Source organism: Sorghum bicolor, chromosome 7, assembly GCF_000003195.3.
Source record: "Sorghum bicolor cultivar BTx623 chromosome 7, Sorghum_bicolor_NCBIv3, whole genome shotgun sequence".
Classification (NCBI taxonomy): domain Eukaryota; kingdom Viridiplantae; phylum Streptophyta; class Magnoliopsida; order Poales; family Poaceae; genus Sorghum; species Sorghum bicolor.
In genome coordinates this window covers 7,193,790-7,265,878 of record NC_012876.2, presented here as the reverse complement: position 1 = coordinate 7,265,878, position 72,089 = coordinate 7,193,790, and the positions used below count along the sequence as shown (strand labels likewise).

Below are 72,089 nucleotides of genomic sequence, written 5' to 3'. Positions count from 1 at the left end.
TATTACTGAGCTAAAGTTAGAGCCATATAACCATCACGGTTGCACTGTAAGTCCCGGATTGTCGCTTACAGAGAAGTCCTTACGGAGGGTCTAGGTCAACCCGACCGAAGTCAATTGCACCATAGCCCTTTTTCCCAATATTTATCATCATATTTATTAAAGTCAGAGTGATAATAAAGTCTCAATTAATTAGAGCACTAGCAAAGCTACCCACATGCATTCTTCCCAAAGGTGTCATAAGTGTTTAGTCAGGTAGCTAGGATGTCCTTAGGGTTATCAAAATTAGACACATGCAAATGCGTAATTAATTAAGTGAATAGGTGTACAAGGGAAACCCATGTTATACTTGCCTTCGGTGAAGGGGAACTGCTGCTGGTCCTGCTGCTCCTCGAAGTGAAATGGATCACCCACGGACACGTCACCGTCTGCGCTCGATCGGTAGCACACAACAACACGCATCCAGGTTCATTCATACAAGCAAACAATCATTTAATTAGAACAGTACACCAACAGATCAAAAATGAAATAAAATATTTAAAAACAGAACCTACGTTTCGCTACGATCACATAGATACGAAGATCACGAAATTCGGAGCTAAAACGACCAAGTTACGACTTATCGGCGATTTCCTATAGGCAATTAATTAATTAAACCTAACCCTGAAAATAAAAAGTTGCAAACTACAAAAACAGTGGTATTATCATGTAGATAATTTAATTACGAACCTAACGCAATTTGAACGGGTCAATTCGGAGCTATAACGAATATTTTATGGCCAAAACAAGTTCAGTGGCAATTCTGTAATTTCCCGAAAGCGTATTTTGACCTAACCGACGGAAAATACGCTTTCCAAAAAGACAAAGCGTAGTTTACGAATTGCGCTAAGGACTGTGGCTCAAATACTAAATCCCAGGGGGACTCTTTAGCAAAACTGACCCGCGAAGGGGTACGGGGCTCACTGGGCCGTCAGATTAGAGATCTACGGCTCGGATTTAATCTGGAGGGGAGAGAGGGAAGGGCTCGCCGGCCGGCCGGCCGGAGCAAGGCCTCCGCGGCGGCGCCATGGCCGGGAGATCGCCGAAGAAGGAGAAAACGTCCTTTGGTGGACAAAACTTCGATCCAAGAGCACGGGAGGCCAGAGGAGCTCACCGCGAACCCGAAGACGCCAGGAACAAGGACTAGGACGGATCGACTTCGGCTAACCACGCGAAACGGCGGCCAGGATTCTCCTGAGCACACACAGCGGCAGCTAGAGAGAAAACCGAGGTGGGAAAAATAAGAAGAAGAATCTAGGCGACTTCGCGGGACTAAAAAGGAGCTCGGCAAGGGGATTACGGGGAAGAAAACTTGGCCAATCGAATCTTCCACCGCGGCGGCGAACTCGGCGGCGCTCGGTGCTCCCAGGCGAGAAGGTGAGCAGGGAAACGAATGGGGCGCGGGGTGCGGTTCAAGCTCGGCGCGGGCGCTATCCTTTTCAAGCCGAACGCGGGGGAAGAGGGGAAGATCGTGGGCGCGGGCTTCGGCCTTGCGGTTTCCAAACCGAGAGAGAGAGGAAGGAGCGGGGCGTTGGTTTGGGGAAGGAGGAGCTGACAGGCGGGCCCGGCCTGTCAGCGGGGAGAGAGAGGGGAAGGGAGAGGGGGGCGGTTGGGCCGCGGCCCAGGAAGGAGAGGGCGCGCGCGGGGGGTTTTTGGGCCGAGAGGCCGAAATGGAGAGAAAGGGGGAGAAAGAAATTCCTTTTCCTTTTCTTTTTCTCAAACAAATTTTCAATGCATTTCCCAAATGGATTTTTAATCAATTTGATTTTCAAAACACTCATCACATAAAAGAATGCCCCAGCATGAATGCAACATAAAGTTTTCTCTAGGCTTATATTAAATTTTAATTTCTCCAAATTTATTTATTTTCCTACATTGAAAATGCTCACAAAATAAATTCATTTAAATTCATTTCATCTATTTAAAAGAAACAGAATTTTTGGGTGTTACAATTCTACCCCCCTTAAAAATAATCTTGTCCTCGAGATTGAGACGATGCTTACTCAAAGAGATATGGATAAGACTGTCTCAGCTCATCTTCTCTTTCCCAAGTGGCTTCTTCTTCTTTATATCGGTGCCACTGCACTTTGCACATCTTTATAACCCGACTCCGGGTGACTCTTTCTGCTGTTTCTAAGATCTTGATTGGATATTCCTCATAAGTTAGATCTCCTTCAACTGTGAGTTCCTCCAATGGAATTTGTTCCTCAGGCACTCGCAAACATTTCTTCAGTTGTGACACATGGAACATATCGTGAATACCCGACATACTCGCAGGCAACTCTAACTGATAGGCCACTTCTCCACGTCTCCTAAGAATTCTGAACGGTCCAACGTACCTCGGTGCCAATTTTCCCTTCTTATTAAACCTCCTGACACTTCTCATAGGTGACACCTTCAAATACACATAGTCGCCTATCTCGAATGCCAATTCTCTTCTTCTAGTTTCCGCATAACTCTTTTGTCGAGACTGAGCTACTCTCAAGTTGTCCCGTATTTTCCGCACTTTTTCCTCTGCATCTCTAAGAACATCAGGTCCAAATACTTGACTCTCACCAGTCTGATTCCAAAACAGAGGTGTTCTACATTTCCGCCCATACAATGCTTCGAACGGTGCCATATCGAGACTTTTCTGGTAACTATTATTATATGAGAATTCAGCATATGGTAAACTAGTGTCCCAGCTGGTACCATACTGTAACGCACATGCTCTCAACATGTCTTCTAGAATCTGATTTACTCTTTCAGTCTGCCCATCGGTTTGGGGATGATACGCGGAACTAAAGTTCAACTTTGTTCCCAATGATTCATGTACTTTATGCCAAAACTGAGATGTGAACTGTGTACCCCGATCAGACACGATCTTCTTCGGAACTCCGTGCAGACTCACGATTCTATCCATATATAACTTTGCCAGCTTTGCACCATCATAGTTGGTCTTAACGGGCAAAAAGTGAGCAACTTTAGTGAGTCGATCCACTATTACCCAAATTGAATCATACCCACGCTGAGTGCGGGGCAACCCAGTGATGAAATCCATACCTACTTCTTCCCATTTCCATTCAGGCACTTGCATTGGTTGCAAGAACCCTACAGGTCTTTGGTGCTCGGCTTTCACCCTCTGACAAGTATCACATAACGCTACATACTCTGCCACATCTCTCTTTAATCCATACCACCAGTATTTTTCTTTAAGATCTAGATACATCTTGGTGCTTCCGGGGTGAATTGAATATGTAGAGTCATGTGCTTCACGCAGGATTGCATCTCGGATGGATTTCACTTCTGGCACACATATTCTCTTCCCAAACCATAGTGTACCATTTTCATCTAACTTGAAACCCGGTGCTTTTCCAAGCACTACATTCTCTGAAATTTCCTTTAGTTTCTCATCTTCCAACTGACCTTTGCGGATTTCTTGCTCTAAGGTGGGCTCCAACTCCAATTCAACAGTGTTGTTCACTAAACCCAAATTGAGATGCTCTATTTCAGCTAGCAACTCTGTGGGAATGAAGGTCAATTGCAGCCCATTGGCATAGCTCTTTCGGCTAAGTGCATCGGCAACAACGTTTGCCTTCCCGGGATGGTAATGCACTTCTAGGTCATAATCCTTTATTAATTCTAGCTAGCGGCGTTGCCTTAGGTTCAGGTCTGACTGTGTGAAAATATACTTTAGACTTTTGTGATCCGTATAAATATCACACTTGTGTCCAATTAGATAATGCCTCCAAATCTTTAGAGCGTGAACCACGGCAGCTAGCTCCAAATCATGAGTAGGATAGTTCAGCTCATGTTTTCTCAACTGCCTGGATGCGTACGCCACTACTCTTCCTTCTTGCATAAGCACACATCCAAGGCCTAGGCGAGATGCATCGCAATAAATAGAGAAGGTTTTACTCAGATCTGGTAAGATCAACACTGGGGCTGTGGTCAACCTTTTCTTTAGCTCCTCAAAATTTTCTTGGCACTTATCTGACCAAATAAATTTGGCACTCTTCTCTAGTAGGGCTGTCATAGGCTTTGCTAACTTGGAGAATCCTTTAATAAATCTCCTATAATAACCAGCTAGTCCCAGAAAGCTACGGATCTCACTAGTATTAGTTGGAGGCTTCCAATTTAGCACATCCCGCACTTTGCTGGGGTCTACGGCTATTCCACCCTTAGAGACCACATGTCCCAAAAATGAGACCTCATCCAACCAAAACTCGCACTTGCTTTTCTTGGCATACAATTTATTCTCTCTAAGCTTTTGCAAGACCAGCCTCAAGTGTTCAGCATGTTCTTCTTTGGTTTTGGAGAAGATTAATATATCATCAATGAATACTACCACGAACTTATCCAAATACTCCATGAACACCTTGTTCATCATATACATGAAGTATGCAGGTGCATTGGTCAGCCCAAATGACATGACTGTATACTCATACAAGCCATACCTTGTGGTAAAAGCTGTCTTAGGTATGTCAGTTGCACGGATTTTCAACTGGTGATAGCCAGATCGGAGGTCAATTTTGGAGAACACACATGCTCCTTTCAGTTGGTCAAATAAGTCATCTATTCTAGGCAGTGGGTACTTGTTTTTAATAGTGACCTCATTTAATGACCGATAATCCACACACATCCTCCTAGTGCCATCTTTCTTATCAACAAAGATTACGGGTGCACCCCATGGTGAAGAACTAGGACGAATAAACCCTTTTTCTTGCATTTCCTTAAGCTGCTTCTTAAGTTCCTCTAATTCATTTACCCCCATTCTATATGGTCTTTTTGCTATAGGTGCAGTTCCAGGTAAAAGCTCAATAAGAAATTCAATGTCTCGGTCTGGTGGCATACCTGGCAACTCGTCCGGGAACACATCGGGGAACTCGTCCACCACCTGGTCTTCTTGATTACCACCACTCAACTGATTCACTGTAGCAGTCGGCTGAGACTGCACTGTCACATCCACACTTATTCTATCCCCATCTGGTGATGTCACCACCACAGATTTCTCCTGACACTGAATTACTGCCCTATGCTGCTTCATCCAATCCATTCCAAGTATGAGGTCAATTCCCATGGTTCTTAGCACAATAGGTTTCACCTTGAAATCTACCCCCCTTAGAGATATACTAGTGGAGGGGCTCCAGTAATTAGCTGGCATGGTGCCTCCCGGTGAATTTACTAGCATAGAATTTTTCAGTGCACAAAGTGGGATGCTATGCACTCTAACAAAAGCTTGGGAGATAAAAGAATGTGAAGCACCAGAATCAAACAGTACTGTAGCGGGGATGGAGTTGATGTTGAACGTACCCATCATAACCTCAGGTGCTTCCTGAGCTGTGTCAGTGGACACATGGTTCACTTTCCCAGAGAACGGAGGTCGAGCAGGCCTCTGATTGTTGTTCTGATTTTGCTGGGCTGGTGGATTCTGCTTCTTGGGGCACTGGTAGGAATAGTGTCCCACCTCTCCGCAGCGGTAACAGGCATTGGGATTGCCGCTGGGTGCTGCACTCTTGCCAGGAGCATTATTGGGCACTCCTTGGCGTGGTGCCTGATTGCTGACCTGATGCTGGGGGCGTTGCTGATTCTGGTTGCCATACTGCTGCTGGGGACGTTGTTGGTTTTGGTGATTGTGCTGCTGGTAGTACTGGGGACGCTGAGGAAACTGACCACGGTTCCACTGATTCTGTGGTCCTTGACTGCGCTGAGGGAATCCCTACTGAGGGTACGCACGTGGGCGAGTGTTGCTGCCCGACTGCTGCCCCTGGAGCTTTCTCTTCTTTGCATCCATCTCCTTGCGCTTGTTGTCGATGACAATAGCGCGGTTCACCAATTCTTGAAAACAAGGGTAGGTATTGCTCATCAGCTGCAGCTGCAGTCCATCATACAGACCCTTCAGGAATAGACGTTGCTTGTCAGAGTCCCTGGCCACCTCATATGGAGCATATCGTGATAGTTGAGCAAACTTGTCACGATACTCACTGACTGACATTGATCCCTGCTTGAGAGATATGAACTCTTCCGCTTTCAGTTCTATCAGGCCCTCCGGAATATGATGGGACCTGAACCCTTCCGTAAACTCCTTCCAGGTGACTGGCGGAGCGTTGTTGGGGCGTCCATATTGATAGGACTCCCACCACTCCTGTGCAGGTCCTTGCAGCTGGCCTGATGCGTACAACACTTTCTCCAGGTCGCTGCATTGGGCTATGTTCAGCTGCTTCTCGACTGCTTTTAACCAGTCGTCTGCCTCCAGTGGATCAGAGGCATGGGTGAACACCGGAGGACGTCCTTTCAAGAACTCCCCTCGCTTGTCACGTACTTGAACCGGCGGTGGTGCTGCTACTGGTTCATTGTTCATACGGTTCATCATGGCTTGCATCAGATTAGCTTGCATACCCATGAGCTGCTCGATAGTCATCGGCGGCGGTGGTGGTGGTGGATTCTCAGGTACACCACGTCCACGGCCACGACAACGGCCACGGCCACGTCCACGACCAGCGGCTGCACGTTCGGCGTCCATCTGCTTCCAACAAAGATTCACGGCTTTTAGTGATCTTCCAAAAAAAATAATTATTCATCGCTTATAATGAATAAAAACAAGTCTAGCAGTTTTCTGGACAAGTTTCAAACTCAGCAGGTCAGTAATCTGTGCTTATCTCAGAATCTATAGACTCAAAAGGAACATGGTATACATCGTTGGAAAGGTTAGGAAATTCTCTACAAACTTTATTCAGACCACATTTACTGATTCCAAAAGTAACATAATCAAAATTGTGATTCATCAGGTTCTGCTCTGGTTCTCAGTCTGCGCAGGTACAGCAGATTAAAACGGACATATCTCATAGATCCGAACAGATAATGAGGTGATTCCAGTTGGAGATGAAAGATATACCAGTCTAGTTTTCACCATAAAAATTTCGTAATTTTTGACTGAACCGATAATGAGATACTGAATAAAAATCCCAGACCGCTCCAGAAACAGCATGACTGAGACAGATAAAGTAACCCAACCTCGAATTTAAACAACATTTACTTCTAGAATTAAGGTTTAGAAACATGCGGACAGACCCACATGTTTCCACAATCAAACAAAACTCCAAATCATAAATGTTCATCAACACAAACAGCAACTCACTAAAGTTCACATGCCACACATTACCGAAATACTCGTGCTAGCGTCAATCTAGAAAGTACTGGGAAATCTAAGGAGCTCTATCTTGGAGAACGAACTTGCGGGGCTTCTTCTTGTAAATGGGTGGCTGTCCAAGCTGACCACGCAGCTCATCCACCTGACGCTGGAGGTGCTTCTCCGCCTGCTGCGCAACACGCAGCTCCTGTCTCAGTGCCCCATTCATCTCTTGAATGGCACTGACGTGTCTCACAGTCGTATCCAGGGTAGGGTCGCCGGCAGGAGGTGCCAGGACATGCCATGTCTTTCCATCTGGGTCGTTGCGGGGAAGGAACCGGTACCTGTCCTCCTGCATGGCCTCAAAACGGCGGCCATGGTAGTGAAAGTACGCGGCCTAAGCTGCATCCTCCATGCTCTCGTAGGCGGAAGCACGTCTAACCCTGCTCTCGTGGATGGACTCCACCTCGTCCGAGTTGTCGACGTTGTTCCGAGCTGTGATGATCACCTCGGCCTTCCAGTAGGTGTTCTCCAACGGGTGCTTGTGCTCCGAGCAAAGGTAGCGGACGGTGGCGGCAAACTCCGGGTAATAGCTCGCCAACACACCCGTGAGCAGAGTGTGGTAGCGAGCGTCCTCGTCCGCCTCCATGAACTTGTTCCTGGAGGTCCATCCCATCTCCGGAACAACCTGAGGGTACTGAGGCGTCGGTGCTGAACCCGTCGACGCGTGGGGTGCAGGCGAAGGTGGTGCAGGTGCAGGTGGTACTGGTGCGGCAGCCTGCGGAATCGGTACTGCCACTGGTGTAGGAGCTGAAGGTGTAGGCGTAGGGGACCCCGTGTCCATAGGCTCCTCCTCCTCGCCGCCACCAGAGGCGACGACCTCGGGCTCTGGTACGGGTACTGGTGCTGGCACAGGTGCAGGTACTGGAGCTGGTGCTGGTGCAACTGGTGGAGCACGGGCGGCGACGAAGAGGGCGCGATACGCGGCTGCGCTGCGACGAGGCATCTATAAATTTTGTTTTAAGAATTAGAATCAATATGTTTACATAAATAGAACATTGGGTAAGAATATAAACTTTTAATAAAATAACAAGAAAGTAAATTGAGCAGTGAAATAAATAAAGCGAAAATAAGAACCCTCAAATCGACTGTTTCTACCAAGGTTTGCGTCCTACAGTTAGTCTTGCTTTGATACCAATTTGTCACACCCAAATTTAAGGATAAATTTGAGTACAATAATCTCATGTGCGCCCCAGGAATAGTCGCGCACACAAGTCGACAAATTACAAATGTATCATCACAAGTGTCTTACAAAACGTTATTACAACACAAATATATCAAAGTCTGCGACAAACGGAAAATAAACTCATAACTAGCTATGGTAAGATAACTGCAACACAGGGACGACCGACTGGGGGATCGCCAACCTAGAAGTCCTCCGGAAATTCCTCGTAATAGCTGTCATCTGTTACCCATCCGGGATTTTTGTCCAAAAGAAATAAAAAGACAAGCGTGAGTACATCTCGTACTCCGCAAGCATAACATAGGAATTTATGCGGCTCAAAAAGGTCAGACACTGGCTACTGCAGTTAGCATTTTAATTGGTCAATGTTTTAATCCTATTTAATCATCAATTATGCTTAAGCTCCCAATTAGCCCAAATGAGTACATGATAATAACACCGTTAACCTTCACGGCTAACACCATCACCATCACGGTTAAACCACATTAATCATCACGATCAATGCGTCAGCGTTTCATTAGTTATTTCCCGTAACCATCCACACCCAACTATTCCGTAAGGGTCCAAGGCCGCTCATGTCCGAGAGCACGGCTAGTATACCAATTTGATCAAACTCTGCGCAGAGGTGTGCACTTTTCCCGTAAGTCGTGTTACCCATATGCCCGGGGTTTGCAAGACCCACTAACACTGCCAAGGTGAGCGGGCAGGGAACACTATGAAGCCTTCCATAGGCCACGTCTAACCAGTTAGGGCCGCGAGGTTTCCTCGACAGGCAGATATAGAGAACCCCCCTTTCTTATGGCACATTTCCATCACGGCTATACACATAGGAACAGAAGCAGTTCTATACCCAAAGTGGCAAGCCCCTCTTGCGCCCTTTCGGGTAACCTCTAACCAGCTAGATGAGATCCTATTACTGAGCTAAAGTTAGAGCCATATAACCATCACGGTTGCACTGTAAGTCCCGGATTGTCGCTTACAGAGAAGTCCTTACGGAGGGTCTAGGTCAACCCAACCGAAGACAATTGCACCATAGCCCTTTTTCCCAATATTTATCATCATATTTATTAAAGTCAGAGCGATAATAAAGTCTCAATTAATTAGAGCACTAGCAAAGCTACCCACATGCATTCTTCCCATAGGTGTCATAAGTGTTTAGTCAGGTAGCTAGGATGTCCTTAGGGTTATCAAAATTAGACACATGCAAATGCGTAATTAATTAAGTGAATAGGTGTACAAGGGAAACCCATGTTATACTTGCCTTTGGTGAAGGGGAACTGCTGCTGGTCCTGCTGCTCCTCGAAGTGAAATGGATCACCCACGGACACGTCACCGTCTGCGCTCGATCGGTACCACACAACAACACGCATCCAGGTTCATTCATACAAGCAAACAATCATTTAATTAGAACAGTACACCAACAGATCAAAAATGAAATAAAATATTTAAAAACAGAACCAACGTTTCGCTACGATCACATAGATACGAAGATCACGAAATTCGGAGCTAAAACAACCAAGTTACGACTTATCGGCGATTTCCTATAGGCAATTAATTAATTAAACCTAACCCTGAAAATAAAAAGTTGCAAACTACAAAAACAGTGGTACTATCATGTAGAGAATTTAATTACGAACCTAACACAATTTGAACGGGTCAATTCGGAGCTATAACGAATATTTTATGGCCAAAACAAGTTCAGTGGCAATTCTGTAATTTCCCGAAAGCGTATTTTGACCTAACCGACGGAAAATACGCTTTCCAAAAGACAAAGCGTAGTTTACGAATTGCGCTAAGGACTGCGGCTCAAATACTAAATCCCAGGGGGACTCTTTAGCAAAACTGACCCGCGAAGGGGTACGGGGCTCACTGGGCCGTCAGATTAGAGATCTACGGCTCGGATTTAATCTGGGGGGAGAGAGGGAAGGGCTCGCCGGCCGGCCGGCCGGAGCAAGGCCTCCGCGGCGGCGCCATGGCCGGGAGATCGCCGAAGAAGGAGAAAACGTCCTTAGGTGGACAAAACTTCGATCCAAGAGCACGGGAGGCCAGAGGAGCTCACCGCGAACCCGAAGACGCCGGGAACAAGGACTAGGACGGATCGACTTCGGCTGACCACGCGAAACGGCGGCGAGGATTCTCCTGAGCACACACAGCGGCAGTTAGAGAGAAAACCGAGGCGGGAAAAATAAGAAGAAGAATCTAGGCGACTTCGCGGGACTAAAAAGGAGCTCGGCAAGGGGATTACGGGGAAGAAAACTTGGCCAATCGAATCTTCCACCGCGGCGGCGAACTCGGCGGCGCTCGGTGCTCCCAGGCGAGAAGGTGAGCAGGGAAACGAATGGGGCGCGGGGTGCGGTTCAAGCTCGGCGCGGGCGCTATCCTTTTCAAGCCGAACGTGGGGGAAGAGGGGAAGATCGTGGGCGCGGGCTTCGGCCTTGCGGTTTCCAAACCGAGAGAGAGAGGAAGGAGCGGGGCGTTGGTTTGGGGAAGGAGGAGCTGACAGGCGGGCCCGGCCTGTCAGCGGGGAGAGAGAGGGGAAGGGAGAGGGGGGCGGCTGGGCCGCGGCCCAGGAAGGAGAGGGAGCGCGCGGGGCGGGTTTTGGGCCGAGAGGCCGAAATGGAGAGAAAGGGGGAGAAAGAAATTCCTTTTCCTTTTCTTTTTCTCAAACAAATTTTCAATGCATTTCCCAAATGGATTTTTAATCAATTTGATTTTCAAAACACTCATCACATAAAAGAATGCCCCAGCATGAATGCAACATAAAGTTTTCTCTAGGCTTATATTAAATTTTAATTTCTCCAAATTTATTTATTTTCCTACATTGAAAATGCTCACAAAATAAATTCATTTAAATTCATTTCATCTATTTAAAAGAAACAGAATTTTTGGGTGTTACATTAGAAGAACTTAAGAGACAAATAAAGAGAGAGTTACCAGGAGTTGGATCATTAGAATGTGCAAAGTACAATGGAATCGGTATTTAGAAGCACAGGCAACTTGGGAGAGAGAAGATGATCTGAGGAAATCATATCCACAATTGTTTGAGTAAGTACTATTCATTCTCGAGGACGAGATTCTTTTAAGGGGGTAGAGTTTGTAACACCCAAAATTTGCTTTCAAATTAATAGATTTAAATTGATTTATTCAAATATTTCTGTGAGCATTTAAATTAGTGAAGAAATAAATTTTATTGAAATTTAAAATTCAACATAGAGTTAGAAACTTGTTTATGCATACATGCTGAAGCATATCTTATTGTTGTGTTGATTGCTTTGGGGTGGATTTTGGTTGCTCTAAAAATTCTATTTGGAAAAGGCTTTGAAAATTAAAATAGAAAAAAAAGAAAGGGGAAAAGACCCCATCCAGCGCCCAGCCCAACTCCCCATCGGCCCAGCCCCCGTTCCTCCCCCGCGACCCAGCTAACCGCCCCGGCCCACTTCTTTCTCCGGCCCAGCAGCGCGCCCCGCCCCTTTCTCCCTTTCTTTCTCTCGCTGCCATCTGGAGCCCACACGTCGGCGACTTACCTTTCTTCTTCCTCAGGTCGTGGCCGAGACGGTCTCTCCTTCTCTCACCGAGATGGAAACCCATCCTGTAAATCCGGGATTTGCTGCTGGGATTCCCAAATCAAGCCCTATAAAGTTTTGTGGTCTCCCCGCGCACTCCACTTTCCATCCACAACATTGGGGAATCCCTAGATAACTTCTATCGCCGCTGGTTGGATCTCGCCGCAAGCCAAAGATTGCCGCCACCATCGTTCTTCCTCGGTGCTGCCCTAGAGCCGCCTAAATCGTGACGCCGAGCTTCGTATTGCTCCTACAAGGGTTCTGAGCCTCCCCTTTTAATCTCTATCGCGCCCTACAGCTCCCTCATCGATGCCGTACCTTGCAGGAGTGCCCGGTCCGCCATCTCAAGCCGTCGGACGCCTTCAAGCTTTTCCCGAGCCTTGATTTTGGTCTCGGTGAGTTCGCAGCAAGCTTCTACGCCTTTCCATTCTTTTCGTTTGTTGAATCATGCACTGAATCGCGAAAACGACGAACTCCGGCGAGGACTTCTGCCCTCCGGCAATGGCGCCACCGCGCTGGCCACTGTAGCTGGCCGGAGCTCCCTCCCTCTCTCCCCAGATCTGATCTGCACCGTTCCATCGCGATCCTACGGCCGAAAAAGAAGGATACCCCTTCGCCCGGCCGTTTTCTTAAAGAGACCCTCTAGAATCTCGTATTAGAACCCGCAGTCCAAGGCACATTCACGAAAGGCGTATTATGTTTTTGAAAACGTAAAGTCTGTCGGTTGATTCAAAATACATTTTCTGATATTTACAAGTTTGCCACTGATTTTATAATGCTCATAAAATGCTCTTTTTAGCTCCGTTTTTGTCCATTCAAATTTCGTTAGATTCTTATTCACGAGCTCTACACGTTAGAAGTATTAGTTTGCTGTTTTGAAACTTTTTAATTCTGCAGTAGCATTTAGTTAATTATTTCTCTATAGGAAAACTTGGAAAATTCATAACTTCTACGTTTCAATTCGGATTTTCGTGAACATTACGTTTGTGTGATCGTAGCGCTGCGTAGAATATTTTCATAAACTTTTATATTTGTTTTACCACTTTTTGGTGTATTGTTCTAATTATAGCTTGTTTGCTTCGTGTATGATTGTCCATTGGAATGCGCGTTGTTGATTGATGATCGGGTATAGACAGTGAGCGATACGTTGGTGATCGAGGTCAATCTTTTGAAGACCAGCAGCAGGCTCAGGAGAGCTTTGATCAAGGCAAGTATAACTTGGGATCATCCTTGTTACCTATATACCATTAATACAATATTTATCATATGCATGTGTCCACCGTGATGACCTTAGCAGAATCATAGATGATTGTTATCCTGGATTCCTTGTTACCTATTTTGGATATGCATTTGGTAGTTCCTGCTAGTGCTTGAATCTAATCCATGATCATGTAACATGAATGTTTGGATATACAATAAACAATAAAATAAGCTTTCTAGCAACTTGAATATAAAGGGTGGAAAGAACTCTGGCTTTTGCTGGATTGATCTTGACCCTCCATAAGGACTTATCGCTTGGCAAAAGCTAAGACAACTCGTACAACCATGAGGGCTATATGGCTCTGGCTTTAGTCAAGTATGAGTAAGCTTTTCTAGCTTGTTAGAGGTTACCCGAAAGGGCGGAGGGGCTGAACCGTTTTGGGTATAGTGCGAGCCCCTGTCCTTATGTGTATAGGCTGCGCGTCATTGTGCCATTCGGAAGGGGGTATCTATATCTGCACGCAAAGGAAACCTTGCGGCCCTAACTTGTTAGACGAACCTTTGAAAGACTTCATAGTGAACCCTGCCGACTTTCCTTGGAAGTGAGCTAAGAGGCTGATCACCTCGGGCGAAAGGGTAAATCATGACTCATGGGTAAAGATGTACAACCTCTGCAGAGTGTTAAATCTGGTATACTAGCCGTGCCCACGGATACGGGCGGCCCGGAAAACTGACGGAATAGACGGACACTGATGAACATGATTAATAATGATAATGATGGTTTATTATGTTGTTTATATGTATTATTCATAATTCTTGTATACAATTGATCATGTGGTTATGGGATTTAATATGCTACCTTGATATTTGCTATCCAATGATTAAATATGTTATCTACATATAAAAGTTAAATGCAGTCAAACCAGTGTCAGCTATTTGAGCCTCATGAACCCCTGGTTATACTTGTTGAGTACGATATATGCTCACTCTTGCAATTTCCCCCACACTCCAGGAGATGTTAGGCTTGTGATCAACCAGTCAGTTGGATCCTGTGGAGAGAAGTAATACCCGAAGTTTGGAGATTGTCTATCCGCTGTTTGATACTGAAGGTTATCTCTTTTATACTAAGTATGTTATATATTTATGCATTGTCTCTAGATATTACCCATTATTTGTAGCTATATGTGAGATTTGACTTCTAAAACTCACATATGGTGCATATCTGATTTTGTCCTTAAAATCGAGTATTACATTATCTGAAGATCCCAACTGATTATCTGAAGCTCCCAATTGCTTTCTCATGTGTGTGAACTTTTGTGTTGCATTTGTAAAGTGAATTTAACTAGTATTTACATTGTTAGAATTGGATGTGACCACATATGAGTATATGACACTTGACTTCCGTTACTATATGCATCTAGCTAGTGGAACACACTGGTCGTTGGCTCCAAGACCTACTGTGTCGATTAATTTAATCTTAGCCTATGTACCGATTGATAGTTCAGTTTAGCTTAGTAATTTCGACGGCTCCATGCAATATTCATCTCCATATTACCATCCAGAAATATAGTTTATATATGTAACAGCATATCATATACAAAAATATTCAATAAATCATGTCCAATTTACCGAGTGAGTTACAAAAGTGAGGCAGCCGCCACTCCTGAAACTGCTTCACGATTATGCGACCCATGGCAGACATTGCACCGCCCATGCTCCTCAAAAGGAGCAAGCAGATAGCGGCGCAGAACATATCTTATATCCCGGCGTTCAAGCAAGGTGAACACCTTCTCGTGAAGCTCTGAGTCTAACTAGCGGATGACCTTTCCGTCCACATCAGCCATGAAGGCGTATAGATAAATCTTCAGCGGTGACCCCAACAATATGCAGGCGCTACGTGAGTTGTTCCCACTGGACCACGACGTGGGTCCGCGCAAGCGGCACCACTGTCGATCAGCGCTCCGGCCATATGCCTCCTAGTCAGTACCGCAATTTGGGTTAATCAGTGTCCAATGTAACAATATACCTTTGAGTACACTACGGAGGTTTTCAGCATCCATATAAAACTCTTGTGACCTCTAGGGCACTGCTAAGGCGTATTGTATCAAACTGTTTTCTCTACTTTAATATAAGACACGTAAACCTTTTGCGTGATCGAGAAAATTATGTAGGATCCTCACGTACTTCAATTCAAATATTCAAAAAGAACATGGTGGTATATCTTGTAGCAGATACACAAAAACAGTGATTGGTTACATAAACTTCCCATTTATTCTATCATATCAGCTTAGAATGTCGTAATTGAATACACACGGGAGTATGCAAAATACATGTATAAACCTATCTTCGAACAATGAAGTGAGTCTCAATTTACTTAGTTGTGGTTGTTCTCCCAGAATTGAGCTTGGAGCCAATCAATTGTTCCCTTTTGCACCTGGAAAGCTTTGGCCAAGACATCATCTGAGATGGGTGGTTTTGATCCAAAGACCGCGTTGGCAATAGTAATAGCCCCAGGGTTCTGGCTGCTTAGTGCAGCGATCGCGACAGCTGGCTTGTCATGGACTGGGTTGAATTGGAAGTGTATGAGCCCTTGGGGGAACACAAACACGTCACCCTTGTTGAGAACCTTTGTGAATAGCTTGTTACCGTTGTCTGTGTTGGAGGTGACAAATCCAACATAGAGTGTACCCTCAAGCACGGTGAGAATCTCTGTGGCACGTGGGTGGGTGTGTGGCGGATTCTGACCTAATGGTGCGTAGTCAATGCGAGCCAGTGAGATGCCCAGGGTGTTGAGTCCAGGCAACTGCATGACATTGATCAAAGTGACATTGGATCCGACCTTGCTTTTCATAGTATCCCTAGGCTTGTCAAGGTTTGCTGCCTTGAAAAAGTCATCCACGTTCACGGCCATAGGGTCCTTGCAAACAAATCCATTCACCTTCACTGCATATACAAAGACGAAGGAAAATAGGTATATAGAGATCAGAAACATTAGGACACACATAAACATTAATTAGAATGTTTGTTGTGACAAATGATTATTATTCGATCCTCAATTTACTACAAGAATATATAGCATGACTTAAAGTGAGTGCATGCATACCTGGAGAGTGTATGTCGGCTACACAAAAGTCCTGGAGCGGGCTAGGGTCAGAAGCAATGGCCTGAGAAGTGACCAATGCCAGAAAAGAAACAAGGAGAAAGTAGGTGGTGGGAGCCATCTGGATTAGTATTCCACTTGCTTTTATGTTTGTGCTCTTCGAACTCAGCTATAGAGCTTCTTGTTCAATTTGTGTGTCTCTGTTGATGCTTGGGGTATGGGGATGGTGTGTTTATATAGGCTGCCACAGCGGCAAGTGTGGCGACGGGAACGTGCTAATGACTGAAGAAGTCCAAGTTCAACCTACAAAGAAGAAACAGTCTCCGGCTGCTGGAACTTGCAGAGTAAACAACGCAATTATCTTATTGACATATCAACTTTTGCAAACCAACAACCTTGCTTTTAATATTTTCACACGCATGACACTAAAAAATCCATTGCAATTATCCTTTAAAATTACTTCTAGAATATTAGGAAGTAAACCATAAAATGGGGTTATGCCTAGTAATTAGGATATATATTTATCTAAATTTTAACACAGGCCCATGAGTCCTTTTGGACAACGTGGTTTGTTAATTGTTGATATGGAGAGATAATTTATTTTGTAATGGTGATTATGACATTCCTGGCCACCAGTAATCACGTTAGCTGACGGTGGACTATGATAGTTGTGTAAACAACAATAATGGATCAAATGGTCAATCCGTGCGTTTGTGCTTACATAAGGATAGAAAGAGTCAACTCCGATCCTCATGTTTCCAATGTTTACTTGGTCACCATTTTATACGGAACTAGCATACATGAATTAATCCGTGGAATGCTTCCGTACCAAGGTGGGAACGAACTGGTAAAGGGTAGCCACCGTGCACTTTTTACTTTTGAGTTAAATCATGTGAATCTTCTGTCTATCAGTACAGTGAGGTAAGTCATTTGGTTGCCTGCTCCCTGACTTTTTCAGATGATATCCGCAATTCATTAACGTCCTGCTGCATCAGGTAGCGACTTTTTTCTTTGAATCGATCATGCATTTGGCAGGACCGGCAGTGTTGACGTTGGCATTTCGCTGGGAGGCATATCTTAGTTAATAGGCAGAGGAGTAGCCAAGCCTATGAAAATCGTGACCCGTTCTCTCTTACGGGCTTATATCTACAGGTAATTAGTCCCTCGCCCACACATGCCATGTTTTTCACTTCTTTTTTGTGCTTAAATTTTTTGTGGTTGGTTCTTGCGTGATCCTAAGTCAAGAAAACATATATCACTGCCGCCGGTTGGACCCATCACTTGAGCCATCAGCCACTATCACTGCCGATTTTTAAGAAACCAACAGTGATGGGACCGGCACATAAAGTTAATTCTGTAGTAGTGCTCCCTCCCTGATCCTATTAACAAAGGAAGCGACCTGCCGTGAGCAGACTGAGCACACGTGGGGTAAGCTGCAGCGACAGGAGGACAAGTACGTGCTTGGCGAGCTGCATCTGCATCTACTGGATAGCTAGCACAGCTGCATGTGCGGGCAATGAGATGGGGTGGTGGTCCCAGGGGGGCAGTGGCGGGGCAGGATGATAACGCTAGAGTCATTGACCATGATGGTGGAGGTCAATGACATGAAGGGGAAGAGGCAGGCCGTCAACATCAACGGGAGGGCTAGGAGGCACCGGGGGCGGTCATGGAGGAGGCTTGGTGGCATCGGTGTCAAGGGGTAGGGTGGGGCATCAGACAAAGCTAGGTTCACATGGATTTAAAGGTTTATGTTTCTTCTAAGAGACTATATGCCTTCATTTTTTTCCAAAGCCGAGCAGACCAGCCTAGGGGAATGGATGAGACATGGCTGGGCAAAGCTTACTTGGGGGTGAAGCGAAGGCAGCAGGGCAGATGATATCTGTCTCGTAATTTTTAGTTGTAGAAGAAAAGAGATGGAGCATCATTTGTTGGTTTCCGCGGTCCATTCAAGTTCTTAGTTGGAAACAATGAAGGAGGGAGGGAAAGAATTATGACCTTTAAAATGCCTCAAGGAGGGAGCAAAAATGATACTAGAAGTTATGAAATATATTTTTGTAAAAATATATTTGGAGCTCTAAATATCATATTAAGTATTATTAGATTAGTTATGTAATATATTTTAATAATAAATTGATTTAGAGATACAAAAACTTAAAAGAGTTTAATTTAGTTTAACCTAGAATTGTTTTCTTAGGTGGAGAGAGTAGTACGCCACCAATCTGCACGTAGATCTCAAGGTTGTCGTAGGGCTTTATATTCCGATGTGATTTTGAACAATTGTAGTACTGGTGAAACAAGAAACCTTAGTTTTATAAAGTAAGAGAGGTTAGAAAAGACTATAGTTTTAGCAATATTTTATTTTAAAAAAAATACAAAATACAAAATTTTTTACATCTAACATCTCTAGTTTTGAAAATCAAAGCATTTTATGAAATTATGGTAGTTTTCTGAAACAACAAAATATTTTGTATTCAAAGTAGGGATTAAGAGAGTTAGGTGGAACTACGTTAATAGGAAAATGTTCGAGAACACATGATGAGGTTTTAAAAAGAGGGTCTTAGAGTTGATCTTATTAAAACATCATTGATGTTTAGTTTCTTGTCCGCAACCTACGTCCTTATTAAGGCGTGTCTTTTAGTGATTGCTTCATGTGCTAAGCAAGCCTTCTCAAGCTTGACTATTAATGTGGGTGTTACAACGACCAAGAGCTCTCCACCAACCCTCAAGCATTCAACTAGAGTTGCACTTCTCGAGGTGATGGACGGGGAACAACTTCAAAATGCACGCTTCGCGGAATTTGTAACACCCTAAATTTTGCTCCTTTGAAAATAGAGGAAAATTGATTTAATTTTGTATTTTTGTGCTCATAAAACAAAATAATAATAATATTTTTTATTAAATTAAAACTTACCATAGGAGATTAGCAACATGTTTGAGCATGCATGCCACAACATTTTATTTATTGTGATGAGTGTTTTTAAACTAAAATTCAAAATGAATTCAAATTGAATTTCAAATGGTTTTCAAATGGCTTAGAAAATTTGGAAGAGAAAATAAAAGGAGAAACCTTCTCCCTCCCTGTTTTGGCCCGAGTGGCCCAACCCCCCCTCTTTGCTCTTGGGTCGGGTCCCATTCTCCCACGCATAGCCTGCCCAGCAAGACCACAACCCAGTAGGAGAGCCCGCACCGAGCAGCAGCTTGGCCCAGCTTCATCTGCAGCCGGCCTAGTGCGTCTCTCTCTCCCCTCCCACTGACCAATCGGGCCTACGCATCAGTGCCCCTCTCTTCTTCCACCTTGAGCCCTAGCAGGACTCCACCAAGGCGGAAGCCAAATCCCGTTTTCCACGGGATCGTTTGCCAACATGCCCAACCGACCTTTATATAGCTTTTGGCAATCATCCGCGACTCCCTTTTCGATCTACGAGACACATGGGTCGACTTAGCCGCTCTCCTGACGCACATTTGGATCTCATCGGAGAAGCAAGAAGGCCGTCGCCACCACTGTCCAAGCCCTGCGTTGTCCCAAGGTCATCGAGAACCCTTTGCTGAGCTTCGCCTCGCTCCTACGGAGATGCCGAGCCTCTTCTCCATCTCTCTCTCGTCCTGGTTTAGTCTCCAATGGATGTTGAACTCGTGCAGGGAGTAGTCATCCCCAAATCCCGATGCCGAACATCCTCGGGTCATCCTTGCCCCCACTTTTGCCTCTGGTGAGTTCACAACAAGCTCCTCTTGCTCCCTGTGAGTTATGGTGTCCGAAGTCGATGGATTGCAAAACTCCGACGAGGACGGACCGATTCTGGCCACAGCACTACTGCAGTGGCATTGTTCCGGCCGGCAGCCGCCACCCCCACTCTCTCTAATCTAATCTCAGCCCTAGGTTTTAGATCCAACGCTCCAGATTAGGCCGTAACCCTTCGTCTGGATCTTTTGTTAAAGAGCCCCTGCATTTTTGTCAAATAGAACCTGCAGTCGAAGCATATTCTCAAAATACGTATTCTATTTTTGAAAACGTAATTCCCGTCAGTTTAAATCAAAATACGTTTTCAGGATATTACAAGTTTTCCACTGATTTTATTTAGCTCATAAATATACGTTTTAACACCGATTTGACCCATTCAAATTATGTTAGATTCATATTCAAGAGAACTACATGTTAGTAAATTTATTTCACCAATTTGCAACTTTTTAATTTTGTGACCTTATTTAATTAATTACTTTTATAAAGGAAATCTTAGAAAATTCATATCTTCTCTATTTTAGCTCTGATTTTCGTGATCCTTACGTCGGTGTGATTGTAGCGATGTGTAGAATCCTTTTATCAACTTTTCTTATTGTTTTTCTACTGTTGGTGTACTATTCTAATCATAGCCTTGTTTGCTTTGTATATGTTTGGTCTTGATTGTTTGTGTGTCGATGATTGCTGATGGAGTATCGACGGTGAGCAGTTCATGGATGATCAAGAGTGCTACTACAAGCAGGACCAGAGAAATATGATCAAGGCAAGTATAGCATTTGGGTTTTCATTCGGTGACCATGACCTTGTGACTTAATTAATGTTTAAGCAACAAACGATAAAAATGACTTTTTAGCAACTTGAGGATTTCTCTATTATGGCTCTGGCTTTAGCTTAGTAGGAAGACCTTTTCTAACTTGTTAGACTGACTCCAACAAGCTAGGCAAACCATTACCCAAACCTATTTTGGGTCCTGTACAGTGAAAAAAAAAACGCTTCCAACAGAATAGCCAAAGGGAACACCTATTTTGGGTAGAAGGGAAGAGGCAACCCAAATATGCGTTCTCTCCCTGTCTTCTCTCTCCTCGACCCAAATGGAGTCCGGTGGCTGTCTTCTCTCTCCCAATCCTCATCCCCTTCCGCTGGGATGCGCACCACGCCTCCATCTCCGCCAGACGCGAAACAGACGACGGTCCGCAACGGGCTCGAAGCAGGAGAAGGCCTCCGCGAGCATGGCGCCGTCGGCGTGCGGCGAGAGGCCGTGGACGAAGAGCCGACAGTGCGGGGCGATGCGGTGGCTCCGCTTGGTCGTGGACAACTCCTTTGGCTCCGCTGCCACCATCGTTGGCGGGGCTCCCGGCGCAGCGCACCGGCCGCCGGAGTAAGCCTGCGAGCAGCTGCAGGGGCAGGGTCGGCAGGGCTCCCATGCGCTCGACCGAGGCAGCAGCGGCGGAGCTTCTATGTCCAAGGGAAACAAGAACTCCAGCCTAGTGTTGGGTGGGTCCATGGCAGGAGCGGGGCGCGGCCAGCATGGCAAGGCGGATCCATGGCAGGGAGTGGCGGGAGCAGGACGGCATGCCCGTGGCAAGCAGTCGGAGCGGCGGCACGGTAGTTTTGGGTCTCTGCTTTTGCGATAGCTGTTGGAGAAGGAATGTTTTGGGTTTGCTATCTATATACTGTGCGTGACCTAAATCAAAGAATAGGTCTCCATTTTAGGTTCTCTTTGTTGGAGATAGTCTTAGAGGTTACTCGTAAGGGCACTCGAGGGGCTTGCATTTTGGGTATAGTGCGGCCTCTGTCCTTATGTGTATAGGCTGCACATCATTGTGCCATTTGGAAGGTGGTTCTATATGTGCGCACTGATTGGGAACATGCGGCCCTAACTTGTCAGATGAACTTTTAAAAGGTTTCATAGTGAATCCTGCCGACCACCCTAGGAAGGGGGTTAAGAGACTCGCGACCTCGGGTGAAAGGGTAAATCATTACTCATGGATAAAGATGTACAACCTCTGCAGAGTGTTTAATAAACTAGTATACTAGCTATGCTCACGGTCATGAGCGGCCTTGGGGACTCTTACATTAAAGATGATGATTCTTATTATGTTATTATGCTCAATGTTTATTGTTTTATGCTCTACATTATTTATATCACATTGATCATGAGTTTGTGGGATCTGCTACTACCTTATTGCTATATTTGTGGAGTTCGACAGGGACTCACTCTTGCTATTTCCCCCACACCTCAGGAGAAGCTTTAGGCTTGTGATCATGAGTTGATACCCGAAGTCTGGATTTATCTTCCGTTGTTTTTGCTGCCTAAGGTTATCACTGATTTACTAAGTACGTTATATGATTTATGCATTGTCTATTGATATTACTCTTATTTATAGCTATATGTGAGATTTGACCTTTAAGACTCATATATAGTGTATATATGATTTTGTCCTTAAAATCAGGTATTACAGAATTGCTTGACAAGGAAGCTAGCAAATATCTGAGCAGCATCATTGAGATAGCGAAGAGGGATCTACTCTGTTGGCGGGCCTTGATAAAGGCGCTGGCGTTGCCTAGGGTTCGCAAGGACTCATATATAGTCTATTGATCAACTTCTCGCCCAAGAATGTCACATGTCATTGAGGGCATCGCTTATGCAAGAGAGAGGTTGCAGCAGCCAATCTCCAACTCTCCATGCGGCTGTGCAGAGGAAAGCCGGGCGAAATCATGGTTAGCTTCCGGTCTACCTTGTTGATGATGGAACAGAATCAAAAGGGACCAGCAGGCAACTTGCCATTCAGCACTAGAGGGCCAATAGGTAGCCCGCCGGTCAGCAGCTAGCACTGCAGCAGCCCCATTGTTGGAACTGCAAAACAATTTTAATTTTCATGGGATTGTTTGTTGCTTTTGAGGATGTCAGCAAGTTTGCATCAACATCAGTGATAAATTATCTTCTGAACAAGGATATGAACTTTCATTTGTCTTTCTCTGTTGCTAAAAGCATACTAAAGGCGACGTCGCTTTGACTTTTTTTGGACATATTATTATATCTGGATACATACCAAAATGGTTGCAATAAAAAGTCAAGCGACTTGTAATTTGGGACGGAGGGAATACTAATTAAAGGACACCATATTTTCGATGAATATTTATGTTCTGTTCTGTTCTTTCTTTCTTCTGAAAGGAAGGCGCAGTTCATCCTTTCCATGACACTTTCAGTCTTCCCATCGAAGCACTAGCTCCTTTTACTCTCAGTTCGGACACAACAAATATTCTGAATTATTAATTTGTTCAATAGACAACAAGGTACCAGTTTCTAAATGTAAGACTTCTTTCAGGAGGTAATTTGTTAGCTACCCGGTTACTGCATGTTCATCCATCTCGATTTGTCGGACAGTGAAATTTCCTGAATGTTGGTCGTAGCTACCATCTATTACTGCAATGCATTAGTGCAATCTTGCTAGCTCCCATATCTGAAGTGAAATTTCCTGAATGTTGCCTCGTGATTACAAACTTATCTCAAGCTCCTAATCGCTAGCTCCCAATTTGCTTCTCATGTGTGTGAACTTTTGTGTTGAATTTGTAAAGTGAATTTTACTAGTCATTACATTGTTGGAATTGGATGTGGCCACGTATGGTACTTGATCTCCGTTACTATATGAATCTAGCTAGTGGAACACACTGGTCGTTGGCTCCAAGGAGACTGGAGTCCAAGGCCTACTGGGTCGATTAATTTAGTCTTAGCCGATCTACTGGTTGATAGTTCAGTTTAGCCTAGTAATTTGGAAAGGCTCCATGCAATATTCATCTCCAAATTAATGTCAAGAAATATTGTTGATATATGTAACGGCATATCATATACAAACAATATCCAATAAATTATGTAGGATCCTCACGTACTTCAGTTCAAATATTCAACTAGAACATGGTGATATAGCTTGTAGCAGAAACACAAAAATAGTGATTGGTTACATACACTTCCCATTTAATTATTCTACCATATTGTCTTAGCATGTCATAATTGAATACACACGGGAGTAATGCAAAATACATATATAAACCTATCTTCATACAATGAAGTGACTCCCAATTTACTTAGTTGTGGTTGTTCTCCCAAAACTGAGCTTGGAGCCAATCAATTGTTCCCTTTTGCACCTGGAAAGCCTTGGCCAAGACATCATCTGAGATGGGCGGTTTTGATCCAAAGACCGCGTTGGCAATAGTAATAGCCCCAGGGTTCTGGCTGCTTAGTGCAGCGATCGCGACAGCTGGCTTGTCATGGACTGGGTTGAATTGGAAGTGTATGAGCCCTTGGGGGAACACAAACACGTCACCCTTGTTGAGAACCTTGGTGAATAGCTTGTTACCGTTGTCTGTGTTGGAGGTGACAAATCCAACATAGAGTGTACCCTCAAGCACGGTGAGAATCTCTGTGGCACGAGGATGTGTGTGTGGAGGATTCTGACCTAATGGTGCATAGTCAATGCGAGCCATCGAGATGCCAAGGGTGTTGAGTCCAGGCAACTGCATGACATTGATCAAAGTAACGTTAGATCCGACCTTGCTCTTCATGGTGTCTCTAGGCTGGTCAAGTTTTGCTGCCTTGAAGAAGTCATCTGCGTTCACAGCCATTGGGTCCTTGCAAACAAATCCATTCACCTTCACTGTATGCATAGACAAAGGCAAATAGTTAGATGAAGAACATGTCATTAGGCCATACCTAGAAATGCTTGTTGTATGTAGATGTTTGTTTGAACAAATGATTCTTATTTGATTAGAGATTTAGTATAAGAAAACAGCTTGAGTTAAAGCGAGAGTATGCATACCTGGAGAATGTTTGTCGGCAACACAAAAGTCTTGGAGGGGGGCTAGGGTCAGAGGCAGTGGCCTGTGAAATGACAAATGCTACAAAAGAAACGAGAATGAAGTAGCTGGAGGCAGCCATTTGGTTTTGCACACGCTTTTTGTACGTGTTTGCAGTCTCTGAATTCAGCTATGGAGCTTCTTAGCTTGTGGTGTTTGTGTCTGTCTTGTTGATGCCTTCGCCATGGGGATGGAGAGGTTATATAGCCTGCCGCATGCTCATGTGGCAACGTGTACGTGTTAATGGCTGAAAAAGTTATAAGTTGAACCTATCAGGAGAACTGATCGAAGAAACAGTCTTGGCAGTGATATCGACTTTCCAAACCTACCCTGCTTTTAATAATATTTTCACACGCACCATACGACTAACAAAATCAGCGTGCATGGTCTCTTTGCTTGCAGTTGCAGCACAGCATATATATATTACCAAAGTGTACTCTTTGTTTTCTTTTTGTGTTTCTAGGTGTCTGGGTTCAAGCATACTATCATCGTTTTAAATATCAATTTTACAAATTGGAAGAAAACCACAAAATCAAGATTTCTAGTGGTCACATAAATTGATTGAAATTTTAAAACCTTTGGAAGTAAACCGCAAAATGGAGGAGATCGGTTAGTGGATTCGAATTTGGATAAAACCGATAATTTGGACATCCATTTGAGCATCAGATGCATGATAAGACATTGGTATGAGTGCGTTGCTGATGGTGGACAGTGATAGCTGCGTAAACAAGAAAAATGGTTCATCAGACAATCTTTGCTTGTGCTAACGTAAGTATGGAAACAGTCAACTCACAAAGAAATATAGAAATAGTCTACAAAATGCGAAAGTATATGACCGTCATATAAAATCTTTATTACTTTTTCCACTTCATATCATTATAACTATCCAACAATCTCCATATATTTCGTCATTCAAGACGATTAATGTTTCCATTGTTTGTTTGGTGGTCACCTTTTTTTTTGCTTGTGAGAACTGTGGTACACGCTTTACTAGGTCAAGCACTGATTGCTTCTTAGTAGCTTTACACTAATACGTGAAGTATATGGATTGCTTAGCGGGCATGATTTAAACCAGAACTTATATAAAATAAAACTACTTTTTTCCCTGTCAATCTTTTGTTGGTTGATATTTTACTAGCTTATGGTCTAACATGCTTATTTTCTTGCATTTCATCACCATTGGTTCTGACTGTGATAGTTGCGTATACAAGAGAAATGCTTCAAAAGGTCCGTCGATGGTTGTGCTAACATATGTATAGAAAGAGTCAACTCCTCGCTAATAAAAGGTAGAAAGAGTCAACAGTGGGGAAGCCTGTCTATAACACATGTATATATAGTATCTTCACCTTGATCATATAACTATTTAATATATAATCTCCATCTCGTCATTCGCGACCACTATACAGCAGAAAGAGTCAACTCATGTTTCCAATGTTTACTTGATCAACTGGAATGCTTCCGTACCAAGGCAGGGACGAACTTGGTAAAAGCCTAACAGGGTAGCTACAGCACGTTTTACCTTTGAGTTAATCTAGAGGTGAAGTATCTATCGGTACAAGACCAAACCATCATCTGTTCTTTGTGCTCCACCACACGGTCATCCCATAATGCTGCAGCCTGCTATTGCCACAGCATTAGGAAAATATATTTTTTCTTTTCACCAGATCCCAGACTTTTTGATATGATACTGGTAGGGATGAAAACGGACCAGATACGGACAGATATCACCAATATCATATTTGTTTTCATATTTTTGGTCGGATTCGGATTCGAATACGGATAATGTCAACCATGTCATAAGATAGGATTAGATGTCGACATTATAAATATACGATTTAAGTATTCGGATACGGATACAGTATTGGATGTTGAATATTCCGACTCGAATACGGATAGATCTGAACTCCTCTAAACGAATTCGGTCTCGAATACGGTCGGAAAATATCCGTACCGTTTTCATCCCTGAACACTGGCCCTTCATTGACGTCCGGCTGCACCTGATAGTGACTTTTTTTTTGGGATCGATCAAGCATTTGGCTTCTGGCTACCCATAAGGCCATAACTAGGGATCACTGCCGGTTTGGAACCAGCTTTTACTTCCAGATTTTGATCTGGCATTGGTTAATCGGCTGTGTTGACCTTGAAGTTTCACTAGATCCTAACATAGGGTCATGTTACATCCCTGATCCCCTCTAGCTAGAATCGCTCGCGGACTCAGGGGCTACACCCCTCAAGTATACCTTCTGGCCAACGATAGGGCAGAGCCCTAGTATGCTCACCGCCTCTGCTCGGGGCTCCTGATCACGGCCCGATCCCCTGGCCCCCGGTCTCCAGCACAGGCCATCTAGGCTAGAACCTGTTAGAAAATTAGACATTTTAATGTTTGATTTAATCTAAAAAATTACGCATAATATTGTGGTGGTATATATGTGCACGTGTGCAATTTTATCACTACTCAGTTTAGAGATAAACATTGCAAGAACTACTGCAACTACAACAGACATACTGAAAATAAAAGTCAATCGATTAGGATTGTACCCCGAGGAGGGACCAGTGCCGAAGGCACCGGCGGCTCCATTCGCACTAGTCGACATAGTGCGTTGCGTGAAGTAGCGGACCACAGTCGATGCAGGAAGATGTTCGCAGTGTAGTCCCGCGAACGTCCACCAGGAAAAAGACGAAGACGCAGTAGTCGATCTCGATCCACCGGAGTGGAAGAAGATGATCTCGTCGGTGAGCAGTCGCGGAAGACGCTCCCCAAAAATCTGATTGCCTGCACACCCGAGCAGGTGTGTCGATGTAGGAAGTCGTGTTTCGGAGGCCTGCTCTCCCGATCTCTGTGCGCGCAGAGGTTCGGGACGGGGACGAACAGAGAGCAACTCGACCGAAAGAGAGAGGACTGATTGTGTCCTGCAGGTAAGGAAAGAGTGTCACACGTATGGAATATATAGGCCCCAGGTGGAAACGTCTCATTGATGACAATTAATCACATTTAATTGCCATAAACCGAGTCAATCAATTAGCAATTAATTGCCATTAATTACACAACGGTAAGATCTTGTTTTCCTCCCTTTCCTTATTCACCACGCGTGTGCCATGTCACGTCTGGTCCTCGTGTGTCATCTCGATAAGACAAGACAAGCACGCACGCACGCACGCACGCCACGCCACGCCACGGCTCGGCGGCGGCGGCGCGCGCGCGTGTGGCACCCTTTTTCCCTTCCTCAACTTCTCCATAGGAGCTAACAAAGGCCACCTATTTAAGTTGAGTTAACATATGGTCAATCATCAATACGGTACTAAACCGTTTTCATTATAGCATTTATTATGGGCACTTGAATTAATCATCAAATATAATTATGGACTAAAGGCCCATTATATTCAACAATCCCCACCTATTTCTAGGGCACATAAGAAAAGCTCTCGAATTTCCATATCGTTTCATATACGAGTCGTTTCAGTGGAGACTGTTAAGTTGAACTTCCACTTAGAGTACAGACTACACTTAGTCACAACTTGAACAATGGACTATGCCTTGAATTGCAAGTTTTCTGTGATATAAGCTTCATCTAAATTCATAACTGATACAGGGTTGCATGAACATCCCCTCTGGTTGAAGCATATAAGTCATACTTCTAGCCCATTCATGAGTATCTAGAGATCACCCAAATCTCATAGACTGTGACTAACAGTCAAACTCATATAGGTGTATTCCTTAAAGATGTTCTGTAGGACAACATCTATCGCTTCACAAGCCGCTTTGGAATACATTAAGGTATATAACCAGCCTTCCTTACGGACTTAGGAAAGAAGTGCAATTGAGATGAGTTAAGTAAAGGGTCTTTCCTCACAATCTACTTCTGGCTTGTTTCACCATTCTACTTCACGGGATCTCCGATCCTATAGAATAGGTTGCCACCATGGTAGACCTCACGTGGGTCTCAAACCCATCTCACTCGATGCACTATCTATCACATTACGGGATAGTCCCTTTGTGAATTGATCTGCCAGATTCTTAAATGTATGGACATAGTCCAATGCTATAACTCCGGAGTTTCTCAATTTTCTGACAGTCTTCAAACGCCGTTTGGCATGCCTAGTAGACTTCATGTTGTCCTTAGAACTGTTGACTTTTGTGATCACCGTTTGATTGTCACAGTTCATGGAAATAGCCGTCACAGTTTTTTCAACCACCGGTAGATCCATCAGGAGTTCGTGAAGCCACTCGGCCTCAGTGCCGGCGGTGTCTAATGCTGTGAGTTCTGCTTCCATGGTTGACTTCGTTAAGATAGTCTGCTCGCAAGACTTCCATGAAACAGCGCCACCTCCAAGCAAAAACACATATCCACTTGTGGCCTTTAACATCAACATCAGATATCCAATTTGCATCACAATAACCCTCTAATACCTTTGGGTATCCGGTATAGTGAATGCCATAGCTCACAGTACATTTCAGATAGCGCATCACTCTCTCAAGAGCTTGCCAATGAATATCTCCCGGATTTGACACAAACCGGCTAAGTTTGCTCACTGCAAACGAGATATCAGGCCTCGTGGCACTTGCAAGGTACATCAATGAGCCTATAATTTGGGAGAATCTTAGTTGATCCCTTGCTATTCTTTGATTTTTCCTCAATAGCACACTAGGATCATAAGGCGTAGGAGCAGATTGACAGTCACTATACCCAAAGCGACTTAAAATCTTTTCCACATAGTGGGATTGCACAAGTGTAATCCCACCATTACCTTCTCTTGAAAGCTTAATGTTTAGAATAACATCAGCTTCTCCCAAATCTTTCATCTCAAAGTTATTAGACAAAAAGTCTTTAACTTCCTTGATCACATCAAGGCTTGTCCCAAGGATCAGTATGTCATCCACGTACAGACAAAGGATCACACCTTCACCCCCACCAAACCTATAGTACATACATTTGTCAGCTTCATTAACAGCAAAGCCGACAGAAGTTAAAGTTCTGTCAAACTTCTCATGCCATTATTTTGGAGCTTGTTTTAGGCCATATAGGGATTTTAATAACTTACACACCTTGCCCTGTTGACCACTTGTTACAAATCCATCAGGCTGATCCATATAGATCTCTTCCTCCAACTCTCCAATTAGGAAAGCTGTCTTCACATCCATCTGATGAATGAGAAGACCATGAGAGGCAGCCAAAGATAGTAACACTCGAATTGTGGTCAAACGGGCAACAGGTGAATAAGTATCAAAGAAATATTCCACTTCTCTTTGGGTATAACCCTTAGCCACAAGCCTAGCCTTGTACCTCTCAATTGTACCATCAGGCCTAAGCTTTTTCTTGAACACCCATTTACACCCTATAGGTTTACACCCATAAGGCCGTTCAACCACTTCCCAAGTTCCATTAGACATTATTGAATCCATCTTAGTCCTTATTGCTTCCTTCCACAAGTTAGCATCAGGAGAGGAAAGTGCCTCTTTAATGGTTGTTGGGGTATCATCCACGAGGTACACAATATAGTCATCTCCAAAAGACTTCACTTTTTTTTTGTCTTTTGCTCGTTCGAGTGACTACATTATCATCCTCCTCAGGATAGTGAACATGAGGTTCCTCAGATTGTTCTATCGGAATAAATTGCTCATGGTAATTTATAGACTCATGACTAAAAATATTAGGTGTACTTTTCATAGGAAACTCAGTTTCAAAGAATGTTGCATCTCTTGATTCTATTATAGTACCAACATGCATATCTGGTACTCCAGAATTTATAATTAAAAATCTATACCCTACGCTGTGAGTAGCATAACCAAGGATAATACAATCAACTGTCTTAGGTCCGAGTTTGCGTTTCTTGTTTATTGGCACATTCACTTTAGCCAAACAACCCCAAGTACGCAAATAGGAGACATTTATTATTTTATTTTCCCATTCCTCAAATGGTGTGATTTCTTTATTCTTTGTAGGAACTCTATTCAGGACATAACATGCTGTCAATATCGCCTCACCCCACCATTCTTTAGATAGTCCCGAAGTCTCTAACATGGCGTTAACCATCTCAGTTAAAGTACGATTCTTTCTTTCAGCAATCCCATTGGACTGTGGTGAGTATGGCGGTGTCCTCTCATGAATAATTCCATGTTCTACGCAGAAATCAGAAAAATCACTTGAAAAATATTCTCCACCGTGATCGGACCTTAAGCGTTTAATTTTCCTCTCAAGTTGATTTTCTACTTCAGCTTTATAGGCTTTAAAATATTGTAATGCTTCATCCTTTGTTTTAAGCAAGTACACATGACAAAATCTAGTACAATCGTCTATAAATGTAATGAAGTATCGTTTACCACCTTTAGTCAACTCACCATTCATCTCGCATAGATCGGAATGGATTAATTCTAATGGTGCCAAGTTCCTCGCCTCCGCAGCCTTGTGAGGCTTGCGAGGTTGCTTAGATTGCACACATACATGGCACTTAGAACCTTTGACTAAATTAAATTTCGGGATTAAATTCATATTTGCTAGCCGCGTTAAACAACCATAATTAACAAGACAAAATCGCGAATGCCAAACTCATTCGAAATAATAGTATGGTTCACGATTTTATTACACACATCATGCATAGATAAGCGGAACAAGCCTCCGCAATCATAACCTTTACCAATAAAAGTTCCAAACTTTGAAAGTATAATTTTATTGGCCTCAAAGACTATATTGTAGCCATCTCTGCAAAGCTGTGAGCCGCTAACTAGATTTTTTTTTATGGAGGGGACATGCTGCACGTTCTTCGTCAGCACCGTCTTTCCCGAAGTGAACTTCAGAATGACCGTACCAACACCAAGAACACGCGCATGAGAGCCATTCCCCATCAGTAAGGCTCCAGTGTCGCCGGCCTGATAAGAAGAAAACAAAGAGATGTCAGCACATACATGAAAATTAGCCTCAGTATCCATCCACCACTCAGATGAATGACAGACTGAAAGAACAATAGATAAATAATTACCATACCAAGATGTTCCTCCTTCAGCCTCGCTAATGACCATATTCACTGACTTTTTCTCTTCTCGTTTGAATTTGCGATGTGGACAAGCACTTGCCCAGTGGTCATCGCTACCGCAAACAAAGCAGCCTCCATCTGTCTTTTTCTTCTTAAAAGTTGCAGTTTGCTTTGGCTTCAGATTTGTCCCTTGCTTGTTCTCTTGCTTGTTCTTTTTTTTATTACGGAATGCGAATTGCCTTTTCTTTTGCACCACATTGGCACTAGAAGACTCAACGCCTTCTCCTCAACATCAAGAGTTCCCATGAGTTCGGCAAGACCAAACTCTTTCCTCTGATGTTTTAGAGAAGTAGCAAAATCCTTCCAAGAAAGTGACAGCTTAGCGATTATACCACCGGCCACAAACTTTTCAGGCAACACACAAGAGAATTGTTCTAATTCCTTAGCTAGTGCCTGTATCTCATGTGCTTGTTCAATCACAGAACGGTTATCCACCATTTTGTAATCAAACAGTTGCTCCATGAGGTACAGCTCGCTACCAGCATCAGAAACCCCGAACTTGGCCTCAAACGCATCCCATAATTCCTTAGCAGTGGTGCAAATGATATAGTTGTCAACATACTTTTTATCGAGCGCACTAATCACGGCGCCTCTAAAGAGGTTATCCGCTGCCATGAACGTTTGCTCCTCATCAGGAGTAAACTGTTCCGGCTTCCCCTTCGCGGCGTTGTAGCAACTCATAGCAGTTAACCACAATATCATTCTCGCGCGCCACCGCTTATAGTTTGAACCATCAAACGCATCCGGTTTTAACGCAGCAGCAAAACCACTAACACAAAAATGCCTAATATCAGATTTTGGATTGTTACAAAATTAGACATTTTAATGTTTGATTTAATCTAGAAAATTACGCATAATATTGTGGTGGTATATATGTGCACGTGTGCAATTTTATCACTACTCAGTTTAGAGATAAACATTGCAAGAACTACTGCAACTACAACAGACATACTGAAAATAAAAGACAATCGACTAGGATTGTACCCCGAGGAGGGACCAGTGCCGAAGGCACCGGCGGCTCCATTCGCACTAGTCGATATAGTGCGTTGCGTGAAGTAGCGGACCACAGTCGATGCAGGAAGATGTTCGCAGTGCAGTCCCGCGAACGCAGTAGTCGATCTCGATCCGCCGGAGTGGAAGAAGACGATCTCATCGGTGAGCAGTCGCGGAAGACGCTCCCCAAAAACCTGATTGCCCGCACACCCGAGCAGGTGTCTCGATGTAGGACGTCGGGTTCCGGAGGCCTGCTCTCCCGATCTCTGTGCGCGCAGAGGTTCAGGACGGGAACAAACAGAGAGCAACTCGATAGAAAGCGAGAGGACTGATTGTGTCTCGCACGTAAGGAAAGAGTGTCACGCGTATGGAATATATAGGCCCCAGGAGGAAACGTCTGATTGATGACAATTAATCACATTTAATTGCCATAAACCGAGTCCATCAATTAGCAACAATACAAGAACGCACGCACGCCACGCCTCGGCACGGCACGGCTCGACGGTGGCAGCGGGGCGCGCGCGCGTGTGGCACCCTTTTTCCCTTCCTCAACTTCTCCATAGGAGCTAACAAAAGCCACATATTTAAGTTGAGTTAACACATGGTCAATCATCAATACAGTACTAAACCGTTTTCATTATAGCATTTATTATGGGTTCTTTAATTAATCATTAAATATAATTATGGGCTAAAGGCCCATTATATTTGACAGAACCTAGCGCCCCGAGCACCCAAGGCTCTGGGGCTGCAGTGTTGTCTGATGGACGCAGTGCTGTCCTCCATGCTTCCGACAAGGTCATGCACGGGGCGTGACAGAAAGGGGACAAATCTCCGGCACAGTAGGGCCATTTCCCCCCTCTCTACACACCTTCCTCTCTGACACCTTCCTCTCTGACAGTGGCGGAGCTAGGATTTTATAGTTGGGTATTCCACGTATAAAAAAATTTTCTATGTATATGTGCAATAGTAATAGGGGACAAAATCAATACAAAATTGATCCTGGTGCAGCTCAAGTAGTACATATAATTTTTTTAAAATATATGCTAGGTAAAATATTTGTTTATCCTAGTAACAAGACATCAGGCAAAGTGAGCCTAGTATCGCCCCTGATAATAATCAAAGTATATATAAATTCTTTATCTATGTTACAAGAATACAATGCAACATTTCTTTAAAAAAATCAAAACGCAACAAAAAAAAGAAGAAAATGAAACCTTCAATTTTTACTTTGAAGAATAAAAAAATAGATGTGGGATCTTTGTGTTCACCTTGTTGTTGCTTCAAGCCATATATGAGAAAGGCGTTGAGGGGGAGCCATATATGAGAAAGCCTACAAAGACCACTGACCACCGCCGCCGCCAGAGGAATGCCGTCGATGGGGTTTCTTTCTGATGAGTTCATGGGCAGCCGCTACTAGTTGTTCTACTAGGCTTAGAGCAACTTCAAGAGTTTAACTATTCTTATTGTTTATGCTATTTTAGAATTTGTATAGCAAAAGTATACTCCAACTAATATGCTATCTAATTTTGTAAAATAGAAAGTTGGCTTTCCCTTGATTTTCGGTGGCTATATATAGCTTCTTACAGACGCTAACTGTAAGACTTTGTAAAGTAACAAGAATGTTGTAGATCTCTTATTTTTTAGAAATTTTCTATTGGACAAAATAGCTAAGCAATAGAATTTGATAATTAATTTTAGCCAGACTATTGGAGTTCTTTTATGGGCTATATATTTGCAACATTCAATAAACTAACATATATGCTGATTATACATGTGTGTGTATATATACATATATTTGTGTTTGTCACAAAAATCATGGGTATTTCATGGAATACATGGGTATACCCCTGGCGCCGCCCATGCTCTCTGATCCTCTCAAGGAATGGCTCACAGTATGACTTTAACGACATCAACTACTACTCTCCATCCTGCGTGTGCTTCGACATTGATAGCGACAACCTTGCCAAGAATGCTCCTGAACTTAGGAACTATTCTTCTGATATTCTAATTGGACTATGGCTATTGCTATAATTAGAGGGCTCTAAATGAATTATTTATTTATCTATTATGATGCTTAATATGTACTTATCATTTATATATATACACTGTCGTATAAGATTTAGAAGTCATTTAGGACAATGACACAGTCTCCAAAACACAAGACCTCTTATTTTTATAAAAATATCTAGGAAAAAATGATATATGTATACTTTTATGAAAGTATTTTTCAAGACAAATCTATTCATATAATTGAAACATTTGCAAACTCAGCATTTAAAAGTTATTGATGATTTATATTCTCAATGTTTGACCCAAACTTGTCCAAAATGACTAAATCATATAGAAAGGGAGTATATATATCTTTATCATGTGAGTGTATGATATTGATTAAATCTTTCATATGTAAACTTTAGTTATCAATACTATATATTCATGCAAAGTTATACCTTCCCAGTGGTAAAATTATAAATTGATTATCTGTCCGCTTGCATACATGATATCTACACTTCATTAACTTGGTACTGCATCTGGTCAAGCGTTTGGCTGCTCACTATATATACCCCATATAACCGGCAGTCATATAAATTACATTAATTTTTTGATTAAAGTCATGGTGGCAGAGCCACAACACGGACACAATTACAATTATAGTAGAGAAATACTGACCATTTATTTTATTATCATTAGTAGCATAGAAATAATAAAAACATACAGTAGTAAGTAAAGTGCAAAAAAATTCTATATTCCCATACAAATTATTGCAGAACTCATACAATGGCCGAACATGATTTATTTAGTTGTGGTTGTTCTCCCAGAACTGAGCTTGAAGCCAATCAATTGTCCCCTTTTGCACCTGGAATGCCTTGGCCAAGACATCATCTGAGATTGGTGGCTTTGATCCAAAGACTGCGTTGGCAATAGTTATAGCCCCAGGGTTCTGGCTACTTAGTGCCGCGATTGCGACTGCTGGCTTGTCATGTTTAGGATTGAATTGGAAGTGGATGAGCCCTTGGGGGAATACAAACACATCACCCTTCTTGAGAACCTTGGTGAATAGCTTGTTGCCATTGTCTGTGTTGGAGGTGACAAATCCAACATAGAGTGTACCCTCAAGCACGGTGAGAATCTCCGTGGCACGTGGGTGGGTGTGTGGCGGATTCTGACCTAATGGTGCATAGTCAATGCGAGCCAACGAGATACCTAGGGTGTTGAGTCCAGGCAACTGCATGACATTGATCAAAGTGACATTGGATCCAACCTTGCTTTTCATTGTGTCCCTAGGTTTGTCAAGGTTTGCTGCCTTGAAAAAGTCATCTGCATTCACAGCCATGGGGTCCTTGCAGACAAATCCATTCACCTTCACTGCATATACAAAGACAGAAAAATAGGTACATAACGATCAGAAATCATTATAATTAGGACATACATAAAACTCTAGTTTCTGTTCTGACAAATAATTCCAATTTGATATGTGATTTAGTACAACAAGACATAGTGCATTATTTAATGTTAGTGCATGGATACCTGGAGAGTGTATGTCGGCAACACAGAAGTCCTGGAGCGGGCTTGGGTCAGAAGCAATGGCCTGAGAAGTGACCAATGCTAGAAAAGAAACGAGGAGAAAGTAGGTGGCTGGAGCCATCTTGTTGTCTCCGAACTCAGCTATAGCGAGCTTCTCGTTGAGTTTGTGTCTCTGTTGATGCTTTGGGCATGGGGATATTGCGTTTATATAGGCTTGCCACAGCGGCAAGTGTGGTGACGTGAACGTGTTAATGACTGAAAACTTCCAAGTTCAACCTACCAACAGAAGAAACAGTCTCCGGCTCGTAGAACCTGCACATGAAACAACACAATTATCTTTTTACTATACCAACCTTTTCAAACCTACCTTGCTTTTAGTATTTTCATTTCACACGCATTCCAGTAAACAAATATTATGTGATCACTTTGGAACGTGTTCCTTCTTTTCTTTTGTGTTTTTGGGAGGAAGGGTCATGCTAATTACCTTTCGAAAAAAATCTAAAAAATGATTCAAATAGTCCACATTCATGCTTGTGCTCACATGCTATAGAAATTAGAAAGGATCAACTCCTCGCTAACAAAAGATAGAAAGAGTCAACAGTGTGAAAGCCTCAATCTTTATTTTGCGCCTTGATTATATAAATATCTAACAATCTCCATGTCGTCATTTGTGACCACATAAGTCATAGCAGATTCATGTTCCCAATGTTAACTTGGTCAGCATTTTTTGGGGAGCTAACATACATGAATTAATTGAGTGGAATGCTTCCACAGGTAGCAAGTTGGGGACGAACTGGTAAAAGCCCCCGTTCGGTTAGGGACGTTCCTAGCATGGAACCGTTCCAGCGTTATATAAATTATCGAAGCAAGTGTCCGGCATGGAAATCAGGTGAAGCTTCTATATCTACCAGCGAGGTTATTTTTCTATTATATACACATAATCCCTGACTTTTTCGTATATGATATCGTCCGCACTTCATTAACTTCCTGCTGCATCTTCTAGTGACCTTAGATCGATCAAGAAAAATAACAGAACTGCGCCACACCTGGCCCGTGCTTAATTGTGTTGGTTCAAAAATTCCGGTCCGGTGGCAAAGAATCTCTGCCGGTGCGTGTTACCCGTTCGCAATATCCGGTAGTAAAATTGGAAACACATGGTTGATATATTTGATAAGTGACAGCGATAGTATAGAGCTAATATCAATGGAATTGAGGTTGTATAGTGTCATGGCCGTTTTGAAGAACAAAACCATGCAGAATAGCCATATAATATATATATATATATATATATATATATATATATATATATATATAACAGGAAGTCCACATATATAACAACATAATGAAAGATATCAAAAAATAATGTTATTAGATAACGTATACATAGTTATATTACACTTACATCAGAGTATCACGGAACGGTATAATCCTGAGGCTCAATCTTCATAGGAATAGCTGACTCAGGGCTGCGTAAGCTAAACACTTTGGGTAGTTTTCTGAGAACGTCCTTCGTGTTGGGAATATGCCCTAGAGGTAATCATAGAGATGATGATATATATTATGAGCTCGATGAATATTCATTATAGACAAACTTGTATCAGTTGACAATTATGTGAATTGTTTGTGAAACTCTTTTACTTGAATGGTTATTCTAAAGTTGTCCCTAATCAGAGTTCGTGTGAGAACACACATGAATATTAGATTAGCACGTGTATTAGTTGATGACTATGTTTCATAAGTCATAGACATAGAGATGTCAAACTAATAATGTGGGCACATGTATGGCATGGGGCTGGACTGACCCAACCTGATATGTTCTTATTATCTCTTTATACATCATGTACATTGTGTCCGTAGACCTGAAATTGTTTTATGTTCTCAAGATGTGAAACGACCTACTTGGAAACTATTAAACGCTACTCCGTAACAGGGTAGTTACAAAGGTGGTCTTCAGGTTTGTCAAGAAACATACAATGAGGCATAGAAAATCAAGATGGAACTTGCCTCTCTGTGTGAGAGAGATATCACTAGATCACTCAAGTGATTGGATCAACAAATGCATGGCCATCCTTGGGTTAAGTATTAAGCCACGAGTTGAACCAAATATCGTGTGGCAAAGGAATCACATGTATGTATTTGTAGTGGTTCATCTGATATGATCTTTGCATGCGTATTGGAGTTGTCACGCTTTGCTAGAGGCCGCTGTCAACTATTGGGCAAATACGAGTACTCGGCCCATGTCTATATATACGTAAACCCATAGGGTCACACGCTTAAGGGGTTGGGAGCTTAATTCGGATTGGACCTGAATTTTACAAGGCTTAGGGTTTTCTAATTGGGCTTTCAACTCAGGGCTGATTGGAGGACGCCTATAAAAGAGAGGGTAGGGGCGGCCAGGGTTTCTCACGCCATTAGGCAGCCACCGCCGCTCACCCACGTTCACGCCAATTGCTCCTCGCGGACCTAGCAGTCTGGAGGCGCGACACTTTCTCCCTGTACATGTGGGATACCTCGGAGGTGCTGCATCTGGAGCACAAGGACGAACCGCGCGAGAGGGATTGATGTGGCGGACGACCACACAACCGCACAACACTGCTACTACGCGCATGACTAAAGCAAGTCACTTCTACTGCACTTGTGCGTCTACCGGTAATCCCGTGATCTATAACTAACAGTTGATCCTGGTTTATGAGGTCGAAATTTTTGTTTTCTGGCTAGCGTAGCATCCTCATAATCCATCACTTCATGACTCCATCACTCTTCTAATCAAATCTTTCTAGTAGACTGGAGTGGTGGGAAATAACAAGAGGTTCATGAGGCTCAAAAATCTAAGAATGGTTTGTTTGCATTTAGATTTTAAGTATGCAAAATGTTTAGCATTAATAGCATTCAAGGCAGTATTCATTCCCATGACCACATGGTCAATGTATACAAGAATAGAGAATAATACATAACACTACTACAAAATTCTTTTTCTAAGGCGAGCAAAAAGGATTTTTCTAAGGCGGGCAAGATAAACGCCTCCAACAGAAGGTCACAGTTAACCAAGCATTAATAGAGGCATTTGCTTGCCCGCCTTGATAAATAAATCAGAAAACATAAAAAAAAGCCCATCGATGAGCCCGCTGAGCCCATTGACGGGCCCGCCAAGCCCAATCCACCATTGCCACCACCCTGCTCCTGACGCACGGGCTCCGACGCCGCCGCCCTTATAGCCTCACATCGGTCCCCGTGCGGCGCCGCGGCTGGAGAGGGTCGGACACCACGCCACTAGGAGAGGGTCAAGCAGCCAGGGCTGTGGGGCTGGTGAGGAGCCAAAGGGCCTCCAGACACCGCCGACGGAGAGGACACACCACCCTTGCCACGTCGCTGCCGAAGGAGGGGGACGTGCCCCCATGCGCCACCGTCGAAGTGGGAAAGGCCGCACCCCTGTGCGACGCCGCCGGAGTGGGAGGACCGCGCCCCCGCAACGCCACTGAAGGAGGGGGTCACGCCCCCGTGCGCCGCCGATGGAGTGGGGAGGGCCGCGCCCCACCCCCACGACGCCACTAAAGGAGGGGGTCGCGCCCCATGCGCCACCGTCAGAGTGGGGAGGGCCACGCCTCCCCACGATGCCACCGAAGGATGGGGAGCCACCTGCTTGCGCCACCGCAAGGAGAGGCTAGAGCGACTCGTGCGTGGCTAGGAGAGCAACCCACTCTCGGTTGGGAATGAGGTGGCTGGGGAGGGAGGGAGTGAGGGGATCAGTTATCTAGGAAACCCTTACTTATGTTTATATACTGCTCGCTCATATCGGGCCTCATCTCTGGTATTGGGCTGAGAAATTGTATTTGGCTGGCTAGATTTTAGGAGGCGGGCAATGAAATATTACCGCCTCGGTTAATGATTTACTAAGACGGTTGAGTTATAATGCCCGTCTTGATTAATAGGCATTAACCGAGGCGGTTATATTACATTGCCCGCCTTGGTTAATGGATTTTAGGAGACAGTTATTTTTAACCGCCTCGGTTAATCTAAGTTGTTAACCGAGGCAGTTCCAAATTGTGGCCCGCCTCCGAGGTGGTTTCGAAGAGGTCGCGGTTAAGTTATTTTCAACATTCTTAATCATCATTCAAAATCATTAACATCAATCAACAGTGATCCTGTATTCCGTCAGTTTTCCAGATCGCCGGTAACTGTGGGCACAGCTAATATACCAGACTATTAAACTTTGCACAGAGATGTACACTTTCACTATGAGTCATAATTCTCAAGTGCATGGGTTTGGGTTTCAAGGTCTAGTACACCAGGAACCATATAGAGCCACTCAAAAGTTCGTGAAGGTTTGCAACCGGCGAGCAGATGTAGAGCCCTCCTTTCTAATGACATAATGACGCACAACTTATACACATAAGGACAGAGGCCGCACTATACTCGAGTCGACAATTCCCTTTTACGCCCTTTCACGTAACCTCTAACAAGCTAGAAAATATCCTTAAGCAACTAGAGCCAGAGCCATGTAGCCGTCACATATGTATGAATTGTCCCAGCTTTTGCCAAGTCCTTACGGAGGGTCAAGATCAATCAACAAAAGCTAGACCTCTTTTCACCCTTGTAGTTGATGTTGCTAAAAAGCATCTTTTAATGTTTATTGCATATTTCAATATTCATGTTACAATATCATGGTCATAAATTCAGCACTAGAATGAATACTACCCCAATACATAACAAAAAAAGTATCAAGGTATTGAGGATATCAAACATCTATGATTTCACTATAAGGTTGTCAAGGTGGACACATGCATATGATATACTAAAAGTGTATAGGTAACAAGAAATAGTCCCAAGTTATACTTGCCTTAAATACTTGCTTTTCACTCAAGGTCAAATGCTTGAAATCCTTCGGTCTTCTCTTTTGTAGCTTCTGCCCCCAACGCCCATATACAGTCCTCTTTCTACTCTTAGCAAGTACCACGCATAGACAAACATACAAGCAATAAATGAAAGCAACTAAGGACAGTACACCAATCAATAAAAATGTATTAAAACTAACTTACACATTAATATGAGCATACAGATACAAAAAACACTCTAATAGGAGCTACGGTGTAAAAGAAATAACGACCGAAAGATTTACGAGAGTAAAGATTATATGCGTATTATTTTAATTACAAACCATGTGAAAGATATTTAGTCATTTTAAATTTTAGTTGAAAAGCTAAGTTACTAGTCATATTTTATTTGCAAACATATCTCATGTTATTTAAGTCATTATAGTTTACTTTGAAAAGAAATAAACTGGTGAGAGCATCTACTCAAAATCATATTTAAACTAAGCGAATTAGTATTTAAACACATATTTTTTATTAGCAACTAGTCGCACGTATAATTTACCAAGGTATAATACTTATATTGATTTTAATTATTAAACTAGTTGCAAGTATTATTAATAAAGTTAATATTTTTAATTATAATATTTACAAGTATGGCATATTAAGACGTCAGTAGTAGTATGTAGATTAAGTCAACAAAAATCTAATGTAATTTGAATGGACTAAGATGACATACCTATAATATTTTAATTATAGATTAATTACAATCATATTAATCAATTGAATATTTAGCTATATATATAAAACATATGACATGTAAAAATATCAAGACTACTGCGTAAAGTGCGTCAACATGAATCTAATGCAACTTGAATGAAGCAAAACAAAATAAGATGATGAAACGGTGGAGATTACAAACCAAAAGAAACGATGATGACGATGACTAGAGGCGATGCAGTAGAGAGGTGACACAAAAAAATTTACTACCATGGAATTTCCTGACTTGGGGCTCCATTTACGGTATTTTTGGTTGTTTCTCCTTAGGGGTTTATATATATATATATATATATATATATATATATATATATATATATAGGAAAATTTCTTTGTACACATACGTGTACTTACTCTCATCTTCAATAAACTACATTTTGTATGTATTCATACTTTTTATCGGTTTGAGTATGTTTATATACTCATATTAAGATACTCTAAATCTTACCACGTGAAAAATTTTCAAAAAAAAAAATTTAAATATATTACTAAAATGCCACTACTATATTATATACAATAAGTATAACCATATACTCTATGTATGCATGCATACTTAACGTACATATCACTATAGACTATAGATGGTCTAGTATGATCATATACTTTGTCTATATACATTTCATCCGGTCATATATACCTTAAATATAGAGATATATACATGAGAGTAACTACACGCGCGTGTAAAAGAAACGCGTCCTATATATATATATATATATATATATATATATATATATATATATATATATATATATATATATATATATATATATATATATATATATATATATATATATATATAAGAGAGAGAGAGAGAGAGGGGAAAACTCTTCATATCTACATCTATTAGCAATATGGTACTAATTGATGTTGCACATTCCACATTTACTAATAGGTCTAATTATTAAAACTGATTAGTAATTAAGGACATGGCGTTGGATAAAAATTAAGAAATTTATTTCTGGAATTAATTAATTTCATGGGTAAAATAACTCAAGAAAAGTCCAAAATTATTATTTAAGACACGAAAAATATTCCAAAGGCTCCGAAAATTCAGAGAAAAATCTCCGAGACATTATGGAACATGAGGAAACCAAATAAAGTATTTGGAGCCTATGATAAGATCGTTTAGAGCATCTAGAAATTAGATTATGCTCATAGAAAAGTGAGAACAAGTTCTAGAAAAATAGTGAAATAATTTCCCGTAAATTTTTAGAAATTGATTGATAGACAAGAAACTCAAGGGAGTAATGTATATTACAAAGAAAAGATTTTTAGAAGCTCTAAACAAAAGTTTAAGCTGAGAAATAAGGGATTTTATTGTAGAAAAAGATAAAGACGTGCAGAAGAAGAAAGATCGTCCTACTAAATGCATTTTGAAGAATTTGCTCACTATCAACACAGAAAAGAGCAACAAGCAACCATGTCATCAAACAAAAATCCCATCAAATTAATTTAGAGAGGTTTGAAGATTCATATTCTTATATAAGTAGTTGACACTATATAAAACTAAATTTATGATATGTTATCCAAATATCAAAATATAATGTTTTCTATGGACAACCCAAATTTAAAAATTTTGGTGTGTGACATATAGTTACGAGTGTGTGTAGTGGTAGGCAAGAATGTTAGATGGAGAAGCAACCAAAATAAAAGTTGTACATCTCGCAAAGTATTATGAAACTTTGTACTTCATAACCTTTTTGTTTCAAGTCATTTTGATGCTAAAATATATGTTTCACAAGATTATAAAGAGTTAATACAAAAGGAATCCATATTCTCTCTAGTCTCAAGTGAGAGTGTAGTTGTAGGGAACGATCTCGAATGGAGAAATGACCAAAGCAAAAATTATAGATCCAGAAAGGTATATGCAACTTTCTAGTTGATAACGTTTTCATTGAAAATCATCCATGCAAGGAAACTTATGTTGAGATGCTCTGCAGTTAGGGGCAGCGACTGCAGGGTATCTCACCGTTCGATGATATCGAACCACAATTGACTCCCAACGCTTTGTTTGCACCTGGCCTTATTTAGTTCACTTCAAAATTCCTAAATTTTTTTCGTGATTTTCTATTATATTGAATCTTTGAACATATGCATAAAATATTAAATATAGTCGAAAAATAAAAATTAGTTGCACAGTGTGCCTATAATTTGCGAGACAAATCTTTTGAGCCTAGTTAGTACATGATTGGACAATAATTATCAAATACACATAAAAATACTATATTAGCCAAAGCCAAAAATTTTCGCGAACTAAACAAGGCCTGAGTCTTCCAAGCACTGCTGAGCCTTGGCCAACCAACACACATTGTTGCTCGCGTTTTTGGCGCGAGATACGCATGCTCTTCAGGCCTTGTTTAGTTTCTAAGAAATTTTGTAATATTTTTTGAGATTTTCCATAACATCGAATCTTGCAGCACATATATAAAGCATTAAATATAACTTAAAAAAATAACTAATTGTACAGTTTATTTATAATTTGTGAAGCGAATGTTTTGAGCCTAGTCTTATAAGTCATATTTTTTGTGCCAGTCAACAGTGTTTTTCTTTCACAATAAATCAGCAAACAGTATTTTCAGTCATGACTTTTGAGACCAATGAACAGGTTAGTGCATGATTGGACATTGTAACACTACCTCAGATGGAGAAATGATCAAAATTAAAGTTGTAGATCTCAAAATGGTATACATTTTTGTAGTTGACAACTTTTCATTTGAATTCGTTTAGGTCCCAAATACTCAGTTAAAAACAAGATGAACATATAATAGGGAGGATGAAAATCCCAAATGGACACAAGTTTCTTACGAGTGGATTGGTTAGGTGACCAACACGCGTGGAGCCTGAGGTCACGAGTTCGAGCACTGGCAGCTGTGCGAAGCTCATGTGTTCCCACGAAAAATCGCGTGACTTGTGACTACAAAAATTCTGGGAGATGGCTGAGTGTCATGGTGGTAGATAAGGATGAAAACAGAACGGAAATATCCCGAACCGAACCGTTTTCTATATTGGATCCGATTCAATTCGTATTTTCTTGTTCGACTTTATCGTTTTCGTATTTTAGATGTTTCGTATTTAAAATGTAAAAGTAGAAAACGGTTTAGACATTTTTCGACCATTTTCTACTTTTCTACTTTTAATTTGAAATATTTCGAATTCAAAATTTGGTTTAAACCGAATTTAGTCAATTGCACGGTCACACAGCCCAATTACAGAGTACTCACCATGCATCTGTGTTCTTTCTACTAGTGGCTAGCTATGTTCCTGTTAGCTATTAATTACTTGTTCTTATTTATGTGTGGGCTATTGTATTAAATGCCTAAGACCAAGAATCATGCACTTTTTAATTATTATATGCACTTAAACTTGATCGTGTATATACTTAGTTATGCACTTAGTACTACACATCGGTATTTCGTATTGAGTTTTCGTATATCGACCGTGTTCGACATAAATCCGCTCGAATTGGTTCGTTTTCGAAATGCTTGATATTTCGTAAGTTCGCGTTCGTTTTCGTGTCCGACTTTACCGTTTTTGTTTTCGTTTTCGTATTTCAAATATAAAAATAGAAAACAATTTAGGAGTTTTTCGACCGTTTTCATCCTTAGTGGTAGAGCAACAACATGGACACAATTACAATTATAGCAGAGAAATAGTAACCATTTATTTTATTATCATTAGTAGAATTGAAATAATAAAAACATACAGTAGTATGTAAACTGCAAATAAAGCTCTATATTCCCATACAAATTATTCCAGAACTGATACAATGCCCAAACATGATTTATTTAGTTGTGGTTGTTCTCCCAAAACTGAGCTTGAAGCCAATCAACTGTCCCCTTTTGCACCTGGAAGGCCTTGGCCAAGACATCATCTGAGATCGGTGGTTTTGATCCAAAGACCGCGTTGGCAATAGTAATAGCCCCAGGATTCTGGCTGCTTAGTGCAGCGATTGCGACAGCTGGCTTGTCATGGATTGGGTTGAATTGGAAGTGGATGAGCCCTTGTGGGAATACAAACACGTCACCCTTGTTGAGAACCTTAGCAAATAACTTGTTACCGTTGTCAGTGTTGGATGTGACAAATCCAACATAGAGTGTACCCTCAAGCACGGTGAGGATCTCTGTGGCACGTGGGTGGGTGTGTGGCGGATTCTGACCTAATGGTGCGTAGTCAATGCGAGCCAACGAGATGCCCAGGGTGTTGAGTCCAGGCAACTGCATGACATTGATCAAAGTGACATTTGATCCGACCTTACTTTTCATTGTGTCCCTAGGCTTGTCAAGGTTTGCTGCCTTGAAAAAGTCATCTGCGTTCACGGCCATGGGGTCCTTGCAAACAAATCCATTCACTTTCACTGCATATACAAAAATAAAGGAAAATAGTTACACTCAGATCAGAAAACATTAGGACATATTGTTTCAATAAAAAGAAAACATTTGGATAAGCATAAAAAATATATTGTTTGTTGTGACAAATGATTATTATTATCCTCAATTTAGTACCAGAATATAGTATAACTTAAAGTGAGTTCATGGATACCTGGAGAGTGTATGTCCGCAACACAGAAGTCCTGGAGCGGGCTAGGGTCAGAAGCAATGGCCTGAGAAGCGACTACTGCTAGAAGAGAAACAAGGAGAAAGTAGGTGGCGGGAGCCATTTGGCTTAATTTTCCGCTCGCTAGCTCTTTAGTTTGTGCTCTCTGAACTCAGCTTATAGAGAGAGCTTCTTGAGTTTGTGTCTTTCAGGGATGATGTGTTTATATAGGCTGGCACTGGGGGGCAAGTTTAATGACTGAAAAAGTCCAAGTTCAACCTACTTTTGCAGAACCAGTCTCCGGCTGCTACAACCTGCGGATTAAACAACACAATTATCTTATTACTATATCAACCTTTGCAAATTAAACCTACGTACCTTGCTTTTAATATTTTCACACGCATTACACTAACAAATCCATTGTGATCTCTTTGGACTTCTTTCTTTCTTCGGTGTTTTTGGGTGGAAGGGTCATGCTTATTATCCTTTAGAACTAGTTCTAAAATATTAGGAAGTAACCATAAATGGGGTTATTCGTAGTAACTACGATATATTTATCTAAATTTTAACACAGGTCTCCTTTTGGACGGCCTGGTTTATTAATTGTTGATATGGAGAGATAATTTGTTTTCTAATAGTGATTATGACATTCGCAGTAATCAGGTTAGCTGATGCTTGACTGCGATAGTTGCGTAAACAACAATAATGGAGCAATGGTCGATCCATGCGTTTGTGCTTACGTAAGGATAGAAAGTGTCAACTCTGATCCTCATAATTCCGTACCAAGGTGGGGCCGAACAGGTAAAGGGTAGCCACCGTGCACGTTTTACTTTTGAGTTAAATCAGGTGAAGCTTCTGTCTATCAGTACAGTGAGGTAAGCCATTTGGTTGCCTGCTCCCTGACTTTTTTAAATGACATCCGCAATTCATGAACGTCCTGCTGCATCAGGTAGTGACTTTTTTTTTTGAATCGATCAAGCATTTGGCTGGATCGGCAGTGTTGACGTTGTCATTTCGCTGGGAGGCGCGTCTTAGTTGATAGGCCAAGAACTAGCCAAGCCTATGAAAATCGTGACCCATTCCCTTATATATAGAGTGAATTAGTCTCTCTCCCCCCACGTGCCATGTCTTTTTGAGACCTTCAACTTTTACTTTGATCATTTCTTCATCCGAGGTTGTTTGAAAAATTTGAATTTCAAATGTGAGAATTCAAATGTAATTTTTGTCGGATAGGCAATTTAAAACAAAAAAAGTTGTCAACTACAATGTTGCATAACTTTTCGAGATTTACAAGTTTTGTTTTTTGCTTGTCCATCCAAGATCCTTAACTATGGACACAAACTTACTTATGACTACAACATATGGATTCATTTGGTATTAACTTCTATAAAATTTTGTGAAAAAAATTCAACATTCAATTAACTTTATATAAAAAAGTTGTGAATGAATACAATGTTTCATAACTTTTTAAGACCTATAAATTTTATTTTGGTTATTTCTCATCCAAGATCCTTTTCTACCACTGCACACTTGTGACTTTAGAGTATATGGACTTGTTTGGTATTAACTCAATAAAATGATATGATACATATTTTGATATCCGAACGCCTCAAATAAAAAAGTTTTAACTAAAAATTTGTAGATCTTGAAAAGTACTACAACTTTGGCATAAAGTTCGTCTTCATCAGACATTATATGTGAAAGTTATGAAGCTTTTTGTGATCACTCTCGGTTGAAACCACGAATCGATAGTGACAGTATCATTGCCAGTTTTAACTAAAAATCAGAAGTGATGACCTAATATTACTGCTAGTTTATGGCTAAAACCAAAAGTGATATGAACCAACAGTCATATAAGTGTTGACCCAAATATCACTGCCGGTTGGATCCATCATTTGGGCCGTCAGCCACTATCACTGATGATTTTTAAGAAACCAGCTGTGATGGGGCCGGCACTGAAAGTCAATTTGATCCTATTAACAATGAAGCGAGCTATCATGAGCAGACTGAGTGCGCATGGGGCAAGCTACGACGGAGAGACGACGAGCACGTGCATGGCGAGCTGCATCTACTGGATAGCTAGGACAGCTGCATGGACAGGCTATGAGCACGCGGTGGCGACAGTGTTCATAGGCAGGCAGTGGCGTGGCGGGATGATAGCGCTAGAGCCATTGACCATGATGGCGCATGGGGAGCCTGTCGCTGGTGAATGGACCGACGATATCTGTTTCGTAATTTTTAGTTGTAGAAGAGAGGGATGGACCATTTGTTGGTTTTTGCTTGAGATTGTTTGGTTTAACAATAAAGGAACTCTGTATTGTCTAGATTAGATGATTAGTTTCCCATCTGCGGTCCAATTCAACTTCTTAGATAGAAACAATGAAGGAGGGTGGAAAAGAATTATGAACTTTAAAATGCCTCAAGGAGAGGAGCAAAAAATTATACCAAAAGTTACAAAATATATGTTTGTAAAAATATATTTGGAGCTATAAATATCATATAAATATTATGAGATTAGTTAAGTAATATATTTTAATAATAAAATTATTTAGAGATATAAATGTAGACACTATTTTTTATAAACTTGATTGAACTTGAAAGAGTTTAATTCAGTTTAATCTCGAATTGTGTTTTTGATGCTTGGATGAAAAGTCATGGTAGAAAGTATTGTTCCCTGATTTGTTGTAAAACACTACTGAATGGTAGGCAGATTCGGCTGATAAGCACAAACGAACACAGAGTACGCCATGACTATCATCACTCTGCACGTAGATCTCAAGTGTGATTTTGAACAATTGTAGTACTGGTAAAACAAGAAACTTTAGTTTGTAGAGTATGAGAGGAGCAAAAAACTATAGTTTTAGCAATATATTCATTTAAAAAAAATACAAAATGCAGAATTTTTTACATGGTTTCGAAAACAAAGCATTTTATAAAACTATGGTAGTTTCTAAAACAACAAAAATAATTTTTATTTGAAGTAGAGCTTAAGAGTGTTCGGTGGAACTATGTTAATGGAAAGAATGCTCGAGTATTAATGATGAGGTTTCAAAGAGGGTCTTAGAGTTGCTTTTATTAAAACATTATTGAAGTTTAGTTTCTTGTCGGCAACCTACGTCCTTGTTGAGGCGAGTCTTTCAATGATTGCTTTGTGTGCTAAGAAAGCCTTCACAATCTTGACCATTAATGTGGGTGTTGCAAGAAGCCAATTGACCAAGAGATCTCCGCCTACCCTCAATCATTCTATTAGAGTTGCCCTTTACAAGATGATGGCCGTGGAAGAACTTCAAAATGCAAGCTTCGGGGAGGTGCTTGACGAGGCGGCTCTAGATATCCGAGCAGCTCCATCGAGATATGGAAGAGGGAGCTACTTTGTTGGCAGGCCTTGAAAGGCGGTGGCGTTGCGTAGGGTTCGCAAGGGGCAACATGCTGATGAAAGAGCAGTTTGAGCCTTACCCTGCCCTATTTATATCGGGAACAGGCTCAACTTCTCGCCCAAATATGTCACATGTCATTGCGAGTGTCGCTTATGAGAGGTCACAACAGCCGATCTCCAACTCTCCATGCGGCTGTGCAGAGGAATAATGCCGAGCAAAATCATGGTTTGCTTCGGGTCTGCCTCAGTGATGATGGACCAGAATCAATCGGATAACAGCTGTAGGCAACTTGCCACTTAGAGTATTAGATGGCCAATAGGTAGCCCGCCAGTCAGCAGCACTGCAGCAACCTCCGCGCAGCTGTCGTTCTCACGGCTGGTGCTTGATCTCCTCCCTCCTCCTCTTGAGCTCGTCACGGTTAGCCTCCAGGATGATCTGTCAGGCCTTGAGGCGCTCAACCTTCTCCTTGAGGTAGATAGCATGCACTAGTACATAAAAGATTTTTAAAGATGTCTCCCTTTTCTTCTGATGTGGTTAAACTAGCATACTGCCTCAAACATCACCAGGATTGTGCTGTACAATCCAAGAGTTCTTGGTTTAGTTTCTACCTTGGGCCCATGATTCTCTCGATCACCTGATCCATTCTACAAGATCCCATGCCTCTCCTTATACTCCTAGGTGGGCACAAGCTACAAATCTAGTAGGTTCTATCCTAGGGATTCTTGGCATGGTGCCTCTGGTATAGCCATCTTGGCATGACTACAAGAAAAAGCGGTATTAACGACGGGATATGTGGTTGTTAAAGGTCCAAATGTGGTCGCAAAAAGTTATTAACAACCACAAACACTGCCACACGTTCGGGCATTAGCACCGGTCGGGAAGGGCCTGTTGCCCCGGTTCCCGAGCCGGTGCTGCCCTTCCGGGACTAAAGGCCCACCCTTTAGTCCCGGTTCCGTTAACCGGGGCTAAAGCCCCCCCTTTAACACCGGTTGGTAACACCAACCGGTGTTAAAGGGTCCTGCCAGGGCTGCCACGTTGCAGGACCCTTTAACACCGGTTGGTATTACCAACCGGTGTTAAAGGGTTTCTTTTTCTTTTTTTTTGGTTCACTTCTTCGGTTCTGTTTATTGTTTATATATAATATATAATAATAGGTTTTTCAATACATGTTTTGCTGATGCAATAATATATTTATATTACACGCATATTAAGCATATATAAATGAAAATTATAGGCTAAGCTTAATAGTTAAGCTTTGCCTATAATAAAATGAATAGACCACATCAAAAATTAAATATATATGTAAAAAGCTTTATATATATATATAGTTTTATATGTACAAAATTCGTAACACATATATACATAGAGTTTGTTCTCCCAATGTCTACAAACGATACAAATGATCATCGTTGTTTGGTATAAGAGTTTCGTTGCCGTTGAAGTGAAACTCGTCGTTTGGATTGATCACTTGGTCGCGGAGAAATCCTGCTATCGTCTCTTGGATAGCTTTGATTCGGTCTTGTTGTAGGACCTTTTCCCTCAGCCATTCCGTCTTTAATTTGAAATAAATAAAAAAGGTATTAGTTATCTAAGTTATTCAATATAATTCAGGAGACAATGAAAAGAGACATGTAACGTACTCTGAGCGTCTCTGTGGGTGTTTGATTGACTTGTGCCATCATGAATTTGCACACGTAATATGCACATAGATTGTTCCCCCCTTCTTGTCTTAAACACCACTGTACGATGTATATATATATATAAATATTCATAACCACGACAATAAGAAGGCTAAAAGTTAGCGAAAGTTTGTTAGCTAGTAGAACTTACTTGTGGATGTATTATGTTAAGCGGCGCTTTACATCCACTGAGATGTTCACGGTCAATGAATCTTTCCCAAACCCTATACACAGCCATTGTGGATCGTGAACTAATAATTACAGAGTCATATTATGATATTTTTGTAGCTGAGATCGACATTACGTACCTTTGAATAATGTTTACCATTTGTTGATAATTTTCTTGTGGTTTTCTCATTGAGTCAAAGATTATCAATCGGTTCTTGGGAATTTCAATGACCATGAGTATCCAGTGAAAGCTGTTTACACACACATATATAGGGTCAGTCCTATAATGTAAAATAAAATATGCATGCACTTAATAACTATATAACTCACTCGAAGTTGAAGGGGAAGAGTATTTTTTGTTTTTCTTTTTGGTTTACAAAGAACCTCATAAGATTGGTGCAGATTTCTGTCTCATAATCTGCTGTCCACACTGCCTGCGGAGCCTTGAAAACAATATAAGGGTCAACGAACCCAATACTATTGTCATTTCTCATTCTGAGCTCTCTCATTTGGTGCCTGCATATATACATACAAATCCTAAGTGTGTAAGGATTATATACATGTAATTAAAGAAGTTAGAAGTATAATAAAAAGGAAAAATACTTACAGACAAAAGCAGCTGACAAGAGATTTGTCAAGAGCGTCGAGGTGGCATAATTGGTGCAATTCTTCGAACTGCACGTATATGAGGTCATCTCCACGGAAGTAGTGATGTTGTCTAATACGAACAGAAATCCAATTCTCTCCCCTTTTAGACGCCTCAATGCACCATTTGTTTATTGCAAATATTTGTGTGCCGAGCTCGTGTAAACGCTTAGGGTCGAATAGACTCCTGCCCGGTTCATATCTTGCCCTCCATTGATCAACTACCTCGGCTTTTTCAAATGTATGGCATCCAAGAATGGCGGTAATTTCTTCTATATTTAAACCGCTCTGTCCAAAGTAACTCTCAAGCGAGTCTAGCTCAGACAACGCTAAGGATTTCTTTGGCATCAAGTCTTCATTTGAGCCGTATTGATTTGGCACAATCAAAGGGGGCACCGGTTTTGATACTTCTCCGAGCTGTGGGACCCCCTTTCCTACTCTCTTCTTAGTAGGCTGTGAAGACTTGACCAGAGACCGCTCATAGTCCGAAAGTGCTGGCTTTTTCTGAGCTTCGCGTTGCTTCTTTTGATGGTCCGCCACCTTCTGCCTCAGTTCCGATGGCTTCACATAAAAGTACGGCTTTTCTGGGTTAAGCCGTTTTTTCCTTTCCTCCTTTATTTTATCAAAAAATTGTTGGACCTCAGCTTTAGATGTAGCAATTACCTCCTCTTCACTCTTTTCGTAAGGTAATTTTTCTGGCGTCTTAGCTCTCTTTGCTGAGGCAGCCTTCTTTGGAGGTGGGACCGATGACTTCGGTCCTTCTTGGACGGACCGCTTCTTACTACCTCGCTTTGGAGGCGAGGGGACCGACCGTGCACTCTTTGGAGAGGGCGGTGCAGGCGGTGGAGGGGGTGGGGCCGATCTTTTTGGCGTTGGAGAACGCGGTGGAGGAGTTGGAGAACGCGGTGGAGGAGTTGGAGACCTCGGTGGAGGAGGTGGAGACCGTGGTGGAGGCGGTGGCGGGGTCGGTGTGGCCGCCGCAGGTGTTGGAGGAGATCCAGCATTGTCACCGCCCGCAGCACTATGATGCGCTGGGGAGAGAACTGGACTTAGGTTGGAGGAGTCCCTGCAAAGAAAACAATTACAAGTTTTGTGAGTAAACTTTTTTTAAATTTCAATACATAATAAATAATATAAGAAGTAAAATCACACACAAACCTATGCTGAGGAATAATTATGAAGCGCTTGCGCCAACAAATAAATGTCTTCTCAGCTTCACCTAAGGTCTTCTCTCCGTCTCCCCCTTCTATGTCTAGTGGCACATTGCCACAACCTTTCTCAACCCTATCAACCGAGACGCTAGCATATCCACCAGGTACTGGTCGATTATGGATTCTTGGAGTGCCCGTTCGGTCGATAGGGTTGACAACAGCGATAGCCACCTTTTTGGTGGCATTCCCATCTGGTACATGCAGCTCACAGGTAGTAAAAGCCTCTGTGACATCATCCACGGGGAAGTGTAGCTTCGTGTCATCCTGAATGGTTGGTACTTCCGTGGATGCGCAGCTGCTTTTCAACTGGCCTGGGGGGCTAACGTTGACCTCAGGCTGTGATGTACCTTGCCCTTTCGTCATTTGACTAAGTGCTGCTTGCACTTGCCTTTGAATCTCTGCCTGCATCCATTCTTCACGAGCTTTCTCGCGCTCTTGTGACTGCAGAACAAAAGCTTCCAGGCGGCGGATCCGCTCTGCCTCCTCATCCTTCTTTCTCTGGCGGCTTCTGTAGGTATCTTGATCGGCTTGGAATGATTGCAGCCACGGAACTGCCCCATAGCCTCTCGTACGCCCACCGTGCTCAGGATTTTCAAGCGCATAGGTGAGTTCATCCTTCTCCCTGTTAGGCCTGAACTCACCAGACTGAACCGCCTCTCGTGCACGGACTAGTCTCTCTGCTGCTCTAGAGATTTCTTGGCCCCAAACTAGCGCCCCGGTGTCTGGGTCCACGCTTCCCCCATGACCGTAGAACCAATGCTTGGAGCGCTCGCTCCAATTCTTTGCTATTGTCTCGGGTGTGACCCCCCTAGCAAGCATCTCCTGTTCCATTCGGTCCCACTTGGGAGCAGCACTCTTATAACCACCTGATCCCATATGATGGTGGTATGCCTTTTTACTGGCATTCTCTTTGTTTCTATTGGCTCGTTCCTCGCCCTCTTCTGATGTTTTGTACTGCACAAAGTCATCCCAGAAGGCCCTCAGCTTTACATATTGCTTGAGGTTGAAATCTGGAGTCTCGTTTTTCTTGACATATTTATTGTACAAAGACTTCTTCCAATTCTGGAAGAGTACTGCCATCTTCTTCATAGTCCAGACATAAATTCGCACCTTCAACTCTTCATCGTTGGTGTCGAAGGTGAAAACGTCTGTGACGGCTTTCCAAACTAACTCCTTGTCACGATCAGAGACAAACCTGATCTCAGGAGCACCTCGCTTCTCTCTCCATTCACGACAACTGATCGGTATTTGATCTCTCACAAGATATCCACAGTGATTAACATATTTATTTGCATGCTCACCAAGTGGTCTGCCTGTAGCTATCTCAAACTCAGAGATTACATAGCGGCCCTCCAACGGCTTCTTTGGCCCTCGTGGAGGTACGCTTCTCCCCGTAGAGGTCGATCCAGAAGGCTACACGTACATATAGAAACAAAAATACTAAATTAATAACCAAGTAATAAGTCTAAAACCTAATGTAAGAGATGCATTATTTATATATGTTTACATTTACATACCTCGCCAGTATTTTCTTCTTATTGCACGACAAGTTGTTGCTCAGGGGCATTGCCCTCTTGTTGCTCAGGGGCATTGCCCTCTTGTTGCTCAGTAGGATTGCCTTGCATGATGTCGTGGTAATCAACGAAGTACTGACTACCGTCGTCGATTATATTTTGAATGGCAGCTTCCATATAATCAGGATCATCATGAGGACGGTCAGCCATTTCTATGTCTGCAACCATACATATATATATTCTATATAAGATAAGAAATACACTAATACTACTACAAATGAAAGTGTTGGAGTGCTCTAAAAATAATACTAGGATCTTTTAAGCCAAGTAATACATTAGAATAAAAAACAATACTAGAATAATACATACATACAAAAAATATTACATATATATGTGTGTGTATATGTACAAAAAATAATATACATACATACAAAAAATAATACATATATAAAAAATATAACATACATACATACTATATATATACTAGAATAATATATTAAAAAAATAATACATACATACATACATACAAACATTTATAATTCATACATACAAACTATATATATGTGTGTGTATATGTACAAAAAATAATATACATACATACAAAAAATATTACATATATACAAAAAATAAAACATACATACATACTATATATATATACTAGAATAATATATTAAAAAAATAATACATACATACATACAAATAATTATAATTCATACATACAAACTATATATGTGTGTGTGTATATGTACAAAAAATAATATACATACATACAAAAAATAATACATATATAAAAAAAATAAAACATACATACATACTATATATATACTAGAATAATATATTAAAAAAATAATACATACATACATACATACATACATACATACATACATACATACATACATACATACATACATACATACATACAAACAATTATAATTCATACATACAAACTATATATATGTGTGTGTATATGTACAAAAAATAATCTACATACATACAAAAAATATTACATATATACAAAAAATAAAACATACATACAAAAAAAATTACATATATATACAAAAAAATATATACAAAAAATGACATATATACATACTATATATACTAGAAATATATACAAAAAATTACATATATATAAAAAAAATATATACATACTATATATAATATACATACTATATATAATACTACAAATCAAAACACCATATATATAATATACATATACACAAAAAAAATTACATATATATACATAAAAATATATACAAAAAATAATACTACAAATCAAAACACCATATATACATATATATATATGTATATATATGGTGTTTTTATTTGTAATATTATTTTTTGTATATATTTTTATGTATATATATGTAATATTTTTTGTGTGTATATATATATATTTCTCTGGTCTAGTGTATATAAATACGTAATTAATCAATGGCGTCGTTCTCGATCTATACTTAGCACACAGCCGGCCGGAGAAGATCGCGCGTGGGGAAGATGATGTACTGTGCAGTGGCCCGCGCGCTCGATCTGGCCGTGGCCCGCTGCGGCGGCGTTGGCGGAGGGCCGCGGCGGCGCTGGTGGAGAGCCGCGGCGGCGCTGGTGGAGAGCCGCGGCGGCGCTGGTGGAGACGGTGGTCGCGGCGGCGAGGGAGTCGAAACGACGGCGGCGAAGATGAACCCGGCGGGGCGCTGGAACGAAGACGAAGACGATGAACTGCCGGATCCAGGGCTCCTGCTCATATTTATAGGGGCAGACCCTTTAGCACCGGTCGTGTGGCTGGAACCGGTGCTAAAGGGTCTTTAACACGGCTGGTAACACGAGCCGGTGTTAAAGGGTCACCCTTTAGCACCGGCTCGTGTTACCAGCCGGTGCTAAAGGGACCCTTTAGCACCGGTTCCAGCCACGGACCGGTGCTAAAGGGTCCTAGGCGGGCTCGGGCGGGGTCCTGAAATTTTCAGGACCCTTTAGCACCGGTTCCCACTATGGGCCGGTGCTAAAGGCCCATTTTTTTAGTTTAGGGTTTTTCAATTGTTTTATATATACAGTTTATATTATAAATTGTATAGTAAATTAAATATTTTGCATAATGTTTTTTAAATAGTGACATATATTGTAATTTGTTTTAATGTACACATGAAAATTTTTAAACTTAAATATCTTATTGTATTTTTATAATTTACAATGATTTTGTAAGAAATGTTTAGTATTTTGTTAATGCAAAAATATATTATTCCAATAAATTTACAAAAACTATATTCAATGAACTGGAAATTTATTTTCACATCATATTGACGTAAAACTTTTTATTTTTGTTATTTATTACTAGGAATGCTACTTGGGTATAATTTTCATCAAATAAAAAATCATATAAAAATATATATCTTGATGAACACACCCTTTGACCGAACCCTAGATTGTCCCAAATGGAAAAGTCATGAATACAAAGTTTGCTACACTCATCAAGTTCTACATTTTGTCTAATGGTCAACTTTTCATTTGGAAAAGTTTGAACCACTGAATTTTGAATTTTCATGGAACTCATAGCCACGCAGCGGTTTCGGAACCCTACATGGTCTCGAATGGAAAAGTCATGAATACCAATATTGTTCCACTCATCAAAATCTACATTCCATATATAGACCATTTTTGCATTTGACAAAGTTTTGGGAAGGTGTAGTTGAAAATCCACAATTGACACATATAGTTTCATATAGTTTGTGTGAGAACTTAGAATTGGTGGGTATTGTTAACTTAGATTTTCTCAAATGGAAAAGTTGTGTATATAAAAAGTTTAGATCTTGAAGATATCTAACAACTTGGTATTCAAAATATTTTCATTTGAAGTAATTTAGTTTGTCATTTGACCAAGTTTGACCGAAACCCGTCTTGGATTTTATAGAAATGTAACTAGAATTGGCTCAAAATTATCCAAATGGAAAAATGGACAATATATAAAATATAGATTTTGATGATCTCTAACAACTTTGTATTCAAACTTTTTTCATTTCAAGTCATCAAATGGGCTATTTGACCAAGTTTGACCAAAGTCAAAGCATTGGTTTTTACAAACACACCCTTTGACCGAACCCTAGATTGTCCCAAATGGAAAAGTCAAGCCGACACAACAGTGAACTTCTTCTTGACGTATGACCCTTGGTTATGATCCTGCCGTAACCATGGAGTATCCTCATTGTTTAACAGAATGCTTGGGTCTTTGTTGACTATGAAGGGCGGAATTCGATCATCCCTTTCGTAATCGCCTGACATGTCTGACTTGTCCTCAATTCCGACAATGTTTCTTTTCCCAGAAAGGACAATGTGGCGCTTTGGCTCATTGATGATTGAGTGGTCATCATTTTTTCCTCTCTTTGGTTTCGTAGACATATCTTTGACATAGAACACCTGACTCACGTCTGCAGCAAGGACGAATGGTTCATCTTTGAACCCACTATTGTTAAGGTCCACGGTTGTCATCCCATACTCCTTGTCGACTGTTACCCCACCTCCGGTCATCTTCACCCATTGGCACCGGAACAAAGGAACTTTAAAATTAGCTGCATAGACTAGTTCCCATATGTCTTCTATGCGTCCATAATATGTTTGCCTGTTCCCATTTGGATCCGTGGCATCCACGCGTACACCACTATTTTGGTTGGTGCTCCTTTTATCTTGGCCAACTGTGTAAAATGTGTTACCATTTATCTCGTACCCTTTGTATGTGAGGACATGCCATGATGGTTGCCTGGCCAACAAATAAAGCTGCTCATCAATGTTTTCATCACCTTGACATTTTTTGCGCAACCAATCGCCAAAAGTTTCCATGTGCTGACGCATTATCCAAGCTTCATTCTTCCCGGGCCACTGGGACCGTAGGTAATCTTTGTGTACCTCAACATATGGTTCCACCAATGAGGAGTTCTGGAGAACTGTGTAGTGTGCTTTATTGAAGTAATCGTTTCCCGTACCAATATATGTTTTCTTCCCAAGTGTTTCCTTTCCGCTGAGTCTGCCCTCGTGTCGAGATTCAGGAATGCCAATTGGGTCAAGGTCTGGAATAAAGTCAACACAGAACTCTATGACCTCCTCTGTTCCGTAGCCCTTGGCAATGCTTCCTTCTGGCCGGGAACGACTATGGACATATTTCTTTAGGACACCCATGAATCTCTCGAAGGGGAACATGTTGTGTAGGAACACAGGACCGAGAATACGAATCTCTTTGACCAGATGAACTAGGAGGTGTGTCATGATATCGAAGAAGGATGGAGGGAACACCAACTCAAAGCTGACGAGACATTGAACGACATCATTCTGCAGAGTAGCTAGTTGCTCTGGATTGATTGCCTTCTGAGAAATTGCATTGAGGAATGCACATAGCTTTACGGTGGCTAGACGTACGTGTGGAGGTAGAATTCCTCTTAAAACGACCGGCAGCAATTGCGTCATTAGAACGTGACAGTCATGGGACTTCAAGTTCAGGAATTTCTTCTCTGGCACATTAATTATTCCCTTGATATTGGAGGAGAATCCAGATGGGACCTTGATGCTGCTAAGACATTCAAACATGCTTTCCTTCTCTTCTTTGCTGAGAGTGTAGCTAGCAGGGCTTAAGTAATGACGTCCATCATCTGTCTTTTCTGGATGCAGGTTGTCTCGTTCTTTCATGCGCTGCAAGTCTTGTCGTGCTTCAAGTGAATCCTTAGACTTCCCATAGACACCCATGAATCCGAGCAAGTTCACACAAAGATTCTTTGTCAGGTGCATCACGTCGATCGCGTTGCGGACCTCTAGGACATTCCAGTAAGGTAGCTCCCAAAATATGGATTTCTTCTTCCACATGGGTACGTGTCCCTTAGCATCCTTGGGAATAGGTTCGCTGCCTCGTCCCTTTCCAAATACCACTTTTATATCCTTGACCATTTCGAGTACATCATCCCCGGTTCGATTGAGAGGTTTGGTCCGGTGGTCTGCCTTGCCTTTAAAATGCTTGCCTTTCTTTCGTACTGGGTGGTTCACAGGAAGAAACCGACGGTGGCCAAGGTACACGACCTTTCGACATTTTTTCAAAAATACACAGTCAAGGTCTTCATAACAATGTGTGCATGCATTATATCCCTTGTTTGACTGGCCTGAAAGATTACTCAGAGCTGGCCAATCATTGATTGTTACAAACAGCAATGCTCGTAGGTCAAAGTGCTCTTGTTTGTACTCATCCCACACGCGAACTCCTGGTTTGCTCCATAAAAGTTGAAGTTCCTCAACTAATGGCCTAAGGTAGACATCTATGTCATTGCCAGGTTGCTTCGGTCCTTGGATAAGCACCGGCATCATAATAAACTTCCGCTTCATGCATAGCCATGGAGGAAGGTTGTAGATACATAGAGTAACTGGCCAAGTGCTGTGACTACTGCTCTGCTCACCGAAAGGATTCATACCATCTGTACTTAAGGCGAACCGCAAGTTTCTAGCATCATTTGCAAAATCTGAGAATTCTCTGTCTATCGCTCTCCACTGGGATCCGTCGGCAGGGTGTCTCAGCATATTGTCTATCTTACGGTCTTCTTTATGCCACCGCAACAACTTTGCATTGTCCTTATTTCTGAACAGACGTTTTAATCGTGGTATTATAGGAGCATACCACATAACCTTGGCTGGAATTTTCTTCCTATGACGTTCTTCACCCTCAACATCGCCAGGATCATCTCGTCTAATCTTATACCGTGATGCCTTACATACTGGACATGCATCCAAATTCTCGTATTCCTCCCCACGGTAGAGGATGCAGTCATTAGGACATGCGTGTATCTTCTGGATTTCTAATCCCAAAGGGCAGACAACCTGTTTTGCTTCATACGTAGTGGTGGGCAATTCGTTGCCTTTCGGAAGCATCTTTTTTATGATCTTCAATAACTGCCCAAATGCCTTGTCAGATGTACCATTCTTTGCCTTCCATTGCAGCAATTCTAGTGTGGTACCCAGCTTTTTTTGCCCCTCTTCAGCGGTGGGATATAGCGATTTCTGTGGTCCTCTAGCATGCGCTCGAACTTGGCTTTCTCTTTATCACTTTCACATTCTCTTTGTGCATCACGGATGGCATCACCAAAAGCATCATCGCCCCGATCATCTTCTGCCGCCACCTCTTCTTCATTATCTCCCCCCATTGCAACATCATTGAAGCCACCGTACTGAGCAATAATATTGGCATGGTCCAATTCTTCTTCTTCTTCTTCTTCACCTTCATCCATTATAATCCCGCTTTCTCCATGTTTGGTCCAACAAATATAGTTTGGTACGAAACCAGACTTTAATAAGTGTGAATGAAGAGTTCTTGAGTTAGAATATTCTGTCAAATTCTTGCACACGGCACATGGACAGCACATGAAACCGTCCCTCTTATTTGACTCGGCCACACTTAAGAAATAGTGCACGCCATTAATGAACTCTTCGGAGCGCCGATCGGCATTATACATCCAATTACGTGTTACCATCTGCATTAAAGATAACATATATATTATGAAAACCATGCACACATATAGTTTCTCATCTTATTGCACAACATGTCTAAGATACATAGTTGATTAATTTAGAAAAGCTTGGCTACAACAAATACAATCGCAACTAGCATTAAAAAAAACAAAACTAAAATGCACTTAAGCAACATAATTAGTTCGCGTCCGATCCCAACTATAATAGATAGATCATTCGCTTGATCAACATCATTGAACTTCTTTCGTCGGCTCACTGCCTCACCACCTTCAGCCTCAACCACCTGTGCAAAAGATTTCTTAATGTGTTCAATGTATTCTTCCTCCCAGTACCAACCTGTACATCCGCCGGTACCGTCCCACTGAAATTAAAAGAGAGAATCAAAAGTTTAATTAATATCATTTAAAAAAATATGCACATATATAAGCAAATGTCTGGAAATAACTCACATTACGATCTGGACACTTGTAGAATATACGACCCTTGTTTACTCCCTCTTTCGACACTTTGTACTCCATCAAAATCTTCTGCCCACACTTGCCACAAGTAATGAGAGGGAGTTCCGGACGGTATCGCTTTTGAACCCGTTGAGAGACGGAAGACCCGGTCACGGTTGCCATCTACTATCCATACTCAATTTTAAAACAATTATAAATTCCACATTTACTAGTAAACATGTATGATACAATGGACATTATATGTAGTAATAAAAATAAATCAAGTGATATTAACAAACCAATTAATTTGAACTATCCTACTTTCTATGATCATAAAAATATACTATAATTCATTCTTGCAAAATATATTAAAACTAGGTCAACCATGAAATATGATATATATATATGGATACTAATTCATGTGAATGATTCAAAATAACAAAGTGGATTTGAGCTAAAAAATGATGGGAACATCACAAGCCAAAAACAACATGAAAAAGACAAGAAAGGCTGAAGTTAGTCACCTCTAAGCGCGAAGAGACGATGACGGAGTCGAAGAAGATCAACGATGGGCGTTGGAGATGAAGAACAAATGAAGAACAAGCAAGAAGAAGCTCCAAGAACAACAATGGTGCTCTTGGTTTCAAATGGGCAGAGGGGAGGAGGGAGCCGGCCTATAAACCGGACCTTTAGCACCGGTTCAGAGCAAAAACCGGTGCTAAAGGGTTACCTTTTAGCACCGGTTTGTAACACAAACCGGTGCTAAAGGGTTTGCCTCGGCCCGTGGCTCTGGCCGGTGCTAAAGGGACCCCTTTAGCACCGGTTCTTATTAAAAACCGGTGCTAAAGGGTCCCTGCCCCGACAGCACATGTCAGTAGCCGTTGGGCAGGACCCTTTAGCACCGGTTTGTAACACGAACCGGTGCTAAAGGGGTCTTTAACCCCGGGCCGCAAAAAGGCCGAGGTTTTTGGCCATTTTGGGCATCGACCAATGCCTCATTCTGTAGTAGTGAAAAATGTGGTCGTCCATGGTCGTTAAAAGCTCCATCGTTAATACTATTAACGACCACATAATATTTCCGGTCGTTAACTTTTCAACGACCATATAATATGTGGTCGTTGATACTAGATTAATAACAACCACATTTATAGTAATAACGACCACATTTTTCACCGTTAATATTTTTGCACCATTCACCATGAGGCACAAACGACCACATTTGTAGTAATAATGACAACATTTTCCATCATTTGTTTTATTAATAATAATTTAGCCACATTTACATTGATTTTTGCATTGCCTACTTATTTATAACACCAGCCACCACTTGGCACCAGATGTGATATAGTTTCCACAACATAAGAATAAACCATTAATAAACTTGTGACAGAAAATAAATATTATTGATTCAATATGGCAATACATCAAGATGTATCTTTGCAGAAAAGAGAAAAAATATCAACCATGAATCTAATAGTGCCTAACTTACTTACAGATAGTTCCCGACAAAAAAAATAGTGCCTAACCATACTACTATAACAAAATACTAATCTTCAACTAGAGGCACACCGCCACAGTCCTTCGACAGCTTGGTTTTGTCAACAAGGAGCTCCTTCATAAGCCTACAATAATTTCAGTGTTAATCCTATATATGATCCAAACAAAATCATAACAAGCTAAAATCATAATCAGTAACTTCAATGTTAATCCTATTTATTCAGAGCTAAACTATGTTGAAACCAATTGAGCTGTCCTTAATTACTTATGGGTACCTATTATTATGTCACCTCTACATAGACTGAAATATCAATAAGATGGCAACAAATAGTCATATTTTGTTGTTACTAATACAATGGTTAAGAACATGGAGGATGGAGCTTGTTCATATGGAAGATCTATCCTAATTTAAATTTAATGAAGTGTCATTTGAATATTAAGAAATTAGTAATTAAAATATTAGATTGTTAAATGATGACTATTTATTGAGTTTAGATAAATTATTGTCAATGATCCATACAGGCAGGAAACTAAAATATTACTTTTGCAGAACTGATACTACTGTATCCAGATGCACATGGACAATTTCAGACAACCACATTACACCAAAAATAATAAGCAACCCTGAAAATTAAAGCAATCAAATTTCAGGAAGGACGGTTTATCTGCAACATGAATAGGAGTCATCAGGTAGATATGAAAAGTGCTTGTGAGCTCAACGTATTGCCTCATGAATTAATGAATATGATCCTGCTAAAAAAACATGAATATTCTCTGTTAAAAAATTATCTGCATTCATGACATGATATAGAATATCTTTATGAAATCTAAAATAAACATCTACTAAATAGAAAACCTACTGGAGGAATACTGTTGTGCTACTGCTAATATAATAATAATAATAATCCAAGAGCAGCAGCACGACAAAATACCAAGCAATTCGTGGTTCTGTAAGAAACAAATATTTTATAATTAGTGATGTTTAGCAGTGGAAACAGGCCGGATCACAGTCCTTCCTAATGCAGTTTGATTCTTACGAGGATAACAAATCGATGATAATGATAGGAATCAGAGATTTGTCTTTGTAAAATATTTTGAGAGACAAAACTAATGAAGTAAAGAATATTATGGTGCCGCACTGACCCATTAAACTCAACAGAGGGCTTCCATCTAGAAGAATCATCGAAGAAAGCACTGGTTGAAATCCCAATTAGCAACTACTCCGGGATTCCCAGATTGGTCACAAATCAAATGACACCTGAATCACGATACAGAGCGTGGGATTGAAGAGGGGCAAGCTTCTTGAGCTGCAGATGGGGATTCCATTGAGGAAGATGACTGCTTACGGTAGGGGTTGCCAAGATCTGGCCGTGCTGTGCAGTTGCCTCGTCATCTGCATCCAGCGTCAACAATCAATATGGGGCAGCAGAATCGGCAGCGGCTTGGCAATCCTGGTGGCGCCCGTAGCAAAATACGCCGCGACTAGCGCCGGCACGCACGCATCCACTTGGGGAGGCGCGTGGGTGGATCAGTATGGGGAGCTCGAGGGGCTTGCTACTTGCTAGAGGGGAGAGGTGTGCTGGGGGTGGGAACGGTGCCGGTGATTTGGGCAACGGAAGGGCGCCGCCGCACCGGGCCAAAGGTGGGCGCAGGCAGGAGGACATGGGGTGGGCACGGGAGTTGGCTTTTGATTAGATCCGTGAGAGGTGAACAGGAGAGGGGGTAAATGGCCAAAACAGGGAGTCGCGACCACAATGCAGGCTCGATGACGACGGGGCAAAATTTGGTCGTCGGGCACGTTGAGCAAACCACTCAGACGGATGGTAGATGACCCGACGACCACATATTAGCAGTGGTCGCTAAGTTTTGGTTGTTAATGTGAATATTTGTTGTAGTGCGTACTCCTTTATTGTATAGGAGGGGGTCAAGAATGCCAAAAGCCACTCCTTGACATCTCTTCATCTCTGCTGCAATCCAGTGCTTGACCATTTTTAGGGGCCGCCTCTTGTAATGCAACCTCCCTCGGCTAAGCCTTCTTGGACGCAAGGATCCTTCTTCCCCCAGGCCAAGGTGTTGATGAGCGGGCTCAAAGCCCTCTATCCCATGGGGATGGGGAGCCTCTTGCCCTAATGCATTATGCCCCTTGCAAGTCCCTACCAAGGGAGTGGATGATAATGCCTCCCTACTGCGGAATGGGATAGCCATAGAGTGCTTCTGCGCTTATCAGATTGTGAGTGCATTGTAGATTTTAGAGCTTACATCTGGTCTTGGCTCAAGATGTTGGTTAGCCTTGAGCTAAGGCTTGGTTGATCGCTAGGCGGGAGCTCGACCCAAGCTCCCCATTAGTTAGGAATCGTGGAGCTGTGGCCAAGCCCTCCAACCCTGAGCGATGGTCGCCTAGCTTGCTTGGGCTTGCCCTTCTGACATCATGGGCCTTTGGGTAGAGGGTGATCTATAGGCTACCGAGCCATCCTTATTTCTCTATAGGTTATGCACGAGCATACACGATGGGAATGGCCTCCCAAGTCCTCAACCAATTCGAACAGTTGGTCGGGGGGATCACATGGACTATTGCCTCCTTCATGGGGATTTAGCATACCCCTATGTTATACTCTTGTCACCTATGTAATACCCCCTTGTGCTCATGCACTGTCAAAAGTTCTTGTAGGTGAGCTAGCAACAGCCAATGGCTAGTTCCATCTGCAAGAGACTACCCCTACATAGCACCAAAGTAGAAGTTTGTTGGATCTAACTATTTTGGGATATGGCATGGCCAGAAATGTTGTACATCACTAACTATGTTAAAAAGGAAGATTAACAACGTATCTAGATAGTCATCAGTGACATGGAAAAATCCTTCCCATATATTACATCTCTGATTTGAACAAATTAGCGACATGTCTGGCCATGACTTGTCATTGATGACCCCTCATCAGAGATACGTGTAGAAAAAAAAAGCATCACTAGTGTGGATGTAACTTGTGAAGCATTTTGGCTAAACAAGTCTCTGATTACAAATTACAATGACAAAAGAAATCTCTACTATGGTCCTATATACAAGAGTCAAATTTTATCCATTTCAGCAATCAAATTCTTAAGAAGTTTTAGCTATACAAACAAGTACACAGCAGAGTTTGCAAAAACAAGAAGAGATCTAGGCAATACAAGGATTTGTTTTTTGGCAACGATCAGTGATGTGTTTCATTTTCCACCATCACTGATCTTACATCAGTGGCATGTGTTTAATTTTGTGTCACTAACTCTTTTGGCATAGTGCCTTAAACTATCGTATATTTGGACGGTTAATTATACTTCTCATGTGTGTGGACTTTTATATTGCAAAATGTCTAATAAAGTGGATTTAAGTATTAATACATTGTTCGAATAGCATAAGACCACGTATGATTTTTTACTGCGGTTACTATATGCTTGTTGTGGAGCCACATAGGTCATGTGTCTCCATGACCTACTTGGTCGATTAAATTGACCTTAGCTTATCTACCATAAGATAATACAGTTTAGCTTAGTAATTTGGAATGTGAATTTTTGCAACCATTGGCAATGAACACAATTTGGTTGCAACATCTACCTTTTGCAACCAAACTGGGCCTATTGTATCGTTATTTCATCGTTGCGCGCAAGGGTTAGAAGTTAGTAGTGTAAATATATTCAAAAGAACATGGTGGTATAGCTAGCACAGACACAAAAACAATGATTGGTTACAACTTCCCATTTATTCTATATTATCGGCTGTAACATAGCGTAACTGAGTAGACACAGGAATATGCAAAATGCATATATAAGCATATCTTCCTATACAATATAATGAACTGAGTCTTGATTTACTTAGTAGTGGTTGTTCTCCCAGAACTGAGCTTGAAGCCAATCAATTGTTCCCTTTTGCACCTGGAAGGCCTTGGCCAAGACATCATCTGAGATCGGTGGCTTTGATCCAAAGACTGCGTTTGCAACTGTAATAGCTCCAGGGTTCTGGCTGCTTAGTGCAGCGATTGCGACAGCTGGCTTGTCATGGATCGGGTTGAATTGGAAGTGTATGAGCCCTTGAGGGAACACAAACACATCACCCTTGTTGAGAACCTTGGCGAATAGCTTGTTACCGTTGTCTGTGTTGGAGGTGACAAATCCAACATAGAGTGTACCCTCAAGCACGGTGAGAATCTCTGTGGCACGGGGGTGTGTGTGTGGCGGATTCTGACCTAATGGTGCATAATCAATGCGAGCCAATGACATGCCCAGGGTGTTGAGTCCAGGCAGCTGCATGACATTGATCAAAGTGACATTGGATCCAACCTTGCTTTTCATTGTGTCCCTAGGCTTGTCAAGGTTTGCTGCCTTGAAGAAGTCATCTGCGTTCACAGCCATTGGGTCCTTGCAAACAAATCCATTCACCTTCACTGTATGCATAGACAAAGGCAAATCCATTCACCTTCACTTGCAAACAGATGGAGAACAGGTCATTAGGCCAGACCTAGAAATGCTTGTTGTATGTATATGTTTGTTTGAACAAATGATTCTTATTTGATTATAGTGATTTAGTATAAGAAAACAGCATGACTTAAAGCGAGAGTATGCATACCCAGAGTGTTTGTCGGCAACACAAAAGTCTTGGAGCGGACTAGGGTCAGAGGCAGTGGCCTGTGAAATGACCAATGCTACAAAAGCAACGAGAATGAAGTAGCTGGAGGCAGCCATTCGGTTTAATTTGCACTCGCTTTTTGTACGTGTTTGTGCTCTCTGAATTCAGCTATGGAGCTTCTTAGCTTGTGGTGTTTGTGTCTTTGTTGATGCCTTTGCCATGGGGCCGGGATAGTGAGGTTATATAGCCTGCCGTATGCTCTTGTGGCAACGTGTATGTGTTAATGGCTGAAAAAGTCCTAAGTTGAACCTATCAGCAAAACTGAAGAAACAGTCTTGGCTGTTATCTTATATCAACTTTCCAAACCTACCTTGCTGTTAATAATATTTTCATTTTCACACGCACCATACGACTACAAAAATCAACGTGCATGGTCTCTTTGCTTGCAGCTTAGCATATATATATATATATATATACACACACCAAAGTGTTATACTGAACCAATTTCAGTACTGTTCAGTATCCGTGTTTCAGTATTATTCATTATTTCGCGGTCCTGGATGTACGACTGGATGATACTGAACGATGTTCAGTATTGCTCAGTATTTTTCTGCTCAGTTTTGACTTGCGGTGTAGAATAATATTCTAAACCTAGGGTGTAGAATAGCGTACTATCGTCGTTTTAAATATCAATTTTATTGGAAGAAATCAACAAAATCAAGATTTCTAGTGATCTCAGAAATTGATCCAAATTTTAAAACCTTTGGAAGTAAACCACAAAATGGAGGATCCATTAGTCGATTCGAATTCGGATAAAACAGATAACTTGGACATCAATTTCCTACCGCTGTAGCATTAGATACATGATAAGACATTGGTATAAGTGTGTTGCTGATGGTGGACAGTGATAGTTGCGTAAGCAAGAAAAATGGTCCATAGGACAATCTATGTATGCTTGTGCTAACATAAGTATAGAAAGAGTCAAAAAAATATAGAAATAGTCAACAATGCGAAAGTATATATGACCGTCATATAAAATCTTTATTACTTTTTCCACTTCGTATCATTATAACTATCCAACACAATCTCCATATATTTCGTCATTCAAGACGATTAATGTTTCCAATGTTTGTTTGGTCACCATTTTCTTGTTGTTGTGAGAACTGTGGAATTATATATCCTGTCAATTTCTACACCAAACCAACATCTGTGGTACACGTTTTACTAGATCAAGCACTTTATTGCTTCTTAGTAGCTTTACACTAATACGTGAAGTAGAGGGATTGCTTAGCGTGCATGATTTAAAACATAACTCATATAAAATAAAAACCAGTTTTTCCCCTGTTGTAACACCCAAAAATTTGCAAACTTTGAAATAGGTGAAAAATGATTTAATTTTGTATTTTTGTGCTCGTGAAACATAGAAAAATAATACTTTTCGTTAAAATAAAACTTATCATAGGATTAGTAACATGGTTGTGTCTTCATGCTCATGCATATGATTTATTGAGATGATTGGTTTTACTAAAGTTCAAAAATAATTCAAAGTGATTTAAAAAAAACGATTTTTGAAATTAGCTTTGGAATAAAAGAAAGGAAAAGAAAACAAACAAACAAGACCTCTCCCTCTCTCTCTATTCTGGCATGAGGCCCAGTACTCCTTCCCCTCCCTTTTCCCCCTTTCGGCCCAGCGCAGCAGGCTGAGCCCAGCTCTTTTCCCTTCCTTCCCCCGAGGCCCAGCAACCCGCGGCCCAACACTGCTGCAGCAGGCGTGCCTCCCCCTCCCTTCTCTGGCTGACAGTCCGGCCCCACCTGGCAGTGGCTCGTCCCCTCCCATCTTCTTCCCAGCGACGTGAGCCGCATGGACTCGGTTGGGACCGAACCCGATTCCTCAGGATTCCTTGCCAAGGAAGCAAACAGCGCCCTATAAAGCTTGGTGCTCGCCCTCGCGACCCCCTTTGGCCATCTATCGCACCCCGGGAAACCCTAGCCACCTTGAGCATTGAGTTTCGGATCTCGCCGGCTTCTTTCCCCTCCTCCCCACGAGGCTATCCTTTCCTGCTCCTTCCCGGTCCAAGAAAAGCTCCTATCCAGATTCGCGGTGAGATCCTCCTTTGTCCGGTGTTTTCCTTTTGGTTTCTAGTGCTCTGATTAGCGAGAACGCCATCTCCGGCGAGGGTCGCCAATGGCGCCGCCGCGGGGAGCACCGCTCCGGCGAGGTGGCCGGCCGTTTTTTCCCTGGTGATCGTGGAGCGTCCGATCGGAGATCGACGGCTGAAATTAAAACGTACCCCTTCGCTGCGTCTTTTTCTAAAGAGCCCCTGGAAGATTCAAATCTCAAACCGCGGTCCTTGGCGTCATCTGGGAAAGGTGTTTCTCAATTTTGAAAGCGTATTTTCTCTCGGCTCAGTTCTAAATACGTTTTCACTATTTACAGTTCTGCCACTGGTTTTAATTTGCTTATAACATATTCATTTTAATTCCGATTTGACCCATTCAAATTGCGTTGCGTTCGTATTTGAAAGATCTACATGTTAGTATACTTAATTCACCAGTTTGAAACTTTTTATTTTCGTGATATTATTTAATTAATTTCTTATCTACAAGAAATCTTAGAAAATTTATAACTTCTACGTTTTAACTCCGATTTTCGTGAACTTTACGTTTGTGTGATCGTAGCGCTGCGTAGAATATTTTTATAAACTTCTATATTTGTTTTACCATTGTTTGGTGTATTGTTCTAATTATAGCTTGTTTGCTTCGTGTATGTTTGTCTCCATTGGATTGCGTGTTGTTGATTGATGATCGAGTTTAGTCGGTGAGCTTTACGTTGGTGAGCAAACCAAGCTTTTCAGGACCAGCAGGCTCAAGAGAGCTTTGATCAAGGCAAGTATAACTTGGGATCATCCTTGTTACCTATACACAATTAATACAATATATCATATGCATGTGTCCACCTTGATGACCTTAGCAAAATCATAGATGTTTGTTATCCTGAATTCCTTGTTACCTATTTTGCATATGCATTTGGGTAGTTCTTGCTAGTGCTTGAATATAATCCATGATCTTGTAACATGAATGTTTGGATATACACAATAAACAATAAAATAAGCTTTCTAGCAACTTGAATATAAAGGGTGGAAAGAACTCTGGCTTTTGCTAGATTGATCTTGACCCTCCATAAGGACTTATCCCTTGGCAAGAGCTGGGACAACTCGTACAACCATGAGGGCTATATGGCTCTGGCTTTAGTCAAGTATGAGTAACTTTTCTAGCTCGTTAGCGGTTACCCGTTGTGGCGCAATTGGGGAATAGCAGACCGGTGAATCACACGGACTGACTAATGAAACCAAGCGGCCCTAACTTGTTAGACGAACCTTTGAAAGACTTCATAGTGAACCCTGCCGACCTTCCTTGGTAGTGGGTTAAGAGGTCGACGGGCCTCGGGCGAAAGGGTAAATCATGACTCATGGGTAAAGATGTACAACCTCTGCAGAGTGTTAAATCTGGTATACTAGCCGTGCCCACGGATACGGGCGGCCCGGAAAACTGACGGAATAGATGGACACTGATGAACATGATTAACGATGATAAATGATGGTTTATTATGTTGTTTATATGTGTTATTCTTCATTCTTGTATACATTGATCATGTGGTTATGGGATTAATTATGCTACCTTGTTATTTGCTATCCAATGGTTAAACATGTTATCCACTATTAAAAGCTAAATGCAGTCAAACCAGTGTCAGCTTATTGAGCCTCATGAACCCCTGGTTATACTTGTTGAGTACGATATGTGCTCACTCTTGCAATTTTCCCCCACACCTCAGGAGAAGTTTTGGGCTTGTGATCAACCAGTCAGTTTGATCCTGTGGAGAGGAGTTAATACCCGATGTTTGGAGTTGTCTATCCGCTGTTTGCTATCAAAGGTTATCTCTTTTATACTAAGTACGTTATATAATTTATGCATTGTC

General features: G+C 41.7%; 5 protein-coding genes, 1 long non-coding RNA gene and 1 pseudogene across 8 annotated transcripts; 1 reads left to right on the top strand and 6 right to left on the bottom strand.

The window, feature by feature from the left end:
• On the bottom strand, positions 5,735-6,436 carry LOC110437205. Its single transcript, XM_021465556.1, has one exon. The coding sequence runs from the start codon at positions 6,434-6,436 to the stop codon at positions 5,735-5,737; it is 702 nt and encodes a 233-aa protein (XP_021321231.1).
• LOC110436827 (germin-like protein 12-2) lies at positions 15,403-16,458 on the bottom strand. The gene is made up of 2 exons (XM_021464382.1): positions 16,254-16,458; positions 15,403-16,093 (listed from the first exon to the last, which is right to left on the bottom strand). Exons 1-2 carry the CDS (start codon positions 16,369-16,371, stop codon positions 15,525-15,527), a joined length of 687 nt encoding a protein of 228 aa, XP_021320057.1. The 5' UTR covers positions 16,372-16,458; the 3' UTR covers positions 15,403-15,524.
• LOC110436829 lies at positions 21,184-23,016 on the top strand. Of its 3 annotated transcripts, none has more exons than XR_002454687.1 (3): positions 21,184-21,591; positions 22,230-22,323; positions 22,440-23,016. It is a non-coding gene; the product is annotated as an uncharacterized LOC110436829 (long non-coding RNA). The 3 variants fall into 3 exon arrangements; XR_002454686.1 differs by having other exon boundaries at positions 21,184-21,601; XR_002454685.1 differs by lacking the exon at positions 21,184-21,591 and having other exon boundaries at positions 22,114-22,323.
• Positions 23,891-25,001, bottom strand: LOC110436828 (annotated as a pseudogene).
• On the bottom strand, positions 35,585-36,547 carry LOC8071124 (germin-like protein 12-2). Its single transcript, XM_002443927.2, has 2 exons — positions 36,388-36,547; positions 35,585-36,225 (listed from the first exon to the last, which is right to left on the bottom strand). The coding sequence occupies exons 1-2, from the start codon at positions 36,503-36,505 to the stop codon at positions 35,657-35,659; spliced, it is 687 nt and encodes a 228-aa protein (XP_002443972.2). The 5' UTR covers positions 36,506-36,547; the 3' UTR covers positions 35,585-35,656.
• Positions 45,620-46,699, bottom strand: LOC8071135 (germin-like protein 12-2). Its single transcript, XM_002443938.2, has 2 exons — positions 46,509-46,699; positions 45,620-46,323 (listed from the first exon to the last, which is right to left on the bottom strand). Exons 1-2 carry the CDS (start codon positions 46,624-46,626, stop codon positions 45,755-45,757), a joined length of 687 nt encoding a protein of 228 aa, XP_002443983.1. The 5' UTR covers positions 46,627-46,699; the 3' UTR covers positions 45,620-45,754.
• LOC8071134 (germin-like protein 12-2) lies at positions 67,263-68,302 on the bottom strand. Its single transcript, XM_002443937.2, has 2 exons — positions 68,085-68,302; positions 67,263-67,931 (listed from the first exon to the last, which is right to left on the bottom strand). The coding sequence occupies exons 1-2, from the start codon at positions 68,227-68,229 to the stop codon at positions 67,363-67,365; spliced, it is 714 nt and encodes a 237-aa protein (XP_002443982.2). The 5' UTR covers positions 68,230-68,302; the 3' UTR covers positions 67,263-67,362.

What these genes read in the sequence shown, in the direction of transcription:
- LOC8071124 (XM_002443927.2), bottom strand. Translation starts at nt 36,505, where the DNA reads ATGGCTCCAGCCACCTACTTTCTCCTCGTTTCTTTTCTAGCATTGGTC. An exon ending in TGCCGACATACACTCTCCAG is followed by an intron (nt 36,226 to 36,387) that starts GTATCCATGCAC and finishes TTGTATATGCAG; the next exon opens with TGAAGGTGAATGGATTTGTC.
- LOC8071135 (XM_002443938.2), bottom strand. Translation starts at nt 46,626, where the DNA reads ATGGCTCCCGCCACCTACTTTCTCCTTGTTTCTCTTCTAGCAGTAGTC. An exon ending in TGCGGACATACACTCTCCAG is followed by an intron (nt 46,324 to 46,508) that starts GTATCCATGAAC and finishes TTGTATATGCAG; the next exon opens with TGAAAGTGAATGGATTTGTT.
- LOC8071134 (XM_002443937.2), bottom strand. Translation starts at nt 68,229, where the DNA reads ATGGCTGCCTCCAGCTACTTCATTCTCGTTGCTTTTGTAGCATTGGTC. An exon ending in CTCTCGCTTTAAGTCATGCT is followed by an intron (nt 67,932 to 68,084) that starts GTTTTCTTATAC and finishes CTATGCATACAG; the next exon opens with TGAAGGTGAATGGATTTGTT.
- LOC110437205 (XM_021465556.1), bottom strand. Translation starts at nt 6,436, where the DNA reads ATGACTATCGAGCAGCTCATGGGTATGCAAGCTAATCTGATGCAAGCC.
- LOC110436827 (XM_021464382.1), bottom strand. Translation starts at nt 16,371, where the DNA reads ATGGCTCCCACCACCTACTTTCTCCTTGTTTCTTTTCTGGCATTGGTC. An exon ending in AGCCGACATACACTCTCCAG is followed by an intron (nt 16,094 to 16,253) that starts GTATGCATGCAC and finishes TTGTATATGCAG; the next exon opens with TGAAGGTGAATGGATTTGTT.